General features: G+C 40.0%; 2 protein-coding genes across 4 annotated transcripts in view; both read right to left on the bottom strand.

Annotated features, from left to right (window-relative positions):
- Positions 1-13,148: 13,148 nt before the first annotated feature.
- Positions 13,149-54,725, bottom strand: cd302 (CD302 molecule). 2 transcript variants are annotated; one of them, XM_060827891.1, is made up of 6 exons: positions 54,417-54,724; positions 47,313-47,432; positions 44,170-44,289; positions 34,544-34,726; positions 21,906-21,938; positions 13,149-14,093 (listed from the first exon to the last, which is right to left on the bottom strand). In XM_060827891.1, the coding sequence occupies exons 1-6, from the start codon at positions 54,499-54,501 to the stop codon at positions 13,891-13,893; spliced, it is 744 nt and encodes a 247-aa protein (XP_060683874.1). In that variant the 5' UTR covers positions 54,502-54,724; the 3' UTR covers positions 13,149-13,890. The 2 variants fall into 2 exon arrangements, with proteins under 2 accessions (XP_060683874.1, XP_060683875.1); XM_060827892.1 differs by lacking the exon at positions 21,906-21,938 and having other exon boundaries at positions 54,417-54,725.
- Positions 54,726-66,801: 12,076 nt separating this feature from the next.
- Positions 66,802-72,089, bottom strand: part of ly75 (lymphocyte antigen 75) — a 140,167-nt gene continuing 134,879 nt past the window's right edge. For both annotated transcript variants that reach the window (XM_060827202.1, XM_060827203.1), the window contains exon 35: positions 66,802-70,117. In XM_060827202.1, the coding sequence (XP_060683185.1) occupies positions 69,912-70,117 (206 nt within the window). In that variant the 3' untranslated portion in view covers positions 66,802-69,911. The remainder of the gene's footprint in view (positions 70,118-72,089) is intronic.

Genomic DNA, 72,089 nt, shown 5'->3' with positions numbered 1-72,089 from the left:
AAAATTGGAGGTGGTAGTGGACAGTGAAGAAGGTTACCTCAGAGTACAATGGGATCTTGATCAGATGGGCCAATGGGATGAGGAATGGCAGATAGAGTTTAATTTAGATAAATGTGAGGTGCTGTGTTTTGGAAATGTAAATCAGGGTAGGACTTTTACACTTAGGGAAGGTCCTAGGGAGTGTTGTGGAACAAAGAGACCATGGAGTGCAGGTTTACAATTTCTTGTAAGTGGAGTCACAGTTAGATAGGATAGTGAAGAAGGTGCTTGGTATGCTTGCCTTTATTGGTCAGTTCATTGAATACATGAGTTGGGAGGTCATGTTGCAGCTGTACAGGACATTGTCTAGGCCACTGTTGGAATACTGCATGCAATTCTGGTCTCCCTGCTATAGAAAGGATGTTCTGAAACTTGAAAGGATTCAGAAAAGATTTACAAGGATGTTGCCAGGATTGGAGGGTCTGAACTCGAGGGAGAGGCTGAATAGACTTTGGCTATTTTCCCTGGAGTGTTGGAGGCTGAGGGCTAACATTATAGAGGTTTATAAAATCATGAGGGGCATGAATAGGGTAACTAGACAGGGTCTTTTCCCCAGGATGGGGGGAGTCCAAAACTAGAGGGTATAGGTTTAAGGTGAAAGGGGAAAGATTTAAAAGGGACCCAAGGGGCAATCTTTTTATGGAAAGAGTGGTGCGTGTATGAAATGAGCTGGCAGAGGAAGTGATGGAGGCTGGTACAATTACAACATTCAAAAGGCATCTGGACAGGTATTTGAATAGGAAGGGTTGAGAGGGATATGGGCCAAATGCTGGCAAATGGGACTAGATTAGGTTAGGACATCTGGTCAGCATGGACAAGTTGCACAGAAGGGTCTGTTTCATGCTGTATGTCTCTGACTCTAATTTGAGTACAGGAGCCGTGATCTCTGACTGCAACTATGTAGGGGTCTTGGTGAGATTACATCTGGCATATTTTTTGCATGTTAAATTCCTTATCAGAGGAAGAATGTTACATAGATGATGGAATATTATCGTGCAGTACAGGTCCTTCAACCTTCAATGTTGCACCGACCTGTGAAAGCAATCTGAAGCCCATCTAACCTACACTATTCCATTATTATCCATATGTTTATCCAATGACCATTTAAATGCCTTAAAGTTGGCGAGTCTACTACTGTTGCAGGCAGGGCATTCCATGCCCTTACTACTCTCTGAGTAAAGAACCTACTTCTGACATCTGTCCTATATCTGTCACCCATCAATTTAAAGCTATATCCCCTTGTGCTAGCCATCACCACCTGAGGAAAAAGCCTCACTGTCCACCTATCTAATCCTCTAATCATCTTCTATGTCTCTATTAAATCATCTCTTAACCTTTTTTTCTTGAATGAAAACATCCTCAAATCCCTCAGTCTTTCCTCATAAGACCTTCCCCCCCATCCCAGGCAACATCCTGGTAAATCTCCTCTGCATCCTTTCCAATGCTTCCACTTCCTTCCTATAATGTGGCGACCAGAACTGTGTGCAATACTTCAAGTGTGGCCACACCAGAGTTTTGTATAGCTGCAACATGACCTCATAGCTCCAAAACTCAATCTCTCTATTAATTAAAGCTAACAACTTCTATGCCTTCTTTATAACTCTAGCAACCAGACTGGCAACTCACAGACAGCTATGCATGTGGACACAGAGATTTGTTGTGGTTCTGTTCGCTGAGCTGGAAGTTTTTGCTGCAAACGTTTCGTTCCCTGGCTAGGGAACATCATCAGTGCTATTGGAGCCTCCTGTGAAGCGCTGCTTTGATGTTTCTTCCGGTATTTATAGTGGTTTGTTCTTGCCGCTTCCGGGTGTCAGTTTCAGCTGTAGTAGTTTGTATGTGGGGTCCAGGTCGATGTGTCTGTTGATGGATGTTCTTGCCGTTTCTGGGTGTCAGTTTCAGCTGTAGTGGTTTGTATATGGGGTCCAGGTCCATGTGTCTGTTAATGGAGTTTGTGGATGAATGCCATGCCTCTAGGAATTCCCTGGCTGTTCTCTGTCTGGCTTGTCCTATGATGGTAGTGTTTTCCCAGTCAAATTCATGTTCCTGGTTGTCTGAGTGTATGGCTACTAGGGATAGCTGGTCGTGTCGTTTTGTGGCTAGCTGATGTTCATGGATGCGGATTGTTAGCTGTCTTCCTGTTTGTCCTATATAGTGTTTTGTGCAGTCCTTGCATGGTATTTTGTAAACTACGTTAGTTTGGCTCATGCTGGTTATTGGGTCCTTTGTTCTAGTGAGTTGTTGTCTGAGTGTGGAAGTTGGCTTGTGTGCTGTTATGAGTCCTAAGGGTCGCAGTAGTCTGGCTGTCAGTTCTGAGACGCTCCTGACGTATGGGAGTGTGGCTAGTCCTTTTGGTTGTGGCATGTCCTCGTTCCGTGGTCTATCTCTTAGGCATCTGGTGATAAAGTTGCGTGGGTATCCGTTTTTGGCGAATACCTTGTATAGGTGTTCCTCTTCCTCTTTTCGCAGTTCTGGTGTACTGCAGTGTGTTGTGGCTCTTTTGAATAGTGTCCTGATGCAGCTTCGTTTGTGTGTGTTGGGGTGGTTACTTTCATAGTTTAGGACTTGTGTGTGTTGGTTTCCTGTGTACCCTTGTGGTGAATTCTCCGTTGGGTGTTCTTTCTACTAACACGTCTAGGAATGGGAGTTGGCTATCCTTTTCCTCTTCTCTCGTGAATCATATTCCTGTGAGTGTGGCGTTGATGATTCGGTGTGTTTTTTCTATTTCTGTGTTTTTGATGATTACAAAGGTGTCATCGACGTATCTGATCCAGAGTTTGGGTTGGATTTGTGGTAGGGCTGTATGTTCTAACCTTTGCATAACTGCCTCTGCTATGAGTCCCGAGATTGGTGATCCCATGGGTGTTCCGTTGATTTGTTCGTATATCTGATTGTTGAATGTAAGGTGTGTGGTGAGGCACAGGTCTAGTAGTTTAAGTATGCCGTCCTTGTTGATAGGTTCGGTCTCCTGTGTTCTGTTATGTATGTCCAGTAGGTTGGCTATTGTTTCTCTGGCTAGGGTTTTGTCAATTGATGTGAACAGTGCCGTCACGTCGAATGATACCATGGTTTCTTCTTTGTCTATGTGTGTATTCCTGATGGATGTCCAAGAATTCCTGTGTTGATTGTATGGAGTGTTTGGATCCGCTGACTAGGTGTTTCAGTTTCAGACACGACCAGCTATCCCTAGTAGCCATACACTCAGACAACCAGGAACATGAATTTGACTGGGAAAACACTACCATCATAGGACAAGCCAGACAGAGAACAGCCAGGGAATTCCTAGAGGCATGGCATTCATCCACAAACTCCATTAACAGACACATGGACCTGGACCCCATATACAAACCACTACAGCTGAAACTGACACCCGGAAATGGCAAGAACATCCATCAACAGACACATCGACCTGGACCCCACATACAAACTACTACAGCTGAAACTGACATCCGGAAGCGGCAAGAACAAACCACTATAAATACCGGAAGAAACATCAAAGCAGCGCTTCACAGGAGGCTCCAATAGCACTGATGACGTTCCCTAGCCAGGGAAAGAAACGTTTGCAGCAAAAACTTCCAGCTCGGCGAACAGAACCACAACAACGGACACCCAAGCTACAAATCTTCAACCAGACTTTAAACACAGAGATTTCTCTGCTCGTCCATATTACCAAGAATCTTACCATTAGTCTAGTACTCTGTATTCTTGTTACTCCTTCCAAAGTGAATCACCTCATGCCTTTCCGCATTAAGCTCCATTTCCCATCTCTCATTCCAGCTCTGCAGCTTAACTCTGTCCCTTTGTAACCCACAACAGCATTCCGCATTATCCACAACTCCACCGACTTTAGTGTCATCCGCAAATTTACTAACACATCCTTCTATACCCTCATCCAAGTCATTTATAAAAATGACAAACAGCAGTGGTCCCAAAAGTGGTACACCACTAGTAACTGAACTCCAGAACTAACATTTCCCATCAACCACCATCCTCTGTCTTCTTAAAGCTAGCCAATTTCTGAATCAAACCACTAAATCACCCTCAATCCCATGCTTCTGTATTTTCTCCAATAGCTTACTGTGGGGAACCTTTCCAAATGCTTTACTGAAATCCACATACACCACATCAACCGCTTTACCCTCATCCACCTGTTTGGTCACCTTCTCAAAGAACTCAATAAGGTTTGTGAGGCATGACCTACTCTTCACAAAACTATATTGACTATCCCTAATAAATTATTCCTTTCTAGATGACTATAAATCCTATCTCTTAAAATCCTTTCCAACACTTTACCCATAACTGAAGTAAGGCTCACTGGTCTATAATTACCAGAGTTGTCTCTACACCCCTTCTTGAACAAGGAGACAACAGTTTTCTAGCACTGTTCCTGTAGACAATGATGACATAAAGATCAAAATCAAAGGCTCTGCAATCTCGTCCTTGGCTTCCCAGAGAATTATCGGGTAAAGACTTACCTATTTTCACACTTTCCAGAATTGCTAACACCTCTTTATGAACATCAATTCCATCTAGTCTATTAACCTGTATCTCAGCATTCTCGACAACATAGTCTTCTTCCTGTGTAAATATTAACGAAAAATATTCACTTAGTGCCTGTCCTATCTCTTCTGACTGCACGCACAACTTCCCACTACTGTCCTTGACTGGCTCTAATCTTACTGTAGTCATTCTTTTATTCCTAAAATACATATAGAAAGCTTTGGGGTTTTCCTCGATCCTAATTGCCAAAGACATCTCATGTCCTCTCCGAGTTCTTCTTACCTCTCTCTTTAGGTCCTTCCTGGTTAATTTGTAACTCTTAAGTGCCCTCATTGAGCCTTCACACCTCATCTTTACATAAGATTTCTTCTTTGTCTTGACAAGAGATTCAACTTCTTTGGTGAACCATGGTCTCCTCGCTCGACCATTTTCTCCCTGCCTGACAGGTACATACTTATCAAGGACATGCAGTGGCTGTTCCTTGAATAAGCTCTACATTTCAGTTGTGTCCATCCCCTGCAGTTTCCTTCCTCATCCTATGCATCCTAAATCTTAGCAGGTTTTGAGAAGATTTGTAGCTCAGATTGAGGTTTTGGATGAAGGTTTGCTCGTTGAGCTGGAACATTCATTTCCAGAATGGGCCTCAGGTGAAGCACTGCTGATAATTCCTGCTTTCTATTTATATGTCTGGGGTTCTTTGGGTTGGTGATATCATTTCCTGTGCTGAAGTCACTTTCGGTTCCTTTTCTCATGGGGTGGTAGATAGGGTCTAACTCGATGTGTTTGTTGATGGAGTTCCAGTTGGAATGCCATGCTTCTAGGAATTCTTGTGCTTGTCTTTGTTTGGCTTGTCCTAGGATGGATGTGTTGTCTCAGTTGAAGTGATGTCTTTCCTTATCTGTATGTAAGGATACTAGTGAGAGAGGTCATGTCATTTTGTGGCCAGTTTGTCTTCATGTATGCTGGTGGCTAATTTTCTGCCTGTTTGTCCAATGTAGTGTTTGTTACAGTGTTTGCATGGTATTTTGTAAATGACATTAGTTTTGCTCGTTGTCTGGATAGGGTCTTTCAAGTTCATTAGCTGCTGTTTTAGTGTGTTGATGGGTTTGTGGGCTACCATGATGCCAAGGAGTCTGAGTAGTCTGGCAGTCATTTCTGAGATGTCTTTGATGTAGGGGATAGTGGCGAGGGTTTCTGGACGTGTTTTATCTGCTTGTTTGGGTTTGTTGCTGAGAAATCGGTGGACTGTTAATTGGGTACCCATTCTTTTTGAATACACGATATAGGTGATTTTCCTCTGCTCTGCGTAGTTCCTCTGTGCTGCAGTGTGTGTTGGCTTGTTGAAATAATGTTCTGATGCAGCTTCGTTTGTGGATGTTGGGATGATTGCTTCTGTAGTTCAATATTTGGTGTGTATGTGTTGTTTTCCCTGGTTTGAAGTTTGAAGTTCCTCATTGGCTGTTTGCTATACTGTGACATCTCATGTCCTCTCCTGGTTCTCTCTTTAGGTCCTTCCTGGTTAACTTGTAACTCTCAAGTGCCCTAATTGAGCCTTCACGCCTCATCTTTACATAAGATTTCTTCTTTGTCTTGACAAGAGATTCAACTTCTTTGGTGAACCATGGTCCCCTCGCTCGACCATTTCCTCCCTGTTGTTGTTTTCCTCCTCTTTAGTGAATTTTATGCCAGTAAGGGTATTATTGATGGTCTTGAAGGTTTCCTTTAATTTGTTTCATTTAGTGATGACAAAGGTCTCATCCATGTAGTGGACTCAAAGTTTGGGTTGGATGGTTAGCAGAGCTGTTTGTTTAAGTCTCTGCATTACTGCCTCTGCTAAGAACCCTGGTATCGGCGATCCCATGGGTGTTCCATTGGTTTGTCTGTAGGTTTTGTTGTTAAGGGTGCAGTATGTGGTAAGGCATAGGCCCACTAGCTTGATGATACTGTCGTTGTTTTTGAAGTTGGTGGTGTTTGGTGAAGTGGACCTATGAATTCAAATTCCACCCATTTGTGCAGTCTGGGTCTCTGGATGATTGAGTCCAGTGATAACCTCTCACTGGACTCTTAATCCAGAGACCCAGACCACACAAATGGGTGGAATTTGAATTCAGTAAAAATCTGAATTTAAGGGTCTACTGGTGACCATAATCCACTGTTGTCAGAAAAACCCATCTGATTTACTAATGCCCTTTCGGTAAGGAAACTGCCATTCTTGCTTGATCTGGTTTACTTGTGATTCCAACCCACAGCAATGGGGTTGACTCTTAATTGTCCACTAGGCAATTAGGGATGGGCAACAAATGTTGGCTGAACCAGTGACACCCTCATCCCATGAATGAATTAAAAAATGAAGGAAGAATGTTCCCAATGAGGTGAGGCCAGAACTAGGGTTTCTGCCAGAGCTCTACTGCTCTGCTTGTTCTTTTTCTGTTTTTTCCTTCTCTCCTTTTCTCTCCCTTTAGCCCTGGAGATGAATCCTGAAGCAGTGGCAGGCGTGGGCTGCCAGTCCTGGGTGGAAACTGGCACGGCGGAGGCAGTCCTGTAATTTACCTTGGAGCAGCTGAGTGCTGATTCAGAATGGACTGGAGGCTTGGAGCAGAGCAGGGATGGCTGTTGGACAAAGTTCTGGCATGGCATGTGCAGAGGCCCTGTGCTGAACTGCTGCCATATGTTTATTTGAAATTTTTACCTGCCTGTCCTTTAACAATGATTGGTTTCTAACTTATTTTTGAAACTCTATAAAGTAATGTAACTACTTTTTATCCCTCTTTTGTTTCCAAAATTTGTAACTCAGTATTTGTACCTAAGATAGCGCCATAAGAGGTAGACATTGTAAAAGCTTTTCACTGTACTCCTGTACTTCTACAATGGAGTACACATGAAGTATAAAGGATATTCAATCCTATTCAGTCTAAGAACATCGGATAAATCATTTTGGACTGAGATAAGGTGGCGTGGTAATTCAGTGGTTATCACTGCTGTCTTACGGCCCCAGTGACTCTGGTTTGATTCCAGCCTTGAGCAATTGTCTGTGTGGAGTTTGCACATTCTTCCCGTGTTCTGATTGATTTTCCTTCCACAGTTCAAATGTGTGTGTGTTAGGTCAATTGGCCATGCTAAATTGCCCAGTGTGTTCAGGGATGTGCAGACTAAGTGGATTAGCCATGGCAAATGCAGGGGCATAGTGTGTGTGTATGTGGGGGGTGGGGTGGGGGTTCTGGGTGGAATGCTCAGCTGACGTTTGGTGTGAGTGGCCTGCTTTTAGACTGTACTAATTCTTTTGCCCAGTGATGAGCCTGTGGAATTTTCTTCCACTGAAAGCACTTGAGCCCAAACATTGTATGATTTCATGGAGTTGGATATAGCACTTAAGGCTAAGAGAATCAAAGGATTGGGGGGTGGGGGTGAGGAAGAGACAGGAACACGCTATTGAGTTGGATGATTATCTTTGATCTCATCGATGGATAAGCAGGCTTCAATGACCTACTCCTGCTCCTGTTTTCTACAGAACAAGGAATGTTCCACATTCCCACAGAGACAGGCATAGCTGGGACCCATGTGGGCACACATGACCACACCTTTGACTTCGAGAAAATGAGAGGAATTAAATGAGAAGCTGTTCAAAGTGAGAACAAGCTCAACTAGGTGAGGGAGGGTCATGGTGGATGGAAACTGTGCAGGCATCTTTTCAAGGAAGAAGTGGAGAGTCTTCTGACCATCCTGATCTGAAATAGACATCTACAGGGAGTCCATATCCAGGATGAAGAAGTAGTGGCTAGGACCAGAAATCAGGACATTGTGGAACTGATTTAAAACAGCAGAACTTCCAAAAATCTAAGTGGGGAAATACTGAACAAGAGAGGAAATGTAGAATCTAGATCAGAAGAAATAAGCTCATTGGGGCAGTCCTGTTTATGTTTGCAGGCTGTGCAAGGTTGGGATCTCGTAGGTGGGAAGTTGTGGAGTGGAGTTCTCCAGAGGTGACGAGGTCCATGATAGTTCCAGAAATATAATCTGATGGTCAATCATGAGGTTATGGAGCAGACAAAATTCCTTTTTGTTACCCTCCCTTCACCCCACACCTTCATTGTCGCATTCCTCTCTATCTCAAATGCCTCACGTATTTCTGCTTCTCTAATTATGGTCTCATCTACATACCCAATTATAATTGCTGTCTGAGCTTTGTTTCCAGAAGAAAAAAGTTGCAAATTACGCATTCCAGTCTGACCCACATATCTCAAACTGCACTCCAGTACACCTAGATACATTCAATTCCAAGAACTGCTAGCTTTTATGGTGTATTTTCCCCTTCTTGGCTGTCTCAGTCCCTTGCTACAGAATTACCCTCCCTATGCCTCTGCCTCTTCACTGTGTAAGGGCAATAGTACCCTGGAGCACTCTGGAAATGAAATAACAGAACTGTACATCACTAAATAGTGCAGTGTGGACTAGACTAGACTAGAAGAAAATAGACTAGAAGAAAGATTCCGGAAGATCAACAGAAAAAAACTACAATAGAACTTTATTCTTTGAAACCAGGCGAAGGGTACATGGAGTTGAACACATAACTATAAGTCACAGTGTAGTATGTGCATGACTACCTTGTTCAACATTATTTAATATGAAGGCATAATAAAAGTGTTACATTAATCTTAAAGGCAGTCCTTCACACACCTGGAGTACTGTGCAGTTTTGCTATCCTTACCTAAGGAATGATAAACATGTCATAAAGGAAGTGCAGCAAAGGATCACCAGATTGATTCCTGGAGTGGCAGGTTTGAATTATGAAATGAAGTTGTGTTGACTGAGGCTGTTTTCATTGATGTTTAGAAAAATGTGAGATAGCAGATAGAATTTTGTCAGTACTGGTCCGAATAGATGCAGTGATGAAGGGCTTATGCTTAAAACATCAACTCTCCTGCTCCTCGAATGCTGCCTGACCTGTGCTTTTCCAGCACCACATTTTTCAAATCTGACTCTCCAGCATCTGCAGTCCTCGCTTTCTCTCAGTCTGTAAAGAACCCAAACTCAACGTGGCATCAAGCCACATTTTAAAAAATCTACCTCCCTTTTTTTCCTTTAACACTATTTCAAACATGCCCTCATTCATCAAGCTTTTGGCAATGTGACCTGCATTATTTGGCTTGGTATCATGCTTTATTTTATGGTGCTTCTGTGAAGCTCCTCAGGACTTTCTTCCAAACAGTGTTTAACATGGCAATTCCTCAACAAGGGCAATAGAGTTTTGAGGTTTTCTTACCTATAACGTTTGAGTCTGGAGTCAAGACGAGGGTCATCCCCTATATTCCATTGCACTATCAATCGCTAAACATTTATGGAGTCTCAACATTAATTGCAAGGTATAATTCTGTTAGAACATGACAGCCTGCTATTTGTGTAGTCTGTGAAAGTGCTTTCCAAAGTTGGTTCAAATTCCCATATGTTCGGAAGGACTTTGCAGCGTTGACTGCCTTTTCTGCTCCCTGTGCCAAGTTTGATATTAGCTGGATCTTATGGGTTTCTTCCTATCTGACTTTTACAAAACTCTTTAAATTTTATTTGTTTTAAAGGCTTGTTAAGCCTTTTCATAAAGCAATTAGGAATCAACCATGTTACTGTAGGTCATACATACAGAAATGAATGGGACATTTCCCTTAATAAAGAACTTAAAGAATCAGATGGATATTTAGAACAATCCAGTAGCTTTGTGATCACTATTATTGAGCTTAGCTTTTTATTATGTATTTATATTTTCCTGCTACAGTGGTGGGATTTAAACTCATTTCAAGAGACCATTAGTCAAGGCCTTGGATTTACCAGTCCTCTATGGTAAGTATTTTGGTGTCATACAGAGAAACACAATTCAAATGCAAAAAAAAAAGAGGGCATACTAGGAAAAAGGATTTACAAAGCAAGTTGTTTTGACATAGAATACATAGTTTGAAAGTTTGTTGAAAGCAGATTCAATAGTAATATTCTTCAAACTTATTAAGAGTAAAAGATTAGTGAAGGATAGAGCGGGGCTCATAGGAACAAGGAGGGTAAGCTGCTCACTGAAGCAATGAATATGGAAGAGATACTAAGTGAATACTTTGCTTCTGTCTTTACCAAATTAGAAAATGATGACATTGGCCAAGTTGAAAATACTGAGCAACTGAAATCTATCATGATAGATAAAGAGGTTCTAAAAAAGCATTTATATTGCAGAGAAATGAGAGGTAATGCATTTTCACAGAAGACACACGAAGAGACAATACTGGCTCGATGGTACAATTTTGGGGGGAGTACAGGAGCAGTGAGATCTCAGGGTTCAACGCATAATTCTCTGAAGGTGGCCAGGCAAGTTGAAACAGCTGTTGAGAAGGCTTGTAGAATCCTTCGGTTCATAACTAGAGGCATAGAGTGCAAAAGCAAAGAAGTGATGCTACATCTGTACAAATCATTGGTCAGACCACATTTGCAGTATTGTATTCAGTTCTCAGCACTTTATTTAAAGAAGAATGGTAAAGCCCTGGAGAAAGAGTGCAAAGAAGTTTTACGAGAATGTTATCAGGAATGAGGGAGTTTAGATACAAGGAAACATTAGAGAAATTGGGTTTATTCTTCTTGGAGCAGAGAAGATTACAAGGTGACCTTACTGTGGTGTTCAAAATGATAAACAATTTTGATAGCAATAACCAGGATCACAATTTCAAGACTGTCAGCAAAATAGCGACGAGTGAGAGGAGGAGAAACTTCTGCACACAGTTGTTAAGATTTGGAATGATTTAGGAGAGTCCATTGGAGGTTTCAAAAGAGAGCTGGATATACAAAAGCATTGAATTTAGTGGGCTACAAAGAGAAGGCAAGAGAATGGGGCTAACTGGGCAGCTCGTTCACGAGGTGGTTCGGACATGATGGGTTGAATGATGGCCTTCTTCTGTCCTGTAAAATTCTAACATCTTTCAAATGGAAATTGCATCAAATAAACATGGAGAATTGAAAATTTGTGCAGCCATAGGCAAACAGCATTGATTAAAGCTCTTTCAAATATCTAGCATAAAAAGTCAAGTGTGCAGTACTGGAAAAGCACAGGTCAGGCAACATCTGAGGAGCAGGAGAATCGATGTTTTGGGCATTAGCCCTTCACCAGGAAACTTATGCCTGAAACGTCTATTCTCCTGCTCCTTGGATGCTGCCTGACTTGTTTTGCTTTGCCAACACCACACACCTGACTCAGATCTCTAGTATCTATAGTCCTCACTTTCATCTAACATGAAAAGCTGAGTGACTCTTTTGGTGCAGCATTATTTCTCATGAATCATTCTTATGCAAATACAAGCGAGAAGGCTGTGATGTTTCTAATTCATTGTTTATGATGAGTGATTTACTAAACTATCAGTAGTTTGACCATGAACACACCAAGTATGGCAGCAAATATTGATGATTTGGAGATGGCGGTGTTGGGCTAGGGTGTACAAAGTTAAAAATCACACAACACCAAGCTATAGTCCAACAGGCTCATTTGAAAGCACTAGCTTTCGGAGCACTGCTCCTGGACAACCACCTGATGAAGGAGCAGTGCTCTGAAAGCTAATGCTTCCAAATAAGCCTGTTGCACTATAACCCTGGTGTTGTGTGATTTTTAACTTAGCAAATATTGAATTACGTAAGAATGAGAGCTCTACTCTTCAAAACATAGGAAACAGTCCTGAAATATGCGAACAACATAGTAAAAGGTTGCTCAATTGTGTTGTGCTGGGCAGTTAGTTAGGTTGGATAATGTACAATTGAAGGAGGTACTTCAAGGAGAACAGCTGGATAGAAGAAGAGAGGACAGATAAGTACTGCAAGTATACTCTGAAGATTGAAGAGGACAAACCACTCGTAAATCAAATCAGGTAATCAGACCTGAAAGAAACACTGAAGCAGCAAGTGAACATCATTTAAATTGGGTAGTTAGTGAGAAGAGAGATTTAAAAAGAGAAAATAACAAAACAGAAGACATATCTCAACACAAACAGTCATGTAGCAAAAATCTTATGTAGTCAGACACGGGATTATGTGAAAGATATATTTACAATAAAATTGTTAACTACAAGTGACAGAAACATTGGAATATACTGAAATAACATACTGTTCTTTACAAATCATGTTGTCTCATCAAAATTAAAACCCCTCCATCTGCCTATTGATATTTTCCTTGGTCATTGTTTCTAAAATCTACTCACCACAGATGTTAAACTCACTGGCCTATGGTTATCTGGACTATCCTTGTACCTTATTTTTAAGGATGTCGTATTTTGCCACCCTCAAATTTCCTCCTCTTTATCTAGAAAGTTTGGAAGCTTATGGCAAGTGCGAACATTATCCTCCCCTCCAATGTCTTTAACAACGTGATACAAGATATTTGGATCACTAATCCACTTTCAGTACAGTTAACCTGATACATCCTTCCCCATCCCTGCCCCAGGGTTCACGTAGTCCAAACCTCTATTCATGTTCCAGAACTACCCTTCCAATATTAGCCAACTCAGAACTGTCCATCTTCCTTATTCTTTTCAATTCTAAAAGACTATCAAAGCATCAACCTTCCAATGTATCTTTGACTTTGAAAAAAACAAGATAAAACCTTACAATTAAATTGAACTTTTAATAACACAGACTGCAGACTTCATAATTATGTGCACATTAGCATGTAATTAAAACGTTTGAGCCCAGAGTAGCTATGAGAAGCTGCTAGATCAATTTGCAGGCTGAAATACCATTGTAACACTTACAAGAATATGATAAACAGTAATAAATTCAAATAAATGTCTTGATGTAGCTGGTAACCAGAGACACATCATGCAAGGAAACCAAAATTATTTCAACATTTGCATACTTTAAAAAGACAAACATTTTAATATTGTAATGTTAATCCATGGCCACAACCAATTAAAAATAAATTCTTCAAAATCCAATGAAACCACTGAATTGTAGGAGAAACTTATTCATATATTTAAAAAAGTACAAGTTAAATAACTATTGAGGTTACTTTTCTTTTCCTATTGTTTTTAATTTGTGCCTTTATTCTGTAACTTTACAAAACTCATGTAAATCAAAGTTGATGCAAGTTAATAGTTGCTAAATTATTTAAATTAGATAACTGGTTAAAGTATATATTTAAAACATCAGGTTTTACATTCCAAGCTTTCCTTTATCCATTTGTTTAAAATGTTGCCTTTAGTAACTAAGACAAAAACATGGATCGAATTTATAAAAATCAATATTTAAAAATTCTAACTATAGATAGCCAATGGCAACATAGCATTGTTTCATCATTCATCAAACAATTAAATTGTTAGTTATTTATCCCACATCATGACTAAAAGACTATGCTTCATATTCCCTTTCTTCATTCTCTACCAAAACACGGTCATCTGCAACTTGATCTGTTGGATGATACTGAATGGAATTAAGTCCATTTGCAGCAAGACATTTTCTTTTGTATGCATACCATGTAATTATTGAAATTATCACCAAAATTGCAGCAGATGAGATGATTAATGCTGTTGGTAATACATTATTTTTTCTGCCTAAAAAAAAAACAAAAAAATACATTGTTAATGGTTTGGACCCAATGAAGCAATATATTGTTACAATCTTTCTAGCCCAAGACTGCATTATCATTGTTCATGTGTCATCTGAAATAATGAAGCGTTGTGGAAGAAATAGATGTGCTATTTAATTAAGTCTATGACAAAAATCTGGATACTCTCAGGCTAAGAGGAACCATATTCTTAAAGGAGAAATAGTCTAGACATAAGGTAACAAGGATCCCTTAAAATAAAGAGCTAAGTGCTAAAAATTGTTCATGTTCATATTACTGTGGTGCTTGTAAAGTGTAATTTCACATATTTTCATGCCAATTCACATTTGGCCAGAAATTGCTGGAAAGTTCCTTCATTGTAGTGATGGTCACCATTATTAATTTGTAAAAACTCTAAGTGTTTGGGTGTAAATAAACTCAATCTCTGTACGTAGGTGAATAATTTCATCTGTTCCACTGTTAGCACTGCCAAAGGCAATAAAAGCTTCTCACCATGATAGAAATGAAATTACCCATTTAACTTAATGGCAATTGTGAAATCACTGGATTCATGAAAATATTATGTGTCTTGTCATTAAAGGCTGGGAAGTAATGTCACAAAGAACTGTCTGAATGAGGTAATTTATGGTCCTTAATCTTTGTGGCCTAGAAAGGGAAAAATGAAGCTGTGGAGTTTCACTTAAGCCTGTAGTAAACTGTACCTACTGTGTTTTTTTTGTCTCTTCAGTTGCCTGTATTTTTATACCATCTCTTGCCGTGCCCATACTTACCACAGTTGAAAGGAATGATTTCTCTGGACATAAAGCTGTATTGACAGTTAGATGATGGTCATTTAGAGTCAGAGTCATACAGCATGGAAACTGACCCCTCGGTCCAACCAGTCCATACTGACCACGTTTCAAACTAAATTAGTCCCACTTGTCTGTGTTTGGTCCATAAACCTCCAAACCTTTCCTCTTCACGTACTTATCAAATGTCTTTTCAACATTGTTACAATGGCGGTTACCTGTGTCCACCACTTCCTCTAGTAGTTCATTCCACATACAGACTGTGTGAAAAAAAAGTTGCTGCTCATGTCTTTAAATCTTTCTGCTCTCACCTTAAATATGACCTCTAGTTTTGAACTCCCCCCACCTGAGGGAAAAGACCTTTGTTCATCACCTTTTCTACACCCCTCAAGACTTTATAAATCTCTAAGGTCACCCTCAACCTCCAGTGAAAAATACCCTGGACATGGAATTCCTGCCCTTCCTCACATTGCAGCAACATCTTCCTACCATACCTACTTATACTATGTGAATTACTATACTAATTCATCTACTTTATTGTGGAAGCTCCACACATTAAGATACAATGCCTTAAGGCTTACCTTTTTAACATTCTTAGTCCTTTTCACATTATACTGCATTTTGGTCCTATTTGATGTTTGTCATTGTATTCTGTGCCTATCATATTTCTTATCTCCCACTGTCTTTTGTTTTTGCTCTTGTTTCCTTCACTTATATCTCCTTGTCTAGGTTAATTTCCCTCTATCATTTTAGTTTACACCCTCCCTAACTGCACAAGCAAATACTCCCTCTAAGATATCATTTCTGATCCTGTCCAGATGCAACCTGATTAGTTTACACTGAAGACACTGGATACTGACCCTGGCTTTCCCTTTTTCACTCATTAAATCACCTGACCTGATTTTCTTAGAACCCAAAAATCCATCAATCTCAGACATGAATATATCCAATGACGGAGATTCCACTAGCCTCTAACAGAGAATTCTAAAGATTCACAACACAGTGAAGAATTTTCCTCTCATTTCTCTTTAAGGTGGTTGACCACTTAGCCTGAAATTATTTCTTTTAGTTCAAGATTTCCTATCGTTAGGAAACAGGCTCTCAGCATCAATCTGGTCAAACCCACTCAGATTTTCTGTTATATTATTTCAAGGGACATGGACTTCAATTGCAAATCATCACTTGGACTTAACTGTCCTGGAGAAGAACGTGGTAGTGAACTGCTTCTTGAAGCATTACAGTCCATTTGATGTGGGTACAGACACAATGTTGTTACGAAAAGAATTCCAAATTTGTGTCTCAGTGACAGTGAGGAAACAGCCCTACAATTCCAGTCAGGATGTGTGTGGCTTGGAGGGCAAATTGCAGTTGGTGGTATTATCACACATTGCTTCCTTGACCTTCTGCAAAGAAGTGGTCATGGGGTTGAAAAATGTTATTTAAAGGAGCTCTGGCGAGTTGCTGTAGGGCATCTAGTAAATAGTACACACTTGTTGCTACTGTGCATCGCTAGTTGAAAGACTGAATGATGAAGGTGATTTATAGGTGCTTTGTCCTGGATGATTTTCATCTTCTAGAGTGTAGCTGGAGCTGTCCTCATCCAGGCAAATGGAGAGTGGTCTATCAGGACTTTTGCTTGAAGATTGTGGACAGGCACTGTCGAGTCCAGCAGGGGAGGTCAGTTATTTGCCATAGAATTCCTACTCTCAGGCCTCTTCTTCTTGCTACAGTTCATTTGTATGGCTGGTCCAGTTCTGTTTTTGGACAGTGGTAACTCTTAACAAGTTGAACTTGTTGTAGAGAACTCAATAATGGTAATGCAAAAAGAAATGGTTACATTCCCCCTAACTGGAGATGATCATTGCTTGGTACTTGTGTGGCGCAAATGGTACTTGCCACTTTTCAGTGCAAACCTGGTTGTTGACATGTCCACATGCAACAAGCCCTGGTCTCTGTGTGGTTCTGAGCAGTCAGGTGCTGAACATGGTGCTGTCATCAGTTTTGTAGTGGTGACATATTGGAAATCAAGTCCCACTATTTCCAGAATCATGATAAATGTGAAGATTTAATGAATTGACTGAAAATCCCAATTTGCCTCTGACAGATTGCTATCCAGGATAAACAGTACATTTCACCAGTCCAAACATTACAAAACTAGATTGGCTTGTTTCATAATCCTTTACTCTTCAAAGAGGCCTTGATGTTATTTGCACATTGATGATCAGTCTATAGTTCATTGGTTGCATGGCCTTCTTTGTCTTTAGGTTTTAGAATAAATTTTGTCAGCCTATGAATATAGTTTTTTTTGTTCCTTCACAGAAAATTGGAGAAACGATTGATGCACATGGCATCAGGAGGTCTCCTTGCTTCTCTCTGTCACTCCCATCACTGAATTGGGGTTAAACTGCAAATCTAACCAGAGGCTTGTTGTTATGCAGAGCTCTCCTGAACTCTCAAATTTTGGTGCTAATTGAAAAGCCAATCAAAAGACTGTCTGAGCAAATTCATTCTTAAGTACAAACAGATGCTGCTGCTTTCACTGGACTCAATGTCACAGCTAATTGGGGTGGGTCAGTTCGCTGGATGATGATTTACAATGCTGTGTGACAACCCCAGGATAGGTTCAGTTCCCTCAGTGCTTGAAGTCAACATAGAAATACTGTCCCAGTTAGTTGGCAGATCTTGTGGTGCAGTGGTTATGTCCTATCTTTGTGCCATGAGGCCTGGGTTCAAATCCCATGTGCAACCAGACATGTGAAATAACATCACTGAACAGGTCAATTAAAATATTTGTCCCAGTTAGTTGAAGCTTTTGTGGTGCAGAGTTAGTGTCCCACCTCTAAGCCAAGAGGTCTGGGTTCAAGTTCCAGTTCCTACAAGACATATGTAATAACATTTCTGAGCAGGTTGATTCATAATATCTGTCCCAGTTCATCAGGGGCTCTTGAGTTACAGTGATAATGTTGCTACCTCTGAACCAGGAGGCCTGATGCCATGAGGTGGCATGGTGGTTAGCACTGCTACCTCACAATGTCAGAGATCCGGGTTCAATTCCTGCCTCAGGCAACTGTCTGTGTGGAGTTTGCACATTCTCCCTGTTTCTGCGTGGGTTTCTCCGGTTTCCTCCCATAGTCCAAAAATGTGCGGGTTAGGTGAATTGGCTATGCTAAATTGCCCGTAGTGTTAGGTGAAGGGGTAAATGTAGGAGAATGGGTCTGGGTGGGTTGCTCTTCGGAGGGTCGGTGTGGACTTGTTGGGCCAAAGGGCCTGTTTCCGCACTGTATGTAATCTAATCTAATCATGATACTTAACGAATTCAGAGTCAATGTCAAAGGCTGCCTGGGTCACTCCCTCCTAACTGTATGCTATTGTGCTGCTACCTCTGGTGGGTCTGTCTATTACTGGGTCAGGACATACCCAGGGATTGGTGATGGTGTTGTTTGGGGCATCATCTATATACTGATAGTATGTTTCTGAGTGCACTACTATATCAGGCAGTTGTTAGACTATTGTGGGGAGTTAGTTTTCTCAATTTTAGCACAAGGCCCCAAAAGATGATTTTGCTGGCTTGATGAGACTGGATGTGCCACTGTTGTTGTTTCCAGCTGCTAGGTCAAAGCTGGGGTTGTTCATCCAGTTTCATTTTCTGTAATGGTTCTGTACTTGTTTTCTAGGCCATTTCAGAGGATGGTCAACCACACTGCTGTAGGTCTGAAGTCATACGTATTCAAAGGGAAGGACAGGAGACTTATTTCCTTAAATGTCATTAATAAACCAGATGAGTTTTTATGTTAGTTGTCATTGGTCTCATGGTAAGCATTAGAATCAATTTTAATTCTAGATTTAATTAATTTATTTTAAAAGATAGGGTGTGCTTGTTTCTACTGGAGTTTAGAAGAATAAAAGATGACCTGATTGAGTTGTGTATGATTCTGAATAGTCTTGACAAGGTGGAGATGTCAGAGATCTACAGCAAAGTAAAAGGCCCTCTGCCCATCACATCCATGCCATTCAAAAACAACCATCTAATTATTCTAATCCTGTTTTCCAGCACTTCACTGTCGCCCTTGGCATTGCAAGTATACATCTAAATACTTCTTAAATGTTGCAGTTTTTTGCCTCTACCACTCTTACAGGCAGAGAGTTCCTGTGTCTCACTACACTCTGCGTGAAAAGGTTTTTCTTAATTCCCTCCAAACCTTCTGTCACTCACTTTAATATGTGACTAGGATGCTGCTTCTTGTGGGTTAGTCCAGAACTAGGGGTCATTGTTTTAACATTAAGGGTCATCTTAGACAACAGAGAGGGAGTTATTTCTCTTTGGAACTAACTGGCTCAAAAGGTAATGGAGGCAGGGTCATTGAATATTTTTAAGATAGAAGTGAGTAGATTTTGCATGGGAATCAAAGGTTATTGTGATTAAAAAAAAGTGTTGGAGAAACTTAGCAGAATGCAGAGAAATAAACTTTTAAAAATAGTTGACATTACAGAAGAGAAACTTTGGGAGGTCTTAGGGAATATAAAAGGTGGATAAATCTCCAGGACCTGATCTAATGCATCCCAAAACGTTGGTGGGAAGTAAGGGAGGAAGTTATGAAACCCCCTTGCAGAAATATTTTCATCATCTATAACTATGGGTGAGGTGCCTGATGACTGGAGAGTGGTGAATGTTATACCTTCGTTTAAGTTGTAAGGAAAGTCTGACTTCGGTTTTGGATAAATTGTTGTGGGTGATTATTTATGGACATTTAGAGAGGCAAAAATGGATAGTCAGCATGGATTTGTATGAAGAAAATAATGTCTCACAAACTTGACTGAGTTTTTTGAGAGAGTTACCAAAAAAATTGATTATGGCACAGCAGATGTTGTTTACTGGGATTTAGTAAAGTCTTTGACAAGTTTCCTCATGGTAGACTGATGAGCAAAGTTAGGTCAGATGGGATTCAGGATGAACTTGCCAATTGGATACATAATTAGCAGAATGGCAGGAGACAGAGAATAAAGGTTGAGGGTTGTTTTCGGACTGAAGGTCTGAAACCAGGAGTGTTCCACAGGGATCGGTTCTGGATCCTCCTTTGTTTCTCATTTATATAAACGATTTGGATAAGAATATAGAAGGTACAGTTGATAAGTTTGCAGACAACACCAAAGTTGGTTGCTTTATAGACTGTGAAGAAGGTTTTCGAAGATTACAAAGGGATCTTGATTGAATGGTTCAATGATCTGAAAAATGGCAGATGGAGTTCAATCTGGATAAATATGAAGTATTGCATTTTGATACAATAAATAAGGGTAGGGCCTTGGGTAAATTGTAGAAAAGAGGGACTTAAGTGTAGCAGGTACGTAATTCTTTGAAGTTTGTGTCACATATAGACAGGGTGGTTAAAAAGGCATTTGGCACGCTTGCCTTTATTGCTCAGTCCTTGGAGTAGAGGAGTTGGGAAGTCATGTTGAGGTTGTCCAGGAAATTGGTGAGGCCTCTTCTGAAATACCGAGTCCAGTTCTGATCGCACAGTTCGAGGAAGGATATTATCAAGCTGGAAAGGCTTCAAAAGAGATTTACTAGAATGTTGCTGAGTATGGAAGGTGTGAGTTATAAAGAAAGACTAGATAAGTACCAACAAAAAAAAAGTCCCAGCCTAAGAGGTTGACAGGCGATTTGATAGAAGTTTATAAAATAATGAGAGGTATAGATAGAGTTAATGATAGTTATATTTTTCCTAGGATGGGGATTTCAAGACTAGAGGGCATATTTTTAAGGTGAGAGGAGAGACATTTAAAAAAGTCAAGGCAAATTTTCTTTTTTAACACAGAAGTAGTTTGTATGTGGAATGAACTTTGAGTAATTGGTGGATGCGAGTACAATTACAATGCTTAAAAGACATTTGGATAGAAACATGTATAGGAAAAGTTTGGAGTGATATGGGTCAGAAGCAGGGAGGTGGGACAAGTTTAGTTTGGGATGATGTTTGGCATGGACTGGTTGGACTGAAAAGATCTCTTTCCTTGCTGTATGACTCTCTGTGGCGGCATCTGTGTAGAGAGAAATAGACTAAGTCTAAAAATGACTCTTCTTCAGAATTGGTGATTATTGTGGATAGATGGGAATGAAGAATACAGAACACAAACAGATCAGCCATTGAACGGTAGAGCTGACTCAAAGGGGATTGCAAATCTATTCATCATTATCTTACAAATATCAACAACATTGGCTCCAAAATCTTGTGAAGCAGATATTTCCAAAGATGCACAAGCCTCAATGGACTACAGGTACTCCTAATTCATAAGCTTCACCATCTGCCATAGCAGGATTTGAACCTACATCCCCAGAGCATTAGCCTGGGCTTCTGGTCCACTGGTCTAGTGACATTACTACTGCACCACCACATTCTCTATTTGTTTTAGTGATATCACCTCTCATTCTCTTAAACCCAAGACAGGAATTTTGTTTTACAAAAAAAAATACAGAACAGCAGACGCAAATCTGAAACAAAAATCAAAATTACTGTCAAAACTCAGCAGGTTTGACAGTACTTGTAGAGAGAAAGCAGAGTCAACATTTCAGTCTAGTGACTGAAGAGAATTCTTTTCTCCTTACAATGACCTCTTTCGTCTCAAAAATTAGTCAAGTGATCCCTCGTTGCACCTCCTTCCCTAAGATAAAGTAATAGAAGACAAAGTAGATAGACCTTGGTTTGCAATTGCTCTCTGTTTATTGAACTAGTATAATTGATATATTAGATAGATACTCAACTGTTATTGATGGACAGTATGCGAATGGAATGTACTTCATGTGTCAAACAGGTTTATACGTTTTATAAATCTGCCTTATCATTTACTCTTTCACTCCTCAAGGAAGTTGTCCCTGAAACTGGGCAAGATGGCACCCACATTACACTTTTACTTTGATCCTAGATAGTTCGAAAAAACATCAATTCTTTAAGATACCATGAATAAAAAACATTTTCAGACCAAATGTTTAAAATAATGTATTTGATACATAAACTCACCTCTTGAACATTTTTCTCCATCAGGTACAGCAACTAGAAAAGAAAACTTCCATGACTTCCAAGTAAAGTGACAAGCTGTTCATACAGTAATGCTAATGTGACAACTGAGGCGAGATGACTGTACTACCACTCTAATCCCACTGCTCCATAGGTCACAACATAAAATAAAAATATACTTCCCTGTTACCGAGATGGCCGATAAAATACCTGAACATATCATGTTTAAAATGAAAAAAATTCAATCAAGTTTCATTCGTAAAGACAATTGTTGATTTATCAAAACCTTTATTCAAGGAGAATAAAGTAATGATTAACATACAGTATTATGAAAGTGTACATGTTTATTCCTCAAAATAATTTCAAAATACACACAAACACATACACTCAAGCATTCAAGGTGAAAGGATTTCAAAAAAATACATATAAACTAAGAACAGGAGTAACCATTTGGCCCTTTGGACCTGATCTGCCCTTTAATATAATCAAGCAGATCCTCTGTTTCAATGCCATACTCTCACTTTCTTCCCATACTCTTTGGATGCCTTTAAAATCTAAACATCTACCTATCTTGAACTTATTCAGTGTGTTGGCCTCCACAGCCTTCTGTGGTACAGAGTTCCACAGGATCACTGCCATTTTAGTGAAGGAATCTTTCCTCATCTCAATGTTAAATAGTCTACCCTTGTCCTGAGACCAAGAACCATAGTTCTAGATTCCCCACTAGGAAAAACATCCTCTTTGCAAAGAGTCTGTCCAGCCCTGTTTGGGATTTCTCTGCAGAGACTGGGTTAGCAAATACAATATTGTGAAGCTCCTTCAATTAATTTACTTCTTCTTCTGAAAGAGTAAGTCAATAAGATGGCTTTTTCAGGAACAGAAGATATCAGCTAGGCTGCCCTAACTCATAGAATTCTTGTTCCCTACCAAATTTCAGATAACATTGTTCATGCAGATACTATATAGTCCCAACAAGGGTTTACAGCAAAGCAAGCAGATATCACCAATCCTGCCATTTCTAGGAGCCCTTGTTTAAAACACAACTTCAATATCCACAGTAACCTTTCAATGCTCTTTTCTAAAGAAGCAATTCAGGTATTTCTGCAAGATTATTCAACTTGCCACAATCCTTCGAAACATAAGTCCTCCTTGAAATACTAAACATGACATCAGTTGTCACATTAGGGCTAGCTAATTAATTACCTGTAGAGCTGGGAAAGAAATCTAAGACCTAATTGATACCTCAATGTAAATCTGAGCTAAAACAAAAATGCAGGGAATGTTCTATAATATTCAGAGTAAACTCAAAATGATATGTTGATTGGTAGCTTTTCTGCTTATCAAGGCTTTGTTAACATTTATTTATTAAATCAATGCCATATAAGTGCCAACCTTAGATCACAGGTGGCAAAAAGACTTGTGGGTTTGAGTCCTACTTTGGTAAAGAGGGGTTAAAGTGCAGAACTCAGGAGAGGTTATTAAAATTTCCAGCACACACACAAATAGGACAGTGTGTATGAAAAGGGTTAGCAATCAAACTTCAAGCACATTGGACAAACGAATGACGACGAGAAGAGGGATGGTTAATAGAGGACTGAAGGTGTTATATCTGAATATACGCAGTATAAGGAATAAGGTAAATGAGCTTGTGGCGCAGATCAAAATTGGCAGGTATGATGTGATGGGCATCACAGAGATGTGGCTGCAAGAGGATTAGGACTGGGAGCTGAATATTCAAGAATATACATCCTATTGAAAAGAGAAGCAGGTGGGCAGAGGGGGTGGGGTTGCCTTATCAATAAGAAATGAAATTAAATCAATAGTAAGAAATGAAATGGGGTCAGTTAGTGCAGAATCTAGGTGGAATTGAGGAAGCGCAAAAGTGGAAAAAAAAACATATTTGGAGTTATGTACAGGCCTCCAAACAGGAGTCAGGAGCTGGGGTACAAAATGCACAAGGAGATAGAAAAGATGTGTAGGAAAGACAAAGTTACAGTGATCATGGGGGATTTCAATATGCAGGTGGACTGGAAAAATCAGGTTGGTAGTGCATTGCAAGAAAAGATATTTGTAGAATGTCTACAAAGTGGAGCAGCTTGTGGTGGAGCCCACAAGGGAACAGGCAGTACTGGATTTGGTGTTGTGCAGTCAGGTAGACTTAATAAGGGAGCTTAAGGTGAAGGAACCCTTCGGATACGGCGATGATAATATGATTGAATTTAATGTGCAATTTGAGAACAAGATGATACTATCAGAGGTAATGGTATTACAGATGAATAAAGGCAACTACAAAGGCATAAGGGAGGAGCTAGGGAGAAGAGACTGGGAGTTTTGGGGGTAATTCAAGAGACAGCAGAGATTCATCCCAAGGTAAAAACAATGACTGCGGATACTGGAAACCAGAGTCTAGATTAGAGTGGTGCTGGAAAAGCACAGCAGTTCAGGCAGCATCCGAGGAGCAGTAAAATCGACGTTTTGGGCAAAAGCCTGATGAAGGGCTTTTGCCTGAAACGTTGATTTTACTGCTCCTCGGATGCTGCCTGAACTGCTGTGCTTTTCCAGCACCACTCTAATCTAGCCCAAGGTAAAAGAAGCATGGTACAGGAAGGATGAGGCAACCATGGCTGACAAGGGAAATCAGGGAGAGCATAAAAGCAAAAGAGAAAGCATATAATGTGGTGGAGGGCAGTGGGAAACCAGAGGATTGAGAAGCTTACAAAGACCAACAGAGGCCAAAAAAAATAAATGAGGGAGAAAATTATATATAAAGGAAGACTGTAAGAGTTTCTTTAGATATATAAAGAGAAAAAAGAGGCAAAAATGGACATTGTACTGCTGGAAAATGACTCTGGAGAGACAGCAGTGGGGAACAAGGATATGGCCTTCATGTCAGTCTTCACTGTGGAAGACACGAGTAAGATCTCAAAAATTCAAGAGAGTAAGAGGGTAGAGCTGGGTATGGTCATCTTCACCAAGGAGAAGGTGCTAGAAAAACTGAATGACCTGAAGGTGGATAAATCACCTGGACCAAGGACAGCTTATGGATGTTATCTACTTGGACTTCAAGAAGGCCTTTGACAAGGTGCCACGCAGAAAGCTGCTGACTAAGATAAGGGCCTGTGGTGTCAGAGTCTAGGTGCTAGCGTAGATAGAAGATTGGCTGTCTGGCAGAAAGCAGAGAATGGGGATAAAAGGGTCCTTCTCAGGATGGCAGCCGGTGACAAGTGGTGTTCCATAAGGCTCAGTTTTGGGACCACAATTTTTCACGTTATACATTAACGATCTAGATGAAGGAACAGAGGTTATTCTGGCTAAGTCTGCAGATGCTAAAAAGATAGGTAGAGGGACAGGTAACATTGAGGAGACAGGAAGGCTGCAGCAAGATTTGTACAATTTAGGACAGTGGGCAAAGAGGGGGAGATGAAGTACAACATGGGAAAGTGAGAAGTCATGCACTTTGGTAGGAAGAAGAGGAATGGACTACTTTCTGAATGGAGAGAAAATTCAGAAGTCTGAAGTGCAAAGAGACTTAGGAGTTCTAGTCCAGGATTCTCCCAAGATAAATTTGCAGGTTGAGTCAGTAGTTAGGAAGTTAGTAGTTAGCAAATGCAATGATGGCATTTATTTTGAGAGGTCTTGAATATAAGAGCAGGGATGACCTTTTGAGCTCTAAAAGACTCTAATCAGACAACATTTGGAGTAATGTGCGCAGTTTTGAGCCCCATATCTCAGGAAGGATGTACTGGCCTTGGAGCGTGTTCACATGAGGTTCAAAAGAATGGTCCCAGGAATGAAAAGCTCAACATATGAGGAATGTTTGAGGACTCTGGGTCTATACTCGATGGAGTTCAGAAGGAAGAGGGGGATCTAATTGAAACGTACAGAATACCGAATGACCTGGACAGAGTAGATGTTGGGAAGATGTTTCCATTGGTAGGAGAGATTAGGACCCATGGGCACAGCTTCAGAGTCAAGGGAAGACGTTTTAGAATGGAGATAAGGAGAGTGGTGAATCTATGGAATTCATTGCCACAGAAGACTGAGGAGGCCAGGTCATTGAGTATATTTAAGATGGAGATAGATAGGTTCGAGTATCAAAGGGATCAAGGGTCATGGGGAGTAAGCGGGAGAATGGGGTTGAGAAACTTAATCAGTCATGATTGAATGATAGGCTGAATGGCCTAATTTCTGCTCTTACATCTTAGGGTCTTTAGATATGAGCTCATAATCCAGATTGCTAACTTGAGTGACTTGTGTGATGCAGATTGAAATTTAATGGACATAGTCAGTCGTTTACATTGCTTTAGAAATACACATAATGCATAACAATTAAGATCACTAAATTGTTCAGCATACAGGAATCAGAATAACTTGGGCCCCTGCAGAGGGATCCATCCTGAAAGTAACATCTTATTTCTACATGGCACCAGATAAAAAACTGAGACAAAATCCAGGAAAGAAAACTAGGTAAGAATTCTCTAATCTCTAGAAACTGTCCATTAGGCTGAAAGCTGAAAATGTGTTACTGGAAAAGCGCAGCAGGTCAGGCAGTATCCAAGGAGCAGGAGCCCTTCTTAATCACAACACAAAGTCATTGTGTCGGGAGCATACGTTTTATCACTGATGTCACCGTATGAATTATGGGGATTTTATTCCAGTTTTGCATAGGAAAGAAGACGGAAGACAAGATTAAATATTCTGATATGAATATTAATCCTGTGCATAAGAAACACCCAATCCAGACAGATTAGTTGACCCCTTCCTGTCGATTTAGCTAACATTTTCTTGTTGAGAGGTTAAAACCTTTTGAAGAGGTGGCAGAGTTAACCAGTATTTGCAGCACATTGATGCAAAATCAAATTTTTCTTAGTTGCCTTTATTGATCTGATGGCTCAACATTTTCTTTGTTTGAATCAATTTGCATAACTTAGTGCAAATTCTGTAGATAACTATAAATAAAATACTTCTTTCCTTCTTACATCAAAAACTAAAAAAAACTTCAAATGCAATCTTAAATTGTCATAATAGTTAACCTAAAATAATGTGATTCTCACTAAATTTTCCACTGGAGGTGCACAGCATTCCAAAATTTTATACTAATGTGGATCACAGACTTGGGGTACTTTAAACCTTGAGTGAGTTTGAATGCAGTTTTCTGGAAGTACATCATCACTGAAGAGTAGCTCTTGTGAAGGCAAAGTATAAAGTAATGACAATATGTTTCCACAACAAAAGATATCAGAGAAAGATAAATATCAATTAAGGACAAATATACAATGATAATTATGTTTATTACAGTTACTAAGATGGACAAGTATATTCAGACCTCCATTATCTCTGGCCATATATTGATCATTGAGTTAATTTAGATGAGTATGTACAAGAAGGGAGTATGGGAAATGGAGAAATTGAAAATGTACAACTGATATACAAAAAAGGTATGAAACATACAACTTAGCAATACGAGACATTGCTTTGGCCATTGTTATAATACTGTGAGCAATTTTGGGGATGCCATAATGGATAGATATTGAAGCTATCGCCAAAATTTTGCTTACTATAGCAAATAACATCAAATAGAATTATTTAAGTTTTTAGAAAGCTTGACTAAGGGATCATGCCATAGTTAACAAGGGACATAAATTTTTAGGGATAGTATAATACGGTGGATAGTTAGCATTTTCTGCAGATGTGATTAAGAGTTCTGAAGGGGGTGTTGCTTGCTCACTGTCAGGGTTAAGGACATTTCCACATTGCTAGGGAACTTGAGATGGGATGGGAAGGGGCCAGTTATAAATGGTCTACTCTGGAAACAATGACATGATTAGAACCAGGAAGGGGGAAGAATGATAATTGTACAGTAGAACTTTACTGATTTGAGAATAATTTAGTAAATCTAAAACTGGTATCTTAAGTCTGAAAACAAATTACATTTGGTTGAGGGGTACTTTGGCTCAGGTGCAAGGGGGAACTGGACTAAAATATGACAGCGGATAGTGTCACAATGATATAAGATATTGACTACTGATTTTTGGTATTCTGGTCTAATACTTGGACCTTTCTATTTACAAATGGATTTTAAAAAGGGGCCAAAATTACAGAATTAAGATGGCCACAGTGATCACCTGATTAGAATTTGGACTGGTTCTATGAAACCAGTGTGAATTGAACAACTTACAGCCAAGATGAAATGTACATTTTCCCAAAGGGTAATCAAGTGAGCTAGCAAGTCCATAGGGCATGACTCCGATTTTGATTTACACCTGAGAACGTTCATGTTGAAAAAGAAACTTCGTTTATAATTAGGAATCCTAAAAACATACTTCCCACAGACATGGGGTATATAAAGCTTGTAGTTCAAGGTGCTGCTTTTAAACACAGAAAGCAAACAGGACCAAGGATGCAGCACTGAACACATGCTGAGTATTCTGTTTATCAAGAGGAGAAAGCAACCAGTGACCGTATTGATTGGAAAGATACCAATGAACCAACCATGGTCTCAGGTTAAAACCTTTCAATTCAAGAACAATCTTAGGATTCTAAAGTGTACATTCCTCTATGCTGGACACTGTGCTCTTTTGTGAGTGGGTGAGACAGTCAGTGTGTGAGAGAAACTGAGATTGTGTGTATCTGTCTGCATCGATTGTTCATGTGTCTCTGGGTATTTGTGCCATATGAACACGCATGAATATATGAACAAGGATCAACAATGGCCGAACTGATTCTAACCTCCATTCTATACCCAGCACTGGCTCACAAAGGTAGTGGTGATTTTGTGTAGAGCGACATTGGCATCAGTGATGTAGACCCGAAGCAGACTCTTGGCTGTAGAATCAATTTTGGGCCAATATGGGACCTAGTGGCATTGGTGGTGGCTGCGTTGGTGAGGTTTAGCAAGGACTCATGGTGGCAGCATTGATGGAGGTGAGATGATGCCAGAGAGTGACGACTCTTGTTCCAGCGGCATGGTGAATGGACTTGTGGCTGGCCACTCCAGGCCCATGGCTGAGCATTTAACAAGGACTGTAAAGGTGAACTTCATTTTCTTTATTTTTCTGTCTTTATATCCTGTGTTTTGGTTTATTTGTGTGTTTTAAGATGGTGCCTGGGAGTGGCAACATTATACAACATTTTTCACTGTATTTTGTAACAAAATATACATGACATTAAAAAACAAATCAAGAAAAAAAAATCAACATTTCTGCACTCCAAGTATCTTTCATACCCTCAGTAATCAATAATCTCCCTTTACCTTAAAAACACTTTAAGATTCTGAATCCATTGCCTTTCAAGGAAGAGTATTCCAAAAGCCACTCAACCCTCACTTTTTATCCCTTATCAATGTCTTAAATAGGTACCCGCTTATTTTTAACTGTGACTCCTAGTTCAGGATTCTCCCACAAAAGGAAGCATCCTTTCATCCACCCAGTCAAGTTCCCTCAGGATAGTGCGTGTTTCACTCTATCCACCCAAAGGTGACTTCAGAGGTCTAAAACTATCTAATGTTTCCTAATAAGGCAATCCACTCATTTCAAGTATTGGTCGAGTAAAGCGTCTCTGAACTGCTTCCAACACAATAACATCCTTCCACAAGTATGTCGACCAGTACCGAATAAAGTACCCCAGATGTAGACTCACCAAAGCTCTGTATAACCTTCCACTCTTGCACTCAGTTGCCCTCACAATAAAACAGGGCATTCCATCTGCTTTCCTGACGACAAAACCATTTTGGCTTTACCTGACTACTTTGCACTTATCGAAATGCCCTGTATTTCTATCTTTAGTAATAGCTTTTAATATTTTCCCTATGACTGATAACTGGCCTGCAGTTTCCTGCTTTCTGCCTCTCTTCCCTCTTTGAAGGAAGGAGTTACATTAGCTACATTCCAGTGTAAAGGAACTTGCCCTGAATCTAATGATTTTAGGAAAATTAAAACCAATACAACCATTATCTCACTAGTTTATTCTTTTAAGACCCTAGCATGAAATCCATTATGAGCCAGGAATGGTCAATTTGCAGTTTTAACAATTTACTCGGTATTACTTCCTTGGTAATGTAATTTTCTTGAATTCTTCCTCCCTTACAATTTTTAATTTAAAGCTAATTCTGGGTTGTTACTTCTATTATTTTTAGTGAAGACGAACACAAAATTCTCCAATTCATATGCCATCTCTTTATCCTCCATTAGTAGTTCTTCAGACTTTGTTTAATATAGAATCAACATGTAATTTCTTAACTCTCTTTTATAAATATCTAAGGAACCTTTCCCATCTAATTTTATATTGTTGACTAACTTCAGCTTGTACTCTAATTTTTCTCCTCCTCATTAATCTTTTAGAATTTTTTTGCAGTTGTTTATATTCTACCGACCCCCTGATTGCCACCTATCTTTGCACAATAATGTGTCTGTTCATTGAGTATACTATTTTTGACTTTTTTTAGTTAACCATGGAGGACAGGTCAGTCCCTAGAGGTTCTCTTAATTTTTTAAAATCATCCATTCTGTGCTTCCTGAAATAAATCCTTAAATGGTTGCTGCTGCATCTCCGCTGACCTACCCCTTATTCTAAACTGCTAGTTCACTTTCACTCGGCCTGCTTTCATGCTGTCATAACTGCCCCTTGTTTAAATTCAAAATGGTAGTCTTGGACCCACACTTCTCTCCCTTAAATTGTATGTAAAATTCAATCGTAATGATCACTGTTAACCTGGGCTGCTTTCACGGAGATCAATAACTAATCCTATCCCATTGGTCAAAATCAGATCTAGTTTAACATTTCTGTTTGGTGCTAAGAGCATGCTGATCTAAGAAACAATCCCAAAAATATTCAATTAATTCATCATCGAGACTACGTTTTCCCATCCAGTCTTTATGTTGGTTAAAACCTACCATGATTGATTGCTGTACCATTTTTGACAAATTCCCATTATTTTTTTCTTGATACCCTGCCCTACCACATAATTACTGTTAGGGACCTCTACACAACGCCAAATGAACTCTTCCCTTTATCAATCTTCACCTCTACCAAGACTGCTTCTATATCCTGGTTTCCTGAATTTAAGTCATCCCTCTTTATTGTACATATTTAATCTTCACGCATCAGAAGCACTCCTCCATCCATTCCATTGCTTCATTTCCTTCCTAAATGTCACATACCATTCAATATTCAGATCCCAATCTAGGTCATCCTGTAGTCCTGTCTTAGTAAGAGCTACTAGATCATACTTATTTATCTCAATTTATATTATTAGTTCATCTATTTTGTATCAAATGTCATATGTATTCAAATGCAGTGCCTTAATTTTTATTTTTGTAATTTCTAATTCTATCCATTGGTTTTCTCTGTCCTTTCTTGTCATTGTCTGTTTATCATTTTCAACATTAATTCCTGTCTCCGTTGCCTTTTTTCCCTCTATTTGACTCATCATAAGCTCTCAAATTTGGGCCTTTGTCCTCATTATTTAGATTAAAACCTTCTCTACTTCCCTCATTATGTATACCATCCTAATAGGATAAATTACATTGTCCGCCTGATTTCAGAGATTTTATGCTTGACATTGCATCTTTATTACTTTTCACAGTTGAGGAAATAAAATTACTCTCTCAAAAAAAAACTCTTTGTACTGGTCTTATTATTATTTCTTGTGAAAACAGTTAAATGCATATTAATTAGGGCACTGTACCAAAATGAATGTACACGTTTGCTGGGTAACTGGGGAGGTTGAAACAAAAATAAAAGAGGCCAACCAATTTACCCCTCCCCAACTGTTCACACCATTAGGCATTTGAAGAATTCATATTTTGCAACATATTTATTCACTCTCTTAAGGAATAAATCCCAACAGATAAAGTGGTATTACTGCAGATAACAGCTTAAGTTAAGGATATTAGATTAAAAGAGGAGGCTTATAATTTTGCCAAAAAGAATGGTAAAACAGAGAAGTGGGTGGTTTTTATAATTCAGCAAAAGGCAACGAAATCTGGCAAAACAGATCGTAAAAAGGAGATTAGAGCATAAAGCTGGATCTTCAAAACCAAAGACTGGAGAAATTATGATGGGGAATATGGACATGGTAGAGACATTGGTGAATTTACTGCATCTGGCTTCATGGCAGAAAATACAAGAACATTCCGGAAGTCATGAAGAAGCATTCCAGAAATCACGAAGACTCAAGTGGTTAACAGTGTAACTAGATACTCGATAACCAATTTGCTGGCCACCAAGAAATACTATAATTTATGATGACAGATATGTTATCATGTTTGGCAAAACTGTTAAAAGGGTTTTTTGATGTAGCTAATAGGGCCAATAAGGAGATGCTTCTGCATGTACTTGGATTTCCATAAAGCATTAAACAGGGTTAATATGTTTGCATGGATTATGAGTCGTTAATGGAAAGATGACAGTAGAAATAGACCAGCCATGTTCAGTTGGCAATACTGTAATTAGTGGAATACTACAAAGATCAAGGCTTGAGTCTAAGTTATTTATAACCCGTATTAATGAATGTAACATATCAAAAGTTCCAAACAACACAAAGTTAAGTGAGAAAGTAAACTATGAGGAGGATTAAAAAGCCTGAAAAAAGGATTATACCAGGTCAAGTGAGGAAGAATATTGCAGATGGAGTATTGTACAGTGAAAATGTGAAGTTATCCATTTTGGAAAGAAAGGAAAATCAGAACACCTTGTAAGTAGTGAGAAACTGTCAAATATTGGCAGTCAGAGGGATTTCCTGTCCTGATACACACATTACAGAAAGGTGTCATGCAGATACAGCAAACAATTAAGATTACTTCACTGTAAAGGAATTGGGAGTTTAGAGAGGCAAGAAAAAAATCTTGCTGCATTTGTATAGGGAGTCAATGAGACTACATATGGAGCACTGTACTCAGTTTTGATTTCATTACCCAAGAAAGGCTGTGCGCATTTTTGGAGTTTGTGCAATCAAAATTCAGTAGACAAATATCTAAGTTGAGGAAATTGGCCTAAGAACAGATATTGAATAAACTAGATCTTTATTCCTTAAAATTTGAGAAAATGGAGAGGTGATTTAGTTGAAACATATAAAATTCTTAAGGGATTTGGTGAGATAGATGCTGGGAGGATGCTTCCCCTAACTGGGGAGTTTAGAACTCTGAATAAGGAACCAGCCACTTAGGGCCGAGATTAGAAGAAGTTTGACACTTAAAAATGTGTTCTGAACATGTGGAATTCTCTAAACCAGCAAGCTATGATGTTTAGTTGTTAAATACATTCATGTCAGAGTTTGACAGATAGTTGGACAGAAATAGAATCAAGTGACAGGAATATGGGAATAGTGCAGTAAGATGTATCTGATGACCACTGCAAACTTTGTTGAAATTGGGTCAACTCATTTTGGAGCCTTAAAAATGAAGGGGAAGAGATTTTCATTCCATCTGCTGCAATCAAATTTAGATAACATATGTGGACGGTCAGTTGTATCTGTTGTACCTAATCCTATTATGCAAGTCAAACATGTTCAAGCAAATGGTAAAATATAAAATTTCAATTCAAATAGTATATAGTCTGTAAATAGAAACAGTCACAATGCATGGTAGGACAAAAAAAACCTGTTTCTACGCTGTTTGATGCTAAGAAAATAACCAATATAGTGTCACAATTTATTATAATGCTTAATCCAGTAAAACAACTGAAGTTCCAAGTATATTGTTACGACACGGGGTAAACCCTCCTGCTTAATTTAAATCAGCAACACAGAAAAGATTTATCCTGCGCAATAATCTGAAAATTTGAGAGGCCAAGAACTATTTAAAGGAAAAATTAACTACTTTATTTCTTAAAGTATAACAAAGAATAACTAACAACTATTTATAATTCCTTCCACTAACCTATCTTTTACCCCCCCTTCTATAATATGAGTCCAATAAATCCCCCAATTAAGATTTACCAAAAATTCAAATTTTCAAAACCTGCCAGCTGTCGAATCTTCTATTTGGATCTTCTTGTGTCTTCTTTTCTTCTTAGGGATAATGCTTCACAGGTTACTGATTGATAAAGGTACATTTAAGACAGCTATTTTTCGGGCAAACTTATACATGTTGGTGGCTTGGCAGTTCTCCTCTTAACTGTTCAATTTTCCCTCGTATTATACCCTCAAAGCATCGGATTGTCTCACTGGCTTTAAGATTGTCAACATACTAAATTCAAACTTGATTTGAGTTTGGTTTTTTTTGGAGTAGAATTTAAACCGATTGGCCTAATTCAGATTTGTTTTGTCATCTCCAGGCAACTAATCAAGCTGTTCGACCAAATGTTACATTATATCTTTTTCAGAACACTTGGTGCTGTCAGGTAGTTCTGCTAGCTTTTAACTCTCTTAAAAAGCTACAGTGTACCCAAATCTTCATAACAATATTGCATCACTTATCCGATTCAGAATCAGTGTATACAAGGCAACAAGAGAATCTTTATAAAACATATCTATTGAATTGAGTCGGACTTTAACAAACTGCAACAGAAATGGACAATGCACCTCCCAAGAATGCAAGTATATACTGAGATGATAAACTCAATAAAACTTTCCTTAAATCTATTTGATAATGGCAAACAAAAAAACATGGTGTTTTGTGAAGATTAGCTTGAATTCTACTCACTTGTTGTTGTTTCACATGCCACTGATCTTCCAAAGCTTTCATCACAATTGACTGTTTTCCACTTCCCTGACTCTGTGTCCATAACGACACATGTATCGGCATCAGAAGTTTCTCCAGGCAATTCCCCAGAAGCCCAGTTTGAGTAATTTACTTTAGATTCATCAAGCCATCTCATGGTGCTACCTAAAAAAAAAACAAGTTAGTGCATGGTATAATCAAGCAGGAAATTCATGTGACACTGATCTACTGGCACAGTTCTACTTGCAATGCATTTTATGCTCCACTGCATTTCTTGTGAACTGCCAATAAATGTTGTGGAGCTAGTGCTTATGGGCAGGAACAAACAGCTTCAGTTCATGTCACTACCTAGTGACAAAGCAGCAGCAACTCCCTGACACAAATATGGCACAGCCAAACAATCACACGGCAGAACATATTGAAGCTTACTTTCCTTCTGATCAGCTCCTGCCTCCCTCTCCCTACACAACACTGAATCAGTGAGAAGTTGTGATGGATTGCAAGAAATAGCCAAGGTGGCGCAAGTGATTGGCTGTCACTTTTAAAAAGTAAAGATATTTGCCTCCTCACTCTCCACGGGAGTCATAACGGAGGAGTGGAAGGAGATGAATGTTGTTCCTCTTTTCAAGAAGGTTAATAGAGAAAACGCTGGGAATTATAGACTAGTCAGTCTTACGTCTGTAGTTGGCAATGTTTTGGAAAGAATTCTGAGGTATAGGATTTATGACTATTTGGCAAAGCATAGTGTGATTAAAGGCAGTCAGCATGGCTTTGACAGGGGCAGGTCATGCCTCACGAATCTTATTGAGTTCTTTGAGGTGTCAAGACAGGTTGATGACGGTTGAGCAGTGGATGTGGTGTATATGGATTTCAGCAAGGCATTTGATAAGGTTCCCCATGGTAGGCTCATTCATAAAGTCAGGAAGTATGGGATACAGGGAGATTTGGCTATCTGGATTCAGAATTGGCTGGCTGACAGAAGGCAGAGAGTGGTTGTAGATGGAAAATATTCTGCCTGGAGGACAGTGTTGAGTGGGGTCCCACAGGGCTCTGCACTTGGGCCTCTGCTCTTTGTAGTTTTTATAAATGACTTGGATGAGGAGATTGAGGGGTGGGTTAGTAAGTTTGCAGATGACACAAAGGTTGGAGGTGTCATCGATAGTATCAAGAGCTATTGCAGGCCGCAGCGTGACAGACAGGATGCAGAGCTGGGCTGAGAAATGGCAGATGGAGTTCATCCTGGATAAATGCGAAGTGATACATTTTGCAAGGTCGAACTCGAATGCTGAATATAGAATTAAAGACAGGATTCTTGGCAGTGTGGAGGAACAGAGGGATCTGGGTGTTCAAGTACATAGATCCCTCTAAGTTGCTACCCAAGTGGATAGGGTTGTTAAGAAAGCATATGGTATTTTGTCTTTCATTAACAGGGGGATAGAGTTTAAGAGCCGTGAGGTTTTGCTGCAGCTCTACAACTCCCTGGTGAGGCCACACTTGCCCGACAAAAGGAAAGATACAGAGGCTTTTGAGAGGGTGCAAGGAAGGTTTACCAGGATGCTGCCTGGACTGGAGGGCTTGCCTGATCAAGAAAGGTTGAATAGGCTCGGACCTTTTTCTCTGGAGAGAAGGAGGAAGAGAGGAGACCTGATCGAGGTGTACAAAATAATGAGAGGAATAGATAATCAATAGCCAGAGACTTTTCCCCAGGACAGGATTGACTGGTACGAGAAGTCATAGTTTGAAGATATTAGGAGGAAGGTATAAAGGAGACGTCAGAGATAGGTTTTTTTATGCAGAGAGTTGTGAACGCATTACCAGTGGTGGTGGTGGAAGCAGAGTCACTGGGGACATTTAAGCGACTGCTGGACAAGCACATGGATAGCAGTGAGTGAGGGGTGTGTAGGTTGTTACTATATTTTACATTAGGAACAACATCGTGGGCCATTCTGTGCTGTACTTTTCTTTGTTCTATGTTCTAAAACAAAAGGTTGGGCAACCTGCACATGTGCTGATGTCATTGAGGACAGAATATGGTGACATCAGCTGTGCATTCACAGATAAATCTGGAAGCCTATTGCAGTCAGCTGATGTCACTGGGCTGGTCTACACATGCACCAGCAACCACTTTAGCATGCAGAGCAATTATTTTATGCACATCAGAATAGGCAACAAATTCAATACTTTTCCACTCAAAGTACTGGAAATATCATGAAGGTCACCAAGATAAACATAAAACAATCCACTGCAGAGTAACAAAGTCCCTTACTCTGGTCCAACATAAAATTGCTGCCTGAACTGCTGTGCTTTTCTAGCACCACTCTAATCTAGAATAAAATTTAACATTAAATAGCACTTTATTGCATTAAGGAAGATGGCATAATTGTTAGAAGTCAATTATCTCAGCTCCAGGACATGACAGCAGGGGTTTCTCAGTATAGCGTTAGTTCCTTCATCAATCATCTTACAAATTAAGGTCCAAATTAAGGTCAAACAGGATAGCTTTACTGATGTTTGCATAAAGCTCAGCATCATTCACAACTACTCAGATGTTGAAAAATTCAGTGTCCAAGTGTTGCAAATCCTCGATAACATTCAAGATTGAGTTGATCAGTGGCAGGTAGCATACCTGCCACAAAAGCACCAACAGATGGCCATTTCCAACAAGAAATAATCTAAATTATTGCCCTTCAACATTTAATGACATTACCATTGATGAATCTCCCCTGATCAAAATCTTGCAGGTTACCATTGACCAGGAACTGAACTGAATTTTGTGGTGTATAATTCATTCCAAACTTCTGAAAGCCTGTCCGCCATCTACAAGGGACAAGTTAGGATTTTGATGAAATACTATCCATTTGCCTGAATGAGTGTAACTCCAAAAACACTCAAGAGTCTCAACACCAGCCAGGACAAAGCTGCCTTGATGCAGCTCCAATCTAAAAACTTCAACATTCACTCCCTTCATCACCAAAGTAAAGGCAGTGTGTACCATCCATAAAATGCAGTGCAGAAGATCACTATAGCTTCTTAGACAGCATTTTCCAAATCCATAGCCTGTACCTCTAAAGAGGGCAGGGGAGGGGAAGCAGGTAACTGGGATACCACCTCTTGCATATTCCCCTCTATGTCCCACACCATCCTGACTTAAATTTCACTGTTCCTTAATGGTTGTGATGTTAAAAATTCATAGTAATCTGACAACTTGTTGACTAAAACTTTCACCCCTTTAAGGGCAGCACGGTGGCACAGTGGTTAGCACTGCTGCCTCACAGCACCAGAGACCTGGGTTCAATTCCCGCCTCAGGCGACTGACTGTGTGGAGTTTGCACATTCTCCCCATGTTTCCCCCGGGTGCTCCGGTTTCCGCCCACAATCCAAAAAATGTGCAGATTAGGTGAATTGGCCATGCTAAATTGCCCATAGTGTTAGGTGAAGGGGTAAATGTAGGGGTCGGGTTGCGGGTCGGTGTGGACATGTTGGGCCGAAGGGCCTGTTTCCACACTGTAAGTAATCTAATCTAACAGTTCATTATTTGCAGTGACTAGACAATTTGGACTGGATCTTTTATAGAAAAGAATGATAATTGTTATAATTTAATATTAATTTGTTAACTTCTTTGTTTCTTCTTTCTTCAAGTTTTTTTTCATCACACATCCTGATTTCTGCAGCTCTGGTGTTAGAAGACTCTCAGTCATAAATTCCTCAGCTACTGCAAGATACTACTGCTTGACAATAATGCAGTTACGATTCAAGTTGAAGGAACAAATCAATGTTTTTTTCCTGACCTATTCCTTTACCGTATCACTTAATTTAAATTTGTTACATTTAGGATGATGTAATTGATTGTAACATGAAAGTGTGAACAGCAATGGTCTTGAATTTGAATACCTGAGTTCAAATGTTAACTTTGGCATTGGATTATTTGTATCAGTGAAATAACTTAGAGAACTTAATTTAGGTGATAATAATCAACTATTTTGGGTATTGAAAAATTGGATACATTATTATCATCAACAGGTCTTTGCTAAGTAAATAAGCTATTTACTACAACATCAACAAGTTGAGAATCTAACATTATGCTTTTTATGGTACACTGTTAGTTGTGACAAAGTTAATTTTGGTATTGTGGAAATGTCAAAGAAGTTCAAAGGATTAGCAAACTTTAGAAATCTTGGAAAGCGAATGTGATAATACATCGACAAAGCTTATTAGATGTTTTTAAAACATTTAGAGAGAGGAGTTAAGAGCAAGATTTACAGATTAGCAACTATCATGACAAAGTGCAGTAGCCTGCTTTTGTGTCCCATTAAAGGAGTGTTATTTATTTCTGTTTCCCAAACAATCAATGTCCCTTCTTAAAAGATTGAATCAGAGACTGATGTTAAAGGTGCAAAATCCATTAATAGCATTCTCCAGAATTATTTTTCTGATTTACATCAACAACTTTAACATCAACTCAATGTAGTGAAAATAATCCACAGTTCATTTTTGACATGTGCTTCAAAATGCCCCAGCAAAACTTGTACCAATGTGAAGCAAAGGAAAAGACTTTCAGTGACCGAAGTTATCAATGTAGTAGTAAAATGGTTGATCAGAACTTCAGGACATCACTGAATGGGTTTCTCAGGAAAATATCTTCAGTCCAAGCACTTGTAGCTGCTCCATCAATAACCTTTCCTCCATATTAACTTTTGTAGTACAGTAGAATTACGTGCTGAGGACATCAAGAGTTCAACTCCTTTGGTAATGAAATAACATTTACTAATCCACAGCAAAAATTGGTTAACGTTCAGCCTTGAGCTGACAATTGGCAGATTACTGTCACCTCACAAATTACAGATAATTACCTGTATCAAGACACAGACTAGCCACCATCCATTGATCTTCAATGTCACTGTAATTGCATTATTCTTCATCATCAACATTTATCAAAAGCTTAAATGGCTTGACAGATACAAGAATGAGATGGAGGTGGAGTATTCTGCAAACACTGTGCTGTTCAAAGCTCTTTCTAATATCTAAAAGTCCCAGATTAGGAGTATGATGGAAGGATGTAGGTGCAATAACATTCAAGTTCCACTCGATCTAGATTAGGTTATTTTCTCCTGCCACTGAACTCAATATTCCTTACAGCACTAGCATACCATTGTTGTCATAGATAGGATCTCCCTATTCTATAGGATCTCCCTATTCTGCAACCTCTTTTACCAAGGACAGGAACAACAGTTGCAGAACAAGATTATCACCTTTAGGTTCCCAACTGATTTATGCACGATGTGTTAGAAATCGGCTACTTTTCATTTATGGCCAGAGGGTCAATATCTTGTATTTTAAAAATTTAGCATTACCTTCCCTGGAAAAGTACAAGCAGCCAATAAATGTAATTTTACTCATTTTGACTTATTCTTCAGAACATATAAATATCACTCAGAAAATATCAATTGTTCTTCAAGATCTGACCTAATTAAATATTACAAGTTAATAGCTAAATATTATAAAGACTGTATTTTGCTTCTCAGTCATCAGCTTAAGCCCATATCCATTATTATCCATAGATAAAGAATATCTTGAAAATAAGTTAGAAGATAGTGTTAGGACGGGCTACCGTCCCCGTGTTCGTTTGAAGGAGAGAAACACTGGATCTGATTCAAAATATAAGCTGGTTTAATGAGAGAGAGCCATACAAAATACAGTGAGATTTGCTGCTCACTGGAGAAAGTGCCTTCTGATCTATTGTTCTCTTTGTCTAGCTTTTTAGCCCCTCGCACCCCAGTGCTACATCCTTATTTGGTAGGATATGGTATACTCTTATGGGATTGGTCCCAAGCTGATAACATTCTGTTACCTCAGTATGAGCTACGTGCAATCTAACACGGTTCCAATGTCCTGTTCTCTGTTCACCCTCCCTGGGGCCTCTTTATGCCATCAGCTTTTCAGTCTGTTCTTAGTGTAACATAATGGCTTACTGTTGTCTAGTGAAGCTAACAATTTCCAGACTTGCTAATACTACCTTACGTGAGCACTACCTAACAATAAAGTTTCTTAACACAACCTAACCTTAATGATGCTTCCTAACAATAGTCAACATATCGCTTCATCAATATACAGTTTCATCATATTTTAAAACAGGTTTCACAAGCAGCAATGAGCAGTGAGAAAAATAATGAAATACTAGATGTGGGTTTGCTCACTGAGCTAGAAGGTTCGGTTTCAGATGCTTCATCACCATATAAGTAATATCATCAGTAAGCCTCTGGTGAAGCGCTGGTGTTATGTGCTGTTTTCTATTTATGTCTTTAGGTTTCTTTGGGTGTTTGGCGATGTCATTTCCAGTTCTTTTTCTCAAGAGGATGGTAGATGCGGTCCAAATTGCTGTGTTTGTTGATAGAGTTCCAGTTGGAATGTCATACTTCTGAATTCTTGAGCGTGTCTCTGTTTAGCTTGTTCGAGGATGGATGTGTTGGCTCTGTTAAAGTGGTGTCCTTCCTCGTCTGTATGTAAGGATATTAGTGAGAGTGGTGAAAGTGAGGACTGCGGATGCTGGAGATGAGAGTCAAGATTATAGAGTGTTGCTGGAAAAGCGTAGCAGGTCAGGCAGCATCCGAGGAGCTGGAAAATCAATGTTTCGGACAGGAATCCTGCTGAAGGGCTCCTGTCCGAAACGCTGATTTTCCTGCTCCTCTGATACTGCCTGACCTGCTGTGCTTTTCCAGCACCACTCTAATCTTGACTAGTGAGAGTGGGTCATGTCTTTTTGTGGCTAGTTGATATTCATGCATCCTGGTGGGTAGTTTTCTGCCTGTTTGTCCAATGTACTGTTTATTACAATCTTTGCAAAGTATCTTGTAAGTGACATTCATTTTGCTTGTTGTCTGTATAGGGTCCTTCAATTTCATTAGCTGCTGTTTAAATGTGTTGGTGGGTTTGTGGTCTACCATGATGCCGAGAGATCTGAGTAGTCAGGCAGTTATTTGACTTTGGTTTGGGTTTCTAGGAGCGTTTTGTCTGCTTGTTTGGGTTTGTTGCTGGGAAATTGGCAGACTGTGTTTATTGAGTTCCCGTTCTTCATGAAAATGTTGTATAGGCAATTTTCTTCTGCTCTTTGTAGAGCAGGATTGACCGAATGCAGCTTTGTTTATGGGTGTTGGGATGATTGCTTCTTTAGTTCAGTATTTGGTCCGTATGTATTGTTTTCCTGTAGATGCTGGTTTGAAGTTTCCCATTGACTGTTCGTTCTACTGTGACATCTAGGAAGAGTGTTTGTTGTTTTCCTCTTCTGTGAATTTTATGCCAATAAGGATATTTTTGACAGTCTTGAAGGTTTCCTCTAATTTGTTTTGTTTGTGATGACAAAAGGTGTCATTTACATTGCAGACCCAAAGTTTGAGTTGGATGGTTGGGAGTGCTGTTTGTTCGCTGTTACAGTAATGCTGAGACTAAACAAACAGCTCTCCCAACCATCCAACCAGAGCATGCTGTGAAGCATGTGTTTAGGTTTCTTTGGGTGTTTGGCATTGTCAATTCTGGTTCTTTTCATCAGAAGGATTGTATTTGGGATCCGAGTTGATGTGTTTGTTGATAAAGTTCTGGATGGAATGCCATGCTTCTCAGAATTCTCATGCTTGTCTCGGTTTGGTTCCAACTGGAACTCCATCAACAAACATATCGATTTGGATCCCATCTACCATCCTCCTGAGCAAAGAAACTGGAAATTACATCATCAAACACCCAAAGAAACCTAAACACAAACAGAAAGCGAGGTCTAACACCAGTGCTTCACCAGAGGCTCATTGATGATGTTACCTAGTATGGTGATGAAACATCTGAAACCGAATCTTCCAGCTCAGCGAGCAAACTCACAACAAGAACCTCAACCTGAGCTACAAATCTTTTCAAATCTTGATAACAAAATACTGGGAGACAGGACAGCTAAAAGTTAGGTAATGCAGAAACATTAAAGGAAAGTTAGCATTAAAAGGTATAAGGCGTGTGTGGTTAGGAACAGTAGTGGGTCACATAGCCCATTTAGCCTGCTCCAGCATTCAATTAGATCATAACTGATCATCTACTTCAATGGCAATGTCATGCATTATCTCCATATTCATTGTTGTCATTTGTCTCCATAAGTGTATTGAACATGCTCAACAATAGGGCTTCCATCGCCTGCTCGGGCAGGGACTTCCAGAAATTCTCCACCCTCTCAGTGAAGAAAGTCTTCCTCATCTCAGTTTTAATTGATGTTCCCCTTATTTGGAGACTTTGTCTGTTGGTTTTAGATTCACCACCCACACAAACAACCACTTTGACATGCCATGTAAATATTTTGTAAGTTTCAACGAAGTCACACTTTGTTCTTCAAAATATTCTACAGAATATAGGCCCTCCTTATCTCATAAAACAATCCTGCCATCCCAGAGATAAATCTCATTATCTACGTACCATAGAGAGAGTGCAAGAGATTATCAGACCAAAACTGTACACAATAATCCAGATGACGTCTCACCAACGCACAGCTGAAATATATCTTTACCCCGTACTCAAATTCCTCTGTGATGAAGGCCACATATCATTTGCATTCCTAATTGCTTGCTGCATCTGCATGCTAACTACTTATGAAGAAGGATATCTCGGTCCCATAGGACATCTGCAATTCTTAACCTGCAGATTAAGAAATGTCTTATCACTTCAGTGCTTTTTCTACCAAAGTAAATAATTTTACGTTTCTTCACAATATGTTCCATTTGCCACATTTTAGTTCATTCAATTGGCCTGTTTAAGTCTCTTGAAGTCTCCACATAACATGTGTTCCCATCTAATTTGGTGTCATTACCAAATTTCAATTTGGCAAACTTGCAGAAGATGAATCAGTTGATGGTGGAATCCATTTTGGATTATTTTAATTTAAAGCTAGCCTTGACATTAAAGCCTGAATTTTTCCTTCTGTGTGGGAGATAGATATTTATTGTTGTATGACATTAAAACTCTAATGAAGACTGCATTTCACATGGTAAATGTTGGACTTCAATGTCTTTGTTGAATATTTAGTCCAAGTGTCTAGTTCTGAAAAGATGCAGTTAGTTTTTGTTGTTCTGTGCTATTCAGCAGTTACCACATATCAATCTGAAGGATTGTTGAATAATCAGCAGCAATAAATGCACAGAAATTAATTAACTTTGCAAGTGGTTGGCGTAGTTGCAGACTTTTTGTCAGAACAATAACTTAACAGAACGTGCCAAAAATTATGTTACACTGAAAAATCAGTTTTGGCATGGAATTTTGTGATTATGCGAAAAATGCCTCAGTTTTTAAATTTATATAAAAACAATCTGCTGCTTCTTTGACAATATGTTTACAATTAATTTAATATGCTTCCTACACAAGATGACACAGGAAAATAAACCAATAATAGCTCAAAATGCAAATACATTTACAGTTGACTTGCTAGCGTATAACTTATTAAATTGGATGAATGAGTCTTGGATTATGCGTTACCATTCAAATATTTTGATGCACATTATATAATCAATAAAAACAAATAAAGTTTTTGCAAAATTCAATTACTGTATTTTTTTACTGCATGAAATGGGAAAAAAGCAAATACTTACTGTCTGTATCAAAGATCATGCCCAACCAAATAGCGTCAGACTGTACAGTCTTTTTAAACTGGTTAACAATGAACTTGTTTTCCTTTTCATTAAGGATGCTGACAATATTGGCACCTGGGGCTGAGAGAAAAGTAATGATCACAAACAAAATATAAAAAGTGGTTTCAATTAAATGTTGAATGTTCGGCAAGTTTAATTGCTTCAAAAACTACCTTCAAAACCTATACATTGAAAATGGGATTATTTAATGACGCTGTCTGCATTCCTCAATGTAATGATAAATTTGCCTGTGCATTTCAATCATTAACACACATACATGTAGTCAAAGTACGTTAAAACTGTCAAGTTTAATAGACAAAAGTTTCTATTTAATTATATCTGTATTTCAAACATTAGTTAATAGCTCAAAACAAGTACTTTATAATGGCACAACTAAGATGGTTTTCCTGATGAACAAAATATTTATTTTACAATTCCATCCTCCCCCCTCCCCAAGCTATCAGCTATATTCAATAATATTTGCAAGGTACACAAATGTGCAAAGTATAAAAAGGATTAAAAATATATTTGTATGCTAGTTTTCTGTTACAAAATTTATGATTTTCATGCAAGCAATGACTGAGAACATTTCAGTAAGACAGGACAATAATATTTTAGAGGAGAGAAAGAAAGTAGTACAACATTGAAAGTTCTCATTGCACAATTTCAGTCAAGGATTTGAGCCAACATGAACAGGAGTTGATTTAACTGCTTGATAGATTGTATTGCAGAAACATAATGGTCAGCTCTTTGTGGAAGCTATGGTGTCAAAACCATCAGCATTCACAGTTAACATTTCTGAAATGGACAGCAACTCGGGGATCTGAATCTTACGATATTTTGGTTCAGTTTGAATTGCACGGAGTATTTTGAAAGATTTTTATTGTGAGGCCTCGTGAGCTTCCTAGCCATATCTTACTAAACTCACCTCACTCCTCACATCTGATTCTGCTCCATCCTATCATGCAATATGCACAGATCAATTTGCCACTGGTGGATAGCCTCCAAAAGATGGCATCTCTTGTGCCTGCATCATCTTTAAAAGGCCATTATGCTGCTGGGTGAGCAATGGCATTCTGAAGCTGTCCTTCTCCAGACAGAATCTGAACATGCTGGAAAAGGGCAAAATGGCAGGGCAACTCTCTGACAGAGATCTGGAGGGTCCTCATGAAGGGAGTGGTACAAAAAAAGAGGCAATTTCTTCCCACAGGAAGCCATGACACTGGACCTTGACAGCCTGCTTCAATATTGCTATGGAGGTCAGTATTATATCCACATGGGGAAATAGCCAGAACTGCCATAAGAAGGTCAATGACTTCTCTGCTGCACTAGGACAAGTGCCACAGTCATTTCTTTGTTACCTCACACTTATTCTCCTCATCCCTGAGCTCATGCTCTATCACTCTCACTACTGCCTGCAATAGGTTTCCTCACACACTGTCACTTGCTTCAAACTCCCACATGCGTGTCCTCCACACTGCCTCCTTACTCCTTTGGAATATCAAACCAGTTTTCACCCATTTGCACCACAAACAACAGTTGTGCTATTCATTTCATTTTCGTTAAAAATCACAATACCAGGTTTAGTCCAACAGGTTTATTTAGAAATACTAGCTTTCACAGTGCTCTGATTAAACCTCTTTGACGAGAACCTGATGTGTGATTTTTAACTCTGTCCATCCCAGTCCAACACTGGCACCTCTAAATCATGGCTATCACTTTCTTTTAGTAAATGAGAAGACAACCCATAACACAAATTTGACAGAGATTTTTGAGGAAATGATGAAGATGATTGATGAGGGTAGGGCAGTAGGTATTGTCTCCATGGACTTTATGCAGAAGATTTGAACTTGAATATTTTACTTTATTCCTAGTGTCTACAAATCTCAGATTTTAATTTACTGAGAAATTTGAATTCTATGATGTTAACAGTCACAAATGCCATCTTCTGTGGCTGTGCAAATTTTCATTTTCCCTTTTAAACTTGCAACATTTCTTTATTTCCAGTGTTACTTCTCCAATCATAACCACATCGTCTGTAGAAAAGAGGTCTTTACATTCTACAATTTATACTCTGGAGTCCATCAAATCTTTCCTTGGCCATACCATCTTCATTTACTTCCTGTTTCTTTGAAATATTACTCATGGATGTATACCAATGAAAGCAAGTTCTTTCGCTACAACATTTCCCTTTGTGAAATCAGTCTCTACACCGTCAGCCTGCTAACGTCCAGACCTCAAAGAGATGCAATCTCCTCCAATGAAACAAATGTGAAGAATGAAACCATTACCTTCTTTGCTACCCTAACTCTAGTATTCTCAGGATCAATCTCATTGAGCTGAAACAGACACTGGGGACCAATCAAGTTGTTCTTAGTATTTTATTCAAATCAGCATTTACCTTCAGACCCCACATACTTTCCACTAGAAAAACTGTCCACTTCTGTCTTTTAGGCATCACTTCATTTTATTTCTATTTCAATCCATCGGATGCTAAAACTCCTATCCATGCCTTTATCACTTCTGACGTTGATAATTCTATTGCTTTTCTGGTTGTCCTTCTATCTTACACATTACATAAGTTTGGGTTAATCTTTTTTCATACCAGGTCTCACTTACACATCACCCCTCTAACCTGCTACCCTGGCTCGAGTACTCCAACTCTACCAATTTGAAATGCTCATCCTCATCTCATGCTTAACCTCATCCCTCCCTACTGAAGTAACCTGCTATTGTTGGTCAAACACCTCCTTGAAACTCTGATTCGGAGCTTGAGTGCATCTTCTCTCTCTTTGCCACACCACAGGCAGAAGTGCCTGACCCCTGCAATTCCCCTCATAACCTTGCCACCTCTCTAACTCTTCCACATCTTTTGACACTCTCCTCAAAACTCACTACTTCAATAGATTTTTGCTAACCTTACTCATGCATTTCTCTTTGGTTTGGCATTTCTATCTGAATAAACTTCTCTAAAGTACTTTGGAATTTTCTTCGGTGCTAAAGGTGCTATCAAATCCAAGTTGTTCTATCAGTAGCCATTATCTGAAATATTTATAATAACATTTATTAACTTTTAATAAATATTTTAAGATGAGATTCAGTACCAGTTTCTTGGCAGATTTCCTGAGCTCTGTTCATTTTATAGCCAATTCCTGGAGCCGAAATGAAAGTGTACCACTTGTTTCCAAACGGAATCCATGTGACATCAGAATCAAAAGCACATTCTTTTAAAAAGAATAAAGTATTGTTATCTGCAGTTTTCAAAGTCACAGATCAAAATTAAATTTCCAACAGTTAAAGTTTCAGGAAGCTTACCATATTTAATGGCAGGGTCTGTATTGGTCACTTTTGTAATATTGTACACATACTCATTCCAACTCACTTGTATCCCTCTGTTTCTTTCAAATTGTTACCTGCAGATGATTGTGTGGGGGCCTGTCCACTGGCTGCAAATTCAGAAATAACCTCACCAAAGTCAGTTGGGAAAACACTTACCTGTCCATTGTTGAACTTTTGAATTCTTGAGGGGACTTTCAAAAAAACCCTATTTTTGCATATATTCTACAAAGATTGGTAGTTTCCTGCCAGTAATGCAATACAACCTAGGCATTTTTCTAGGGCTAGACAGGAGTAGCCTTGCAGAGAGTTGATTTGAAAATTGAGTAGGTGGTGTGTTTCCATCCAGCACAGAAGAATCCCCCAGCCAAGCCCATTTGGGTACTGGTGGTGGGAGGTCAACCTGGTATAGCCAGGACCAGTTGTTGATTAAACACTAGTGCAGCAGGGTGAGTCCCTTGTGTTAGTCCTTAACTAACTGTGCATTGAATGTGTAGAGAGTGTACGTTGAAGATGGGGAATGGCGTGGAGCTGCTGTGTGTTAGAAATACAAACATCCAGGCAGATGGAGAGTATTCCATCACACTCATAACTTGTGCCTTGCAGATGGTGGACAAACTTTGGGAGATCAGAGATGAGATACTTGCTGCAAAATTTCTAGCTTTGGACTTGCTTTTCTCGCCACACTGGCCCCAGTTAAGTTTCTTTTCAATAGTAACATGCAGGATGTTGACAGTGGGGAGAATTCAGTGATGGCAATGCCACTAAACAAAGGGAGATGCAGATATTTTCTATTGTTAGAGGTGGCCCTTGTTCAGCACTTGCATAGCCAGATTGATATTACCCACTAATCAGCTCATCTGGATTTTGTCCAGGTGTGGCTGCATATTGATGTGGGCTCCTTCAGTATCTGAGGAGTTGTGAATGGTGCCAAACATTGGGCAATCACCAGCAAATATCCCCACTTTTAGTCTTATGATGTAGGGAAGGTCATGAACGAAGCAGTAAAGATGTTTGGGCCTGGATATTGACTTGGAACTGCTGCAGAGATGTTTAGGGACTGAGATGATTCATTTACTAATAAATCATTTTACTGAAATTATTCCAACCAACTATCCAAAACGTGAGAACCAAGTAAAACAGTGCTGGGGCAATTCAGCATTCCTGGTCATAGCAGCCATTATAGGATTTATGCTTCATGACTGATTTTCCAAACTATCATTTTCACAATGTGATCTTCGACTATGTATAGAATAGAAATGTTTGTTTATACAAGGAATTGGGCACTTAAGAGATTTTGTCATAAAGGATCAATTCTAGAATGTACAATATATTGAATGTTGTTTGTATCAGTCGTGATATCATGGATAGACACATTCCTCAGCATATCTTTTGAGGTCTGTTCATAATGGACATTGGGTGAGTTGGCAACGGTGAATCAGGGGAAAAGGTAGAGGGAAGTAAAAGTTGATATTGTATTGACATAAGAGCTAGAAGGTATTAAGGGATTGAATAGAAAAGAGCCTTGGGAGATAGGTAGGTGGGTATAAGGTAGCATGGAGTGAGTTGAGAGCATAGGGTGCCATGGATGGCTCATTGAGAATGAAGTGGTGAGAATACAAAGGATGTTTGAATCTTTACTTTTACACTTTTAACATAGTGTTGGAATCCTCAGGCAGGATTTCTTCCTGGAAGCTTGCTTCACTCATCCAGAGTTGCCCAGCCCAATTCCCCATCCAGCCTGTCCTGCTAGACCAAAAATGGGAAGTGCCGTTTTTAAAGGTTGGTTTGGTAAAGCTGGGATTTTTTGCATCTCTGCATACCTGACCCAGGACTAAAAGAAATTGTGCCTGCATGCTTAAGGTGATGGATGGGATGCCAACTTCATGTGGCTCTTTGTCCTAGATGACTTCAAGCTACTTCAGCATTGTCAGATTACACTCATCCAGGCAAGTGTAAAGTATTCCATTACATCCTTCCTTTTAGCTGGTGGACAGGCTTTGGGGGTCAACATGTGAATTACTTGCCATGGAGTTCACAGCCTCTGTCCTGCTCTTGTAGTCACATTCTTTATATGGCTAACCTAGTTTAGTTTCTTTCTCTCAGGTTTTTGACGGAGGGAACAACAGTGGCTACAAGAGCAGCTCAGAGATATTCCCCAAAGCCTGTCCACCATCTACAAGACAAGTCAGGAATGTGATGGAATTCTCCACACTTGCCTCAAAAACACTCAAGAAGCTTGACACCATTCAGGCCAAAGCAGCCCACTTGACTGGCACATCGACAAGCATCCTCTACCTCCACCACTAATACCACTACCTACAATATACACTGCAGAAATTCAGAAAAACAGCATCTACCAAACCCACAACCACTTCCATTTTGAAGGATTAGGGCACGAAATACATGGGAACATCACCACCTGCAAGCTCCCCTCCAAACACCCACATCAATGCAATAGTCAAGAAAGCACAACAATGTATCTACTTCCTCAGGAAGCTAAGGAAATTCAGCATGTCCATAAAGACTCTCAAATTATTTTTATTGATACAACACAGAAAGCATCTTATTTGGATGCATCCCAGCATGGCATAGCAACTGCTGTTCCCAAGACCGCAAGAAACCACACAGAATAGTGAACACAGCCTAGTCCATTACAGAAACCAGTCCTCCATCCATTGACTTCATCTTTATTTCCTGTTATATTGGTTGCTTTTCCAATGTAAAAGTCCCCTCTCACCCCGGTTATATGCTCTTCTACTCTTCTGTTGGTCAAAAGTTTGAATACACATACAAATAGATTCAAGAATGGCTTTCTCCTGCTGTTGTTATTAGATTTTTGAACGGACCTCTCAAATGTTAATTCTGATCTCTTTCTCTGCACCTTCTCTGCAGCTGTAACATTGTTATCTGCAGTCCTTGCTGCTACCCTGACACACTTTGTATGCTATGATCTGCCTTATAGCACGCAAAACAATTTTCACTATCTCTGTAAATGACAACAATCATCAAGGCCCTATTTAATTGCATTAAGACATCCGTGCTCCTGTATTCAAATCATCTTACTACGAAGACCAACTGACCAGTTGCACCTACATGCTTACCTTCAGCAACTGGTGTACAAGGAGTCTCAGGTCTTATTGAAAATTCTCCTTTTGCAATTTATAGCCAAATAAGAATCAGCCTACTGTTCTTGCTATCAAAGTGGATAACCTCACTTTTACTCATATTATAATGTATCTGCCATGCATTTTCCACTCACGCAGCTTTTCCAAATTATTCTGAAGTATCTCTGCATCCTTACAGCTCACCTTCCTAAATCAGGGATGGCACCTTTACATTGAACTAAAGTCAAAAGTCTAAAGAAATAGAGAGATGGCAGCTGTAGAAATAGCAGTGAATGGGAGCTCTTGATCACACCGTATGTAGCTGCAAATGTGTTGCTGGTCAAAGCACAGCAGGCCAGGCAGCATCTCAGGAATAGAGAATTCGACGTTTCGAGCATAAGCCCTTCATCAGGAATAAGAGAGAGAGAGCCAAGCAGGCTAAGATAAAAGGTAGGGAGGAGGGACTAGGGGGAGGGGCGATGGAGGTGGGATAGGTGGAAGGAGGTCAAGGTGAGGGTGATAGGCCGGAGTGGGGTGGGGGCGGAGAGGTCAGGAAGAGGATTGCAGATTAGGAGGGCGGTGCTGAGTTAGAGGAAACCAACTGAGACAAGGTGGGGGGAGGGGAGATGAAGAAACTGGAGAAATCTGAATTCATACCTTGTGGTTGGAGGGTTCCCAGGCGGAAGATGAGGCGCTCCTCCTCCAGCCGTCGTACAGTTGTGTTCTGCCGGTGGAGGAGTCCAAGGACCTGCATGTCCTCGGTGGAGTGGGAGGGAGAGTTAAAGTGTTGAGCCACGGGGTGATTGGGTTGGTTGGTTCGGGCGGCCCGGAGGTGTTCTCTGGAGTGTTCAGCAAGTAAGCGGCCCGTCTCCCCAATATAGAGGAGGCCACATCGGGTGCAGCGGATGCAATAGATGATGTGTGTGGAGGTACAGGTGAACTTGTGGCGGATATGGAAGGATCCCTTGGGGCCTTGGAGGGAAGTGAGTGTGGAGGTGTGGGCGCAAGTTTTACATTTCCTGCGGTTGCAGGGGAAGGTGCCGGGGGTGGAGGTTGGGTTGGTGGGGGGTGTGGATCTGACGAGGGAGTCACGAAGGGAGTGGTCCTTGCGGAACGCTGATAGGGGAGGGGAGGGAAATATATCCTTGGTGGTGGGGTCCGTTTGGAGGTGGCGGAAATGGCGGCGGATGATACGTTGTATGCGGAGGTTGGTGGGGTGGTAGGTGAGAACCAGTGGGGTTCTGTCTTGGTGGCGGTTGGAGGAGCGGGGCTCAAGGGCGGAGGAGCGGGAAGTGGAGGAGATGCGGTGGAGGGCATCGTCGATCACGTCTGGGGGGAATCTGCGGTCCTTGAAGAAGGAGGCCATCTGGGCTGTGCGGTGTTGGAATTGGTCCTCCTGGGAGCAGATGCGGCGGAGACGAAGGAATTGGGAATATGGGATGGCGTTTTTACAGGGGGCAGGGTGGGAGGAGGTGTAGTCCAGGTAGCTGTGGGAGTCAGTCGGTTTATAATAGATGTCTGTGTTGAGTCGGTCGCCCGAGATAGAAATGGAAAGGTCTAGGAAGGGGAAGGAGGAGTCTGAGACAGTCCAGGTGAATTTCAGGTCAGGATGGAAGGTGTTAGTAAAGTTGATGAACTGTTCAACCTCCTCGTGGGAGCACGAGGCAGCGCCGATACAGTCATCAATGTAGCGGAGGAAAAGGTGGGGCTACATCGATGACTGTACCCCCACCTTTTCCTCCAAGACAGAGCCCCACTGGTTCTCACCTACCACCCCACCAACCTCCGCATACAACGTATCATCCGCCGCCATTTCCGCCACCTCCAAACGGACCCCACCACCAAGGATATATTTCCCTCCCCTCCCCTATCAGCGTTCCGCAAGGACCACTCCCTTCGTGACTCCCTCGTCAGATCCACACCCCCCACCAACCCAACCTCCACCCCCGGCACCTTCCCCTGCAACCGCAGGAAATGTAAAACTTGCGCCCACACCTCCACACTCACTTCCCTCCAAGGCCCCAAGGGATCCTTCCATATCCGCCACAAGTTCACCTGTACCTCCACACACATCATCTATTGCATCCGCTGCACCCGATGTGGCCTCCTCTATATTGGGGAGACGGGCCGCTTACTTGCTGAACGCTTCAGAGAACACCTCCGGGCGCCCGAACCAACCAACACAAACACCCCGTGGCTCAACACTTTAACTCTCCCTCCCACTCCACCGAGGACATGCAGGTCCTTGGACTCCTCCACCGGCAGAACACAACTACACGACGGCTGGAGGAGGAGCGCCTCATCTTCCGCCTGGGAACCCTCCAACCACAAGGTATGAATTCAGATTTCTCCAGTTTCCTCATCTCCCCTCCCCCCACCTTGTCTCAGTCGGTTTCCTCTAACTCAGCACCGCCCTCCTAATCTGCAATCCTCTTCCTGACCTCTCCGCCCCCACCCCACTCCGGCCTATCACCCTCACCTTGACCTCCTTCCACCTATCCCACCTCCATCGCCCCTCCCACTAGTCCCTCCTCCCTACCTTTTATCTTAGCCTGCTTGGCTCTCTCTCTCTTATTCCTGATGAAGGGCTTATGCTCGAAACGTCGAATTCTCTATTCCTGAGATGCTGCCTGGCCTGCTGTGCTTTGACCAGCAACACATTTGCAGCTGTGATCTCCAGCATCTGCAGACCTCATTTTTTACACACCGTATGTAGAGCAGGAGTAGCTTTTCCTTCAGTCATCTATCCTCCTTGACCTTAGCTTCCTTGCCTGCTTCAGGTAGCTTCCTAAATTATTCACAACAGCTATTAGTGATATTAACAAAGGCATCAAAGTATACCTGCCAAATTCTAGAAGGTAAATACAGTAATATACTCATACGTCAGGTCTCCATGGTCAGGAATATCTCAAACCAGTGATGGCAACTTTAATCATGACTGGATTAGCAGAGAGAACGGGCCATTGGATTAAGTACAGCTGTTAAGGTGATGTGGGAGCTAACACGAAGAAAAAAGTGATTTAATTTAAAATCCAAGAACAAACGTCCGATTGAAGAAATGCGCGCGCGTGCATGTTCGGAAAGAACAGAATAGTTTATAAAAACCCCATGACACAGTACGTCCAATCAACAAATTTAGAGGCTGACGAAATAACAGAATTAAAATTTGATTGGGTTACCTTCACGTCCAAATTATTTACTTAACAGATTATTGCTTTTACAAAACGGTAGTGCTAGCTCGGACGTTTGCAGAGACTGGTGTCTCCCTTCTGCAACGTGCATTTTTTTCCCCTGAAGACAGACAGTTAACGAGGACAGGAATGTTCTGGTAAAAGATTCTTTCAATTTAATGTAACTTTTCCACAATTAAATTTCCGCCCATTAGGGGGCGACTGGTCTAGCCTTGGATAACATTAAAGTTATGTTGTTTTTAAAATACAATGGTTTCGAAAATAACTAAAATTACCACACGGTGACGTAGTAAACAAATCACAAATTTCCTCTGGTCACGAACATTACAGAAGCCTAGGGATGAGGCAAAGATAACATTTCTGATCAAATTGGGATTAAAGTTTAAACAGTTTGCTGGAGATAAATTTCCAACGTTATTACCAGGACCATTTCATTCTAACTTTCTGATTCATACCTCTCACCAGACAGAGGAGGACAGGCAGCGAGGAGCTAGCTCCAAATATTAGCGAGGACTTTGAAGCAGAAATCAGTCATACTGACTGAAGAAAAATTCAAAAGGTTTCACACACTCACCCGGAATGATTGTTAACGACAAAGAAGGCAGGCACAGGGCTAACAGATACACCAAGTGGAAAGTTCGAACTCTCCTAACGTCCATGTTTAAACCTCAATGTCCCACACTTTTCACAATGTCTGAAAACAGATGTGACGAGCCCATAACTCCAACCTCATGAACATCTGAACTTTGGATGCGTCATGTTTGCGTTGCTTGTAATATGTTGCAAAACTGACTGAAGAAGAAGAAGAAAAAGAAAAAGCAAAAGCTATCGCCACAGGCAGGAAGTAAGCTGCAAAGACAACACATGTCGAAAAGAGCAAAATGCATATTTAGTTATAAATCTGCGCGCCTGATTCGACCACGACCAATGGATCAAATTATCAAGCGCCAGAATTTTTTCTTTTTCTATAAAAAAAATCAAATTTAGTTGTTGATGGAAACTAACTTTGTGTTCTAAATATTCCAGAAAGTTTGATTATTACAAAAAAATAAACGGATGAGAATTGAAACTTCGTAGTTAAAAATCAGCACAGCTTGTTTATTTTGTAATACGCGTCAATGGCCCCGCCCTTAAAATTCTAACCCAGTTGTATCACTTTATTTTTGCTTAACCAGCACAAATGCTTTCCCCGAAGAATAAAGTGAGATGGGCTGTATTTTTCAATCCAAAAAAAGCTAATGAGATCTAGCCCTTCCTGTCTTGCCCACCGAAATTTGAGATGCCATATGGATGTCAATGAATTAAGATTTAATTAATCTAATTTGACACTGCATGGCACTAAACGGAGGAAAGCCTGAGAAGTCATAAAGTGGAATAAGTTGTTTTAGTCTGAGTATAGGTGACATCACAGATAAACGTGCACATTCTGGATTAGTTAGGACTGCAGATTCTGGAGTACCATAGTTGAAAAATGTGCTGGAAAAACACAGCAGGCCAGGCAGCATCCGAGGAGCAGGAGAATCGACGTTTCGGGCATAAGCCCTTCTTCAGAAACCATTCCTGAAGAAGGGCTTATGCCCGAAACGTCGATTCTCCTGCTCTTCGGATGCTGCCTGGCCTGCTGTGTTTCCCTGACGAAGGGCTTATGCCCGAAACATCGATTCTCCTGCTCCTCGGATGCTGCCTGGCCTGCTGTGTTTTTCCAGCACCACATTTTTCAACACATACTGGATTAGTGACAGACCAATACAAGAGCGGATTTGAGACGAGTAGATAAAACGGATCCTGAAAACCGTATCACGGGCCTTAGCACCAGTAGAACTGGTTATTCTCCCAGTAATATTAGACTTAAAAATAGCCAGAGAAACAATAGCCAACCTACTGGACATACATAACAGAAACCAGGAGGCGGAACCTATCAACAAAGACGGCATACTTAAACTACTGGACTTATGCCTCACTACACACTTTACATTCAACAATCAGATATACGAACAGATCAACGGAACACCCATGGGATCACCAATCTCGGGACTCATAGCAGAGGCAGTTATGCAAAGGTTAGAACAAACAGCCCTACCACAAATTCAACCCAAACTCTGGGTCAGATATGTCGATGACACTTTCGTAATCATCAAAAACACGGAAATAGGAAAAAACACACCGGATCATCAACGCCACACTCACAGGCATCCGATTCATGAGAGAAGTAGAAAAGGATAGCCAACTCCCATTCCTAGACGTGATAGTACAGAGAACACTGAACGGAGAATTCACCACAAGGGTACACAGGAAAACAACACACACAGACCAAGTCCTAAACTATGAAAGTAACCACCCCAACACACACAAACGAAGCTGCATCAGGACACTATTCAAAAGAGCTACAACACACTGCAGTTCACCAGAACTGCGAAAAGAGGAAGAGGAACACCTATACAAGGTATTCGCCAAAAACGGATACCCGCGCAACTTTATCAACAGATGCCTAAGAGATAGACCACGGAACGAGGACCTGCCACAACCAAAAGGACTAGCCACACTACCATACATTAGGAGCGTTTCAGAACTGACAGCCAGACTACTGCGACCCCTAGGACTCATAACGGCACACAAACCAACAGCCACGCTCAGACAACAACTTACTAGAACAAAGGAGCCAATACCCAACATGAGCAAAACTAATGTAGTTTATAAAATACCATGCAAGTACTGCACAAAACACTATATAGGACAAACAGGAAGACAGCTAACAATCCGCATACATGAACACCAACTAGCCACGAAACGACACGACCAGCTATCCCTAGTAGCCATACACTCAGACAACAAGCAACATGAATTTGACTGGGAAAACACTACGATCATAGGGCAAGCCAGACAGAGAACAGCCAGGGAATTCCTAGAGGCATGGCATTCATCCACAAACTCCATCAACAGACACATCGACCTGGACCCAATATACCAATCACTACAGCGGACAGCTGAAACTGACACCCGGAAGCGGCAAGGACAGACCACTATAAATGCCGGAAGAAACATCAAAGAAGCGCTTCGCAGGAGGCTCCAGAGCACTGATGATGTCTCCTAGTTAGGGGACGAAACGTTTGCAACATAAACTTCCAGCTCGGCGAACAGAACCACTACAGACTTAAAAATAATACTGGTTATGGAGCTGGTAACGCTGGTCAAAACGTTAACTCTGCTTTCTTCCCACCCAGATGCTGCTGAAACTTTTGAGTTTCTCCAGCAATTTCTGTTTTTCTTTCAGATCTCCAGCATCCTCAGTTGTTTATGTTATCTTAGAGAATAATGCTTTCTCTCTTTCAAGCTACTTAAATGAGTTCAAAGTTTGTGAGAAGATTTGTAGCTCAGGTGGTCGTTGTTGTGGTTCTGTTTGCCGAGCTGGGAATTTGTGTTGCAGACGTTTCGTCCCCTGTCTAGGTGACATCCTCAGTGCTTGGGAGCCTCCTGTGAAGTGCTTCTGTGATCTTTCCTCTGGCATTTGTAGTGGTTTGAATCTGCTGCTTCCGGTTGTCAGTTCCAACTGTCCGTTGCAGTGGTCGGTGTATTGGGTCCAGATCGATGTGCTTATTGATTGAATCTGTGGATGAGTGCCATGCCTCTAGGAATTCCCTGGCTGTTCTCTATTTGGCTTGTCCTATAATAGTAGTGTTGTCCCAGTCGAATTCATGTTGCTTGTCATGTTGCTTGTCATTGTTAAGGATAGCTGGTTATGTCGTTTCATGGCTAGTTGGTGTTCATGGATGCGGATCGTTAGCTGTCCTCCTGTTTGTCCTTAAATGAGTCATTGGTCACCGTTCCTCTCGGTACAAACTCCTGCTAGCTTTCCTGTTCCATTGTTATGCCTGGGTAGACACTAACTAAATGCTGTAGATGCTGTCTCGTAATTATTCTGGCGAACAACAAATCCACAATTTCTGTCCACATGCACTGAAAACCCAGGTGGTGGTTTCCCACCTGATCCCCTTTTGTTAATAGGTGGAGATAGTGCTAGTCTTCACTGTCTGGCCTCCCTTTACTTTGCAGCTTGTCTGTGGGGCTAATTACCCAGCCTTTATCTCTCTTTGGTCTGTGACAGCTTCCAGACCCAGTTTCCCTTGGTTTATGGGTCTATGGTTAATTGATAACAATCAGCCAGAATTGTTGCCTGAGCCCTGTGACTTTTCAAGAGTTGGATTTGAAAAGGGATTTTGAACCCCTCAGGGAGAATGCTGCACGTAGGATGTGTAGGTGGCTCTAATTTTAAATACAATTCACACTGGTTAAAAGTCAGCTACTTAAATCATTCATGTTGAAAGTTTCTTGCCCAGGTTGTTTCTTAGAGGTTTGGATGTTTTGTAAAATTCATTTAAAATGGTTCCTTACTTCTTCAGTTACAGTAGCACTCCCTTTGGTAGGAGGGATTAAACTTGGTGAGCAGCTCCTGTCAATCTGCTTTTCAACAATGGATGGACCATTTTAACTGTTGAGCTCATCTTTCAAAAGAGATAAAGAAGGTATTCACCTTTTCTTCATCAGATGTAGAAGTCACATGGTCAAACTTGAATACTTTAGTCCTTACGTTTCCACAGAAGAAAAAGTTAGTAACTTTGTGAATAGTGTGCACTGGTTTGACTGATTTTAAATACTTTAAAGGGGAGATCTATTACATTCAAATTGAATGCGGACCTTTCTCGGTGCACCTTCTCTGCAGCCATAACACGTATTCCTTGCTCTATTTTATTATTCTAATGCACACTGTTTTGCATGCAGTACAAAACTCTAGACCTAGGTACATGTGACAATTATAATTAAAATCAAAATCCATTTCTGCACAGAAGTATTACTAGATTTTTTTACTTGCTTCTCTTCCTAGGCCACAGCTGCTTTTATTTTCCCTTCTCAGGTTAAGCTGTCTCAATTTAAATTCTGCTTCATTTTTGCCTCTCTTTCCTGAGATGCTCTTTCTTTAGCCCTTTCCTGCTTTTCTCATTCTTCTATCCATTCCTGGAATTTTCTTTTCTACTTTGGCATTCTATTTGAATCATCTGGAATAACTAGGAACCTTGAAATTTTTTATTATTTTCAAAAGGCCTTTGATTAGATACCACGTCAAAGGTTAATACACAAAATAAGAGCTCATGGTGTAAGGTGTAACATGAAAACATGGCTAGAGGACTTGTTTAGCGAACACAAATCAAAGTTAGCATAAATGGATAATTTTCAGGTTGGTAAGATACAATAAGCAGATTGCCACAGGGATTAGTGCTGGGACCTCAACTATTTACAATCTGTAACAGTGATAATTGGATGACGGGATTAAATGTATGATTGTAAATTTAACCTTGTTAATAGAAACCTTATTGGTAAAGGTTTGGGGGCAGATAGGAAAAACTGAGCAGCAACAATTTTCTGAAATGGTTGAGTAAAGTCAAGAGGCCAAACGGGCTGTGTGCAAGTCTTAGTTATTGAATACATCTCTTTTACCTTTATTATCATTGCCTTAAGCAAATGGAAACAAATGACCGGAAGTTATTGGAATGAGATACTGAGTTTCATTGAAATAACATTAGTCCAAAAACAGAATAATTAAAGTAGGAACAAGATAAACGATTGAAAATGATAAGTGACAAGAAGTCAGGGTCATGCTAATAGACTAATTGTAGGTGCTGTTTAAAGTGGTCGCCTAAACTGCATTTGGTCTCCATTGTCAACCATATTGTGAGCAGCAAAAGCAGTAAAGTGAAAAAAGTACAGAAAATCAGCAGGTCCACAGTTTCCTAAAAGTGGCAACATAGGTGTCAAGGTGATTAAGAAGACATAAAGTACACTTGCTTTCATCAGCTGGGTCATGGAGTGCAAGAGTTGGCAAACCATGTTGCAGCTCTATAAAATCATTGTTCGGTCTGAAAAAAGTCCTGTGGGTATCCTGTTGATCAAATTGAATTGCTGACAGCGTAGACTGATGAAAGATTTTCTGAATAAACTTTGAATTGGATGGCAATCAAGCATGATCCAAGTCTTTGGGTGATGATGCAGGCAATAAAAATATTGAGATGTGCAAACTTTATCAGGTTTCCATTTATTTATTTTAACCAAGAGTTAGACAGAGACACAGAGAGACAGACTCATATCCATAATGCAGCTTTGGAGGTTTTCTTCCTATAATTCCCTAGGTTTGTGAAATTAAAACCAAGTTTTACAAACTTGCTTGGCAACCATCTGCACAGGTGCCCAACAATCTCATCTTAACCTCATCTTCACCTATTTCCCTGTAACCTATGTACTCTACCTGTCCATGTGGTATTGGTATGAGTGACCACACTCCAGTCATCTTGGAGACAAAGACCACCTTCAAATTAGGATACCCTCAGTTGTGTTGCGTGACACCATCAAATAAAAGTGTTAATTATGAACAATGGTGGACAATAAACAACTGTCTGGAGACTCCACAAATATTCCAATCTTTGTTGATGGCAGAACCCAGTATATATCTGTGCAAAAGATAAAGGTAGAGCATTTGCAACAATCTACAGCCCAATGTGGTAAGTGTGGATCCACCTCAGTTCCCAGCATCAGAGATGCCAAAGTTTAGTTGATTTGATCTAGTTAGTGATATCAAGAAATGGTCGGAGGTAAAAATCATGGGACGTAGTAATACTCTGGCAATAGTACTGAAGATGTACATAGCAGAATTTACCATGCCCCTAGCTAAGCTGTTCCAGTATAGCTTTAACATTGAATAAATACCAATCTTTTAGAAACTTGCCGACATATATCCTGTACACAAAAAGCGGGACAGATCTGCCCCATAACATTCAATAGCATCACCATCATTGAATCCACCATTATCAACATCTGGGATGAACTGATATGGACCAGACAAATAAATTACATTGACTACAGGAGCAGAGTGGAGGCTAGGAATCTTCTAGTCACCTGCTGGACTCTCCAAAGCCTGTCCATCTCCAAGGCACAACTCCTTACTACCTGGATGCTCTGACAACAATAGTGGCCCACAAACCATGAAACACCTTCCACCAGTTCCTCACAAGGGTTAAAGACCCAACATCCGCATCCAACAGGATGAACGTTATCTACAAGATGCCCTGTAAAGACGGAAAAACACAACATAGGAACAGACAGCAAAAAAAACCTGACCATATATGTGTTTGAACATCAGCTCGCCACTGCCAAACATGACCACCACACACTCATTTCCAACACAGTCCATGAAGGACACAAATTCAACTGAGACGATGTAATCATCTTAGCACAGGTGAAACAGAGACACACAGGAGATGTGTGGAGTTTGCACGTTCTCCCCGTGTCTGCGTGGGTTTCCTCCGGGTGCTCCGGTTTCCTCCCACAGTCCAAAGATGTGCGGGTCAGGTGAATTGGCCGTGCTAAATTGCCCGTAGTGTTAGGTAAGGGGTAAATGTAGGGGTATGGGTGGGTTTCGCTTCGGCGGGTCGGTGTGGACTTGTTGGGCCGAAGGGCCTGTTTCCACACTGTAAGTCTAATCTAATCTAAACTCCTTCAAGCCTGACACTCCAACTGCAAATCAGTCAATAGATGGGACTGGACCCTATAGAAACCACTCAGATAAAGAACCAGAAGTAACAACAAACAGAGATATAAATAGCAGGTGGGACAGAGCACCATCATCTTATCAAAGACGTACTGATGATGCCACCTAGCGAGGTGACAAAACATCTACAGAAAAGCACACTGGGTCAGCAAACGAATCCACTACTTCAACAGTCAAGAAGTTTGTCACCATCCAAGACAAAGCAGCACACTTGATTGCATAACATCCATAAGCATCCACTCTTTTCTACAAAGTAGTTGCAGTGTGTACCATCTACAAGATGCACTGCAGAAATTTAGTAAGGATCCTTAGACAGCACCTTCCAAACCTACAACCACTGCCCCCAATAAAAAGGGCAACTGATACATGGGATCACCTCAACCTGCAAGCTCCTTTCAAGCTACTCACCAAATATATGTCTGTTCCTTTGGTGTTTCTGGGCCAAAATCTTGGAATTCTCTCAACAACATTGTAAGTTTATGAGAACAAATAAACTGCAGTGGTTCAAATCGGCAACTCACAATCATCTTCTCAAGGGCAATTCGGAAAGGCAAATAAATGCTGACCCAGCTAGCAAAGCCTTCAACATAGAAATAAATAAAAAAAGTTTTGTGGTTCTCAGACTTCACATTTAAATATTCCCCTCCATTTTTTCGGAGCTGATGCAAACTTTATGGCAAGCTGCTCTGCTCCAACTTCCTTGCTCTCTGAAGCTACTTCTCGTCAACAGTAGAAATGGTGCTGGGTATGGATGTCATTGTAATGTTGCATGCATCTATAATCAAGCAAGCATGTACGTTTAAGAATACTAAGTGTGACATTATGTTAGGTGATGTTCGTGTAAAAATATTTGATCCATTATCAAATCACTTTTTATTAAACTAGTAAGTCTCTTACCCCATAGGCATTAGCTGGGCGGCTATTTGATCACACACCCACTGAATAGATTATACTCTCAGACCTTCCTTCTCCCAGCAAGTTGCTAAGCTGTAGAGCTTTTATTTTGATTGTTGCATGCTTAAATTTCTGTCATGACTCAGCAATGTCCTGATGATGCGTTATTACTGTATGGTATAATGATTGTGGTCTTCTACAATTAAGTAGAGATTGCTCAATAGCTAATGCTGCAAACCATCTTCTAGAAAATTCTTCCAGCATTGCGGTCAACATCTATTATCTGTGATCTGCCTGAATCTAAATACAGTGCACAGTAGCAGTCCAGATCCGCTGCGACCACAGCTCCACAGTCAGGAGGGCCAATCACAAACATCTTCCTGGTTGTAAATGCTAAAGCCATTGATGTGAACTAAGTTCATGAGTAGATCTAAAATACACTCGTAGTGTAGTGCACCATGGTAGTGTCCTGGGTCTATGTTCAAGTCCCAACAACTCTATGTGTGCAATAGTATTTCTGAATATGGGGATTTGAAAATATCTTTAATACAAACCTAATAGTATAAACTCAGTAATAATGTAACCTAACTATTTTGATAGTAACTCCCAACCAGAGCACCAAAGGGACTTCCAGGAATGTTTCCCCTTTCAGTCCTCTCCTTCATTTGAAAGCTTTTTTTGAAGGCATTATCTTGGTTTTTCCCAAAACATATGGTGACAACACTGAATAACGCATTGAGAAAGGTGTCCACATAGAATTCCCACTTTAGAGAAGCGAAATCCCTAGTTTCTGGAGCCAAATGAGATGCAGCAAGTAGCTATTTGTCTGTGCACCTTTCATTTGATTACAAGAGCTTATTTGCCTTTTGATCAATAGTGCTTTTTCAGAACTATTGTTCAGGCAGCCCGAGAGTCAGGCTAAACTTTCAGCAGCACACAGAGAAAGTTCTATTTCTTTTTGCATTGTCAACAATATTGCAGTGCTAGGAAAGACCAAACATAAGTACAGTAGCAACCTCCAACAATCCTTTATGGCATCTCCAAATCCAACAATTTGGACTTGGTAAAGAAACGTGGCTCGTCTTTAACAAACCGTCAAATGAATAAAAGCCAATAAGTATTTTTGGCATGATATACTGATCCAAAGGTACAAGACCTAACCCTGCTTTTGAAAAATGATTTATAAGAAGCCACTTACAAAATCACCATTACGGTTATGAACTTGATGTCGAGTACAACTGGGATCCTGGGTGATTGAGATGCTCAGAATCAGCAGAAATGTTGTTTAACATAGGATAAGGACGATATTGGAGTAAAAAATGAGGTCTGCAGATGCTGGAGATCACAGCTGCAAATGTGTTGCTGGTCAAAGCACAGCAGGCCAGGCAGCATCTCAGGAATAGAGAATTCGACGTTTCGAGCATAAGCCCTTCATCAGGAATAAGAGAGAGAGAGAGCCAAGCAGGCTAAGATAAAAGGTAGGGAGGAGGGACGAGGGGGAGGGGCGATGGAGGTGGGATAGGTGGAAGGAGGTCAAGGTGAGGGTGATAGGCCGGAGTGGGGAGGGGGCGGAGAGGTCAGGAAGAGGATTGCAGGTTAGGAGGGCGGTGCTGAGTTGAGGGAACCGACTGAGACAAGGTGGGGGGAGGGGAAATGAGGAAACTGGAGAAATCTGAATTCATACCTTGTGGTTAGAGGGTTCCCAGGCGGAAGATGAGGCGCTCCTCCTCCAGCCGTCGTGTAGTTGTGTTCTGCCGGTGGACGAGTCCAAGGACCTGCATGTCCTCGGTGGAGTGGGAGGGAGAGTTAAAGTGTTGAGCCACGGGGTGATTGGGTTGGTTGGTTCGGGCGGCCCGGAGGTGTTCTCTGAAGCGTTCCGCAAGTAAGCGGCCTGTCTCACCAATATAGAGGAGGCCACATCGGGTGCAGCGGATGCAATAGATGATGAGTGTGGAGGTACAGGTGAACTTGTGGCGGATATGGAAGGATCCCTTGGGGCCTTGGAGGGAAGTGAGTGTGGAGGTGTGGGCGCAAGTTTTACATTTCCTGCGGTTGCAGGGGAAGGTGCCGGGGGTGGAGGTATCCCGCAACTCAGCACCGCCCTCCTAACCTGCAATCCTCTTCCTGACCTCTCCGCCCCCACCCCACTCGGCCTATCACCCTCACCTTGACCTCCTTCCACCTATCCCACCTCCATCGCCCCTCCCCCTAGTCCCTCCTCCCTACCTTTTATCTTAGCCTGCTTGGCTCTCTCTCTCTTATTCCTGATGAAGGGCTTATGCTCGAAACGTCGAATTCTCTATTCCTGAGATGCTGCCTGGCCTGCTGTGCTTTGACCAGCAACACATTTGCAGCTAAGGACGATATTGACCTTATTCACATTGGTCATAACCAAATAGAACAAAGGAAGCAAATGTTGATTCCCAAAATGTCATATTGAGACATATTGGACCATCTCCACATTTGGTTTTATGTGCACACATGTGACCAAAGACTAGTCCACAAATACGTATGGGCCTGGCATCAACAAAGGCAGATCGGGGGAGTTTAGGGTGTAGGTTTGCTCACTGAGCTGTAGGTTTGATATCCAGACGTTTCATTACCTGGCTAAGTAGCATCATCAGTGGCAACCTCCAAGTGAAGCGAAGCTGTTGTCTCCTGCTTTCTATTTAGATCTTTCTCCTGGATGGGGTTCCTGGGGGTTTGTGGTGATGTCATTTCCTGTTTGTTTTGTGAGGGGTTGATAGATGGTATTTAGATCTAATGTGTTTGTTTATGGCGTTGTGGTTGGAGTGCCACGCCACTAGGAATGCTCTGGTATGTCTTTGCTTAGCCTGTCCCAGGATAGATGTGTTGTCCCAGTCAAAATGGTGGTTTTTTTCCTCCTCCATGTGTAGGGCGAGGAGGGAGAGAGGGTCATGTCTTTTTATGGCTAGCTGGTGTTCATGTATCCTGGTGGCTAGCTTTCTTCCTGTTTGTCCTACGTAGTGTTTCTGGCAGATCAATTAATAGTCATGCAAGGTGAATCAGCTTCATCAATACAAGGAGCATGAAATTCATGGTCCAAGATTGCTACAGACTTATTTAAAGTCTGCAGTCAAGATAATATATTAGCGATGGGTTACTTTACCCAATTTCCTTTCATCAAGCTAGTCAAGGATGCTATCAGTACCACAGTTGCTGACACTAACTGCCATCTTCCGCATTTTTGGTATCCCACAACAGATCAAATTAATGCTCCTGCGTGTGCCAGTAAGCCACTCTGAAATGTGTGCAGGAAATGGAAGTACAAAATATCACATCCTCTGTTAATTATCCACAATCAAACGGTCTGGCAGAGTGTGCTAAAAGTATATTTGTGATCATTATTTTAAAGTGTAAGGCAACTTGTTACATTTTTTCCACCCAACTGGATGCATGTAAATTCTTGTTGGAAAGGAGTGAACAACTCAGGAACAGTACAAAGTGTGAAGTAGACAATTGCTTCAGTTCAAACATGAGAGTGCGTGACAATAACACCAGCTCCTGGATGCTTAAAAGGATACGGAGAAAACGTACTTAGCCAGATCATACAATATTGCTATAAACAACAGTCATAATCTGAGACATAACATATAATACATTTCAACGGTGGATGATAATCTACATGTAACCCAAGATATTGATTCAGACTCAAAATATTGCGCTAACATCAAATAACAACACATATACCATGAACAGTCCACACCACTCTATAACACAGCCAACACCGAACAGCATGAAATTGCCCAACTACATCCTGAGAACTGCATAAGAACGTGATGTGGTTGTATTAGAAATCTGTCAAAATGTTATCTTAATTTGTAAATGCCCCTCTTATTTTTGATTTGTAACCTTCTACGTTTTCCATGGGAGAACTTTCAATCCTTCACAGAAAGGAAATGGGAAGATGTAACAATATGGCATATATCATTAATAAGGAAATCATGTACCTTTAAGACAGCTGAGTGTGACATATGTAATATTAAATATTCATGCTTTGTGACATTTTTGTGCAAAAAGAATAGCCCCACTTTGAATAATAGCCACTGTACTTTGGATTCCATTAGGAAAGCAAGTCAACCAACCTATTGAGTGAAACAGTCCAGATTGTATGGACTTGTGCTAGAGTTGCAATGTACTTAGATTTATTCTCAAGACAGCTTTTGATGTTTTATCTCAATAAGAACCCCGTCTGTAGTCATTTTATGAAAGCATATTATCACAAAGGTTTTATACAAGGTTTTTTTTTTAAAAGAAGAAAAGGGATACGAAATTCTTAACTGTCCATAGCAGCAGTTCCTATTAAGTGGCAACTGTTCAGTGTGTTATGGACGGTTACATGGCAACTTAGCAAATAAAGTTAATCAGAAATAGGAAAAATAATTAAGTCATGTGCTGCTTTTAATAGTTGTATAACATACATTAACAGTATGTGGAACAAAGCAGTCCACACTAAAATAATTTTCACAAATGTTGTTTTGTTTTCCCCTTCCTAGTTAATCTCCGTTTCTAATCACAGAAAAAGGCATGTTCCGAACATTTATATACATACAAATACATTTTAAAAGAACACTGACAAATGAGTCTGCTTTGCAGAACAAAACACTTACATTTACATGCATCCAAATTTGAGAGTATTTTGTTCTCAATTTTGTCCATGTGTCACCAATCCACACAGGTAAAATTATTTGTACCACAGATGTAACCATGATCACCATTCATGCAGCTGTTCAACTTTGTACAAGAAAGATGGGGCTAGTTTTTTTTTTGGTGCATCTTGGTGTTCAATATCAATATTGTTAGTCCTGTAAAATGTAACACTTCCTTTTCTTGGATGTCTAATAATGTGAAATACTTCACAGAAATGTGCAGTACAGGTCACATTGCCATAAATTTTTCTCAAACTGACATCCTAAAGAAGCAACATTCATGAAGTGAGTGTTAAAAATCACAACAGCAGGTTATAGACCAACAGGTTTATTTGGAAGTACAAGTTTTTGGAGCACTGCTCCTTCATCAGGTAGCTAGTTGGACCATAACCTCGTGTTGTGTGATTTTTAACTTTGTCCACCCCAGTCCAACACCTCATGTAGTAGACTTTCATCTTGTCACTACCTATATTGCTGCCACTCAGCAAGATTTTCAAAGGATTTGCTGTTGTGTGTCCTGCTCTAACTCACTTTAATGAAATATTTAACAACTGTCTAAAACTAACTTACAAAACATTACTGGACAGAAGAGACTTCAATTTCAGGTTGAAGTGAAGCCTAGGCCCTCAAGATGAATGGTAGCATGTCGATCCAGTTTATTCATTTGCCTGGACCAGAATAAAAAATGAAGTCATCCAAAATGAAATATATTGAAATGAGTCCGTCCTGGTGAAATTAGTTTTTTTTTCTTTTTTTTTTTAAATTGGATGTTGGCACCCCTGGGAAGAACAGCATTTGTTTCTCATTCTTATTGCCTTTGAACTGAGTGGCCAACTCATTTCAGATGGCAGTTAAGAGTGAACCTCATTACTATGAATCTGGTATGACTTATTTGTCAGTCCAGATAAGGATGGAAGATTTCCTTCTCTAAAGGACATTATGGTAAACCAGATGGCTTTTTATGATTTTAAAAAAAACACAAATTGATGGAGGAACTTAACAGATGTGGCAGCATTCATGGAGAGAAAGCAAAGTTAATGTTTTGAGTCCACTGACCCTTCTTCAGGGCATTGAATGATTGAGTTCCTTATTTCAGATTTCTAGCATCCATGGTTCTTTTAGTTTTGGGTTTGATGACAATTGATGGTTGAGGGTTTCATTGTATCTTTACTGAGACAAGCTTTAAATGCAAAAAAAAATTGAATTTATATTTCATTAGCTGTCATCTTGGAATTTAAACCTGTGACAGGCATTAGTGTAGATATTTTGATTACTACCATTATGCGATCTCTAATTGGGAGTAAAATATTTAATTCTTAGCTGTCCCTACTTCAGCTGTAGCATGATTTCCATTTACTCAACAGGATGTTAGTAACATCAGCATATGAAAAAGCAACCTGAAAGTTAATGCAGAATTCAAGCACAATTGTACAGTGCAGCAAATCCACACGTAATTGTCATTTGCCAATAATGTTGTAAAATCTTAATAAAATCAAGGAATTGAATTCAACTTAAACTAAATTATGAACGTTAGTGAAAAAAAATTAAGTAGTAAACAAGTTGAGTTATTCTAACACTATCCACTTTTCCTAACTCTCATCTTAAAGTCTGGTGAAATTAAAATGTTTTATCAAGTTTTTTTTTAAAATTACAAAATTATTCAATTTCATCGTATTTCAAAGAAGCAAAATTAGAATACTGATTTGCCCTTTTGAGCACTTTGTTACTCAAATGTTTAATTTTCAAAACTCCAATTACTAAATTTGTTTCATGATTTCAAAAAAATAGTTCAAGGATAGAATATTTGGCAACACAGTTCAGTATTGCTCTGCATTTTTGGTCTTTCTGCTTTATAAGATAGGTGTAAAGCAACACATTCTATTCTTTTTATCATATTGCACAGTACAGTATTCACTAAATTGAATTTAACAGTAGTTTGGTCACATGTAGACTAATGTTCATCAATGAGAAGTGCTTCTGTTAAATCCCCCAATTAAAAACCTTAAAATAATTAAACACTACTAATTTTTTCAAAGAGTTTTAAATACATGCAAAGAAAAGCACAGCAAAAACTTTTGGAATTAGAGATGCCTTAAGCATCCATATATGGTTTAGACAGTAATTGTCAAAGTTAAAATAAACTATGTTTTAAGATGGTTTTGTTGAGAACAGCAATTTTAATTGTTGCAGATACTGTATCATAATAGTAAAGAATTTATACGCATTAACAAACCCCCAAGCTTTAGAAAGACTTGTAATGTGAAACTTAATGCAACCTAATCTTATATTTGGATTAGAGATTGGTTTATAACTAATTATTAAACTTTGAAGGTCTGCTGTGAGAAAAAAGTTACAAGGCACTGACATAAAAATACTAAGTAGGATTTCATAAACAATAGCAATTTTCCCCAGTTTACACAAACCATCTAAAATCCAAATGTTATGGCTTTTAACACATCTTACTCCACATATATATATATATATATAATTTTAAAATGTACACACATTTGATTTTACATTGTTAATGTGAAATTCCAATGGCTTTAAGATATACAGAGATATCAGTAAATATCTGTCATATCAGCAACTACATATCATGACATAATTGGAAAAATACTGGAAGTCTTTTATGGAGTTAACACATTGCATATATTATGATTCTTTCCATCATTGGAATGTTTACTTAATATAGTATAAAAATATGTTTTTAAAGCAAATATTTCACAAAAGAATACACCCTCAGGAAACTACTACAGTACTAACTATGTAGCAGTATTTATCAAAAATGTAAGTAGTGCAAGTCAGGAAATATTCATACAAGTGAAATTATTTAGCAATCTTTCAAATTAAAGACAAAATATGTCAATGTTTTGAAATTCCTCAAGCATTTTGGTGACAGAGATAACAAATTTCAATCATGGAATTCTTTAAGTTCTGATATCATAATTGTGCTGTCTGAATCTGTGGGATCATTATAACTACGTTCATAATGCACAGTTCCAAAGGGATTAGCCCATCGCCACTTATTCCTTTTGTACGAAAACCACACAACTGCACCAATTAGCAGCAAGATAAATATCAATGTTATCACTAATGCTGCAGCTCTGTGACTGGATCCTGCAAAACAACAAATTTGAAAAAAGTTTCACAGAATATAATTTATTAATTAGAAAAAGTCTTTAAAAAACAATGAGTAACTTTTCCCTAAGTAAAAATGTTATGATATAAAATAAAATGATATTTAAAAAAGCATGCTTTAAACAATAATACACATTTTATAACCTGTATACCCTCTCAATTTATCTACTCAGGCTTCTGAACTGCTGAAAATAGGAAATCACATTCATTGTGGGCAAATAATTAAACTCCTAAAATTCCATGAGTGGTGCTGGCAATTGTTATGATCTAAAATACTGATCATGTGAAGACATCTCATTTGGTATACAGACAGTTGAGTTCAGGTACCATTTCCATTCCATAACGCATCTTTTGTGCGTATGTGTTTCAAATCATTGATACTGTGACGGGAGTATTGGGAGGGGCCACAAACATCCTTGCTCTGCAGCTCGGTAGGCTGGATGTCTAATTCAGGATGCAGAGTGACACTGACAACACGGGTTCAACTCTAGTACCACCTGAGGTCACCATGAAAGCCTCGACTCTAGTTGGACCTCAGGTTAAATTCACCGCCAGGTGTCCCTTGCTAAAAGAGAGCAGCCTCTGGATCTCTGAGACTATGGTGACTTCCACTTGAATACAGTATATCTCATTCTCTTCTCACAGACTGTGCTCTGATGAGTTTCCCAAAGAGATGAAAATTTGGGGAAAAAAATTTGAGAGTTCAGACTACTAAGATATCTAGAGACTACCTACATAATTTGTAAAAATGTTACCCCTTTCTTCTCATTCTTTCAGATGTAAAGAACAAAAAGGAATGATCAGATGTCCGAAAGCTAAACCAAGCACTTATTACGTGAGATATATACCGATTGAAACCCAGGAAATCTTATGAACTAAGAGTTCCAGCTATCAGTAATATAGTTTATGAATTTCAGTGCTGGTATGATGCCAGTTATGATGGCAGTATATCCTAAAGACTGGCAGATATAATATCAACCAGCATGCCCTTTTAGTGTTTGGAAGAATAACGTGCTGACTATATTCAACCTTGCACTGACAATACTTGCAAGATAGTGTTCAACATTTGATGTGACTCTACAATTGGACAACGTTTGCTGGAACCTAAAATTACAAACAAATATGTTGACAACTGATTTATGGTTTGTCATTCAGGCTTGAGGTGTGGTGTACTAGTGTGTACTGGAAGCCACATATCAAAACACAGGGCCCTGCAAACAGACAGCACATGTACATGAACTGTACCTCAACAAATGATCTCAATAAAAAAGTGGAGTCATTCACTGGATCACTTCACAGAGCATTGCCTAGCTAATTAGAAATATCCTTCTTGGTTTAAAATTCAACTAAGCTGTATTTTTAAACCTATCAGTTAGCATTATTAGTTGCAATCTCTATGGCAACCTTCATGACTGATTATAGCAACTTGTATTTGTAATATCATTCTCAAGTACGCAAGCAACAGTTTGACATTATTCTTCCAGCTTAGCAATATGGACCGGTGCTAGAGTTTCTGTTGTGCCTTCTGTTCCACAGTCTCTCTAGTACTGGGCTTTGATTTTGAAGCTACATTTGAACTGATAATTCTGCAGGTTTACTGCAATACCAGATTAATATCAATTATACTAAATTGTAATTGCAGACAGCTACTTCCTACTTGTATGTTATGGTCTTCTCTTACTGCAAAATGTACTCTACTAGACAAGAGAGATAACATGCACAGCTTCATTTCTGCCATTTATTGCAGTAGAGGACAGTGCTGATTGGTTGGCAAGTACATTCAATAAAATTATGGCTTGTCCCTTTAATTTGAATTCTTGTGAAATGTTCTGATGAGTTCAAGATATAAAGCTTTAACAAAACTGCCTTTTTTCCCCCAACAATACTCAAGTTCTGTGCTATCAAATGATTTTAAAGAAATAAAAGTTTATTCATAGGAGAAGAGATGGCC

This window comes from Hemiscyllium ocellatum, chromosome 7, assembly GCF_020745735.1.
Source record: "Hemiscyllium ocellatum isolate sHemOce1 chromosome 7, sHemOce1.pat.X.cur, whole genome shotgun sequence".
In the NCBI taxonomy this organism is placed as follows: Eukaryota; Metazoa; Chordata; class Chondrichthyes; order Orectolobiformes; family Hemiscylliidae; genus Hemiscyllium; species Hemiscyllium ocellatum.
This window is presented reverse-complemented; position numbering and strand designations above follow the sequence as displayed.

Coding starts and splice junctions, on each gene's coding strand:
- cd302 (XM_060827891.1), bottom strand. CDS start 54,501: ATGGACGTTAGGAGAGTTCGAACTTTCCACTTGGTGTATCTGTTAGCC. Junction 47,433..54,416: donor GTCGTTAACAATCATTCCGG/GTGAGTGTGTGA, acceptor TCTTTTTAAAAG/AATGTGCTTTTGATTCTGAT. Junction 21,939..34,543: donor GGCATGTGAAACAACAACAA/GTGAGTAGAATT, acceptor TTTCTTTTCTAG/TTGCTGTACCTGATGGAGAA.